This window comes from Peromyscus leucopus, chromosome 1 (genome assembly GCF_004664715.2).
Source record: "Peromyscus leucopus breed LL Stock chromosome 1, UCI_PerLeu_2.1, whole genome shotgun sequence".
NCBI lineage: Eukaryota > Metazoa > Chordata > Mammalia > Rodentia > Cricetidae > Peromyscus > Peromyscus leucopus.
In genome coordinates this window covers 39787965-39858460 of record NC_051063.1, presented here as the reverse complement: position 1 = coordinate 39858460, position 70496 = coordinate 39787965, and the positions used below count along the sequence as shown (strand labels likewise).

At 48.4% G+C, this 70496-nt stretch overlaps 3 protein-coding genes across 4 annotated transcripts in view; 2 read left to right on the top strand and 1 right to left on the bottom strand.

The window, feature by feature from the left end:
* Positions 1–5916, top strand: part of LOC114696723 (glutathione S-transferase omega-1-like) — a 12283-nt gene extending 6367 nt beyond the window's left edge. Inside the window, exons 5-6 of the mRNA XM_028874650.2 lie at positions 4653–4759; positions 5450–5916. Of these exons, the coding sequence (XP_028730483.1) occupies positions 4653–4759; positions 5450–5603 (261 nt within the window). The 3' untranslated portion in view covers positions 5604–5916. The remainder of the gene's footprint in view (positions 1–4652; positions 4760–5449) is intronic.
* A 7145-nt stretch (positions 5917–13061) lies between these two features.
* On the top strand, positions 13062–29296 carry LOC114696706 (glutathione S-transferase omega-2). The gene is made up of 6 exons (XM_037206229.1): positions 13062–13345; positions 13617–13725; positions 16015–16237; positions 17600–17701; positions 27752–27858; positions 29016–29296. Exons 1-6 carry the CDS (start codon positions 13312–13314, stop codon positions 29185–29187), a joined length of 747 nt encoding a protein of 248 aa, XP_037062124.1. The 5' UTR covers positions 13062–13311; the 3' UTR covers positions 29188–29296.
* An 11225-nt stretch (positions 29297–40521) lies between these two features.
* LOC114696722 (inositol 1,4,5-trisphosphate receptor interacting protein) lies at positions 40522–64724 on the bottom strand. Of its 2 annotated transcripts, none has more exons than XM_028874649.2 (2): positions 64546–64724; positions 40522–44188 (listed from the first exon to the last, which is right to left on the bottom strand). In XM_028874649.2, the coding sequence occupies exon 2, from the start codon at positions 44173–44175 to the stop codon at positions 42505–42507; it is 1671 nt and encodes a 556-aa protein (XP_028730482.1). In that variant the 5' UTR covers positions 44176–44188; positions 64546–64724; the 3' UTR covers positions 40522–42504. The 2 variants fall into 2 exon arrangements, with proteins under 2 accessions (XP_028730482.1, XP_037062118.1); XM_037206223.1 differs by lacking the exon at positions 64546–64724 and adding an exon at positions 60038–60705.
* Positions 64725–70496: the final 5772 nt, after the last annotated feature.

Genomic DNA, 70496 nt, shown 5'->3' with positions numbered 1-70496 from the left:
CGTGACCACACATGGCTTATGGGCTTGATGTATTTAGTACATCAGCATTAAGATAACAACGAGAAATATTACCAACGTTTCCACAATATGTCTTGTTTCCAGTCTGTGTTCATATATTAAAACAATAGTTTAACCTAGCTGTCATCAGACAACAGATGCCACTGTATTGCTTTCCCTGCTGCTGATGTGATAAAGGTTTCCCACTATGAAGTCTGCCAGGAATGCAGACATGTAAGGAAGCCCAGATTTCTTTCCTTTTGGGGAGAGCTGTCCTTTGGGATAAAGCTTTGAGATAAAGCTTTCTTCTTGGTCTTGAGACACTTGTTCACACTTAGCCACAGATTTTACTGAGGGAAAGCATAGATGCTATCTTCAATGGGGATGCATCTTAGCATTTTATCCCTGAGCATGGAGTTTGATCTGGTTTTTTTCTGAAGTTTTTTTTTTTTTCTTCACTATATCCTGTTGCTAATTTGCTATTTTTTAAGACTTTATTCTTTTTTACTTTTAACTATGTGTATGTGAAGGGACAGTGCAGGTGCAGGCAGGTGCAGCCACACCTGTTGGATCCCCTGGATTGGGAGTTACAGGCAGTTGTGAGCCACTTGACATGGGTGCTGGGATCCAAACTCCAGTCCTGTAGTAAAACAGAACATGCCCTGAACCTCTGAGCCATCTCTCTAGCCCTAACCTGCTAATTCTTACACTATGGATACTCAATGTTTCTAGCATCTGTTACATTTATGGAAATGTTCACAGGACCCATTCCCTTTAACCTCATGCTTGTGGTCTGTAAGCACCCACAATTACTTAATCAGGCCAAGGTCACCTGATAAAGCCTGGAGGAACTAAACCAGGCCTTGGAGGGTCCACAGCAAAACAAGCTGTGGCAATTTTTATGAGCAGCCAGATTTTTATACCTTTATCAGAAACAGAGTATGATGGCAGTTGCCAGGATCAATACAGTTGTAGTTGCTAGGATATAATGATGTTTACAAGCTAGACCGGGTACACAAGATAAATATGTCTTAAGAGTAATTGTCCTGTGAAGTGTCCACACTTGCTTCCTTGACTACTGAGGGAACATACAGAAACACAAAGCGGCCTGAACACTTCACTGCCCGAGGTTATGCCTTGGTTTCTCAGGAACTGGAAGGCACACAGTACCCCAGAAGCCACGGACTCTAACTTGAAAAATCTGACTCCGTGCCTCTTAAGGCAGCCAGGCCAGGCCTACAGAGGGGATGGCATCTTGCTCAGTGGACTTTCATATGTATTCTATACTCAATATATACTCATGGGTTTGACCCACAATTCACTATTCTGATATCTTTATTTGGGTCTGGCATCATAATATTCCAATCTCCTAAAATGGGTTAGGTAGCTTCCCTTATTTTTCTAATGCCTCAAACAGTTTAACAGGGCATTTTAATTTGCGCCTGCTCTACTGTGCAGTTCAGTTTCTTTACTGGTGATTCATTGTGGGTTTTATCCTTAAATCAGTTTTTGCTAATTCATGGTTTTCCGTGGGACAGCATGGAAGCTGGAAAGATGGAGTTCACATTCTTCAGGTTCTTATTTTAGTGGTGCGAAGACAAATAATCAGACATGAGCAATCTATCCACACTGTAGAACATTACATGGTCCCTGAGGAAGATTACGAAGGTCATTTATAATGGGCAAATTGGCTTGGTTCTGGTCTTTTAAAATTCTTTGTGTCATATATGAAGAAAATGAATTTTAGTCATATGCACCCTACCTTCCTCTATCAGGTATAAGTTTGTTTATCCAAATAATATTCTCAATTTCCTTCTTTGGTGAAACCCTACTATCAACTCACCTTCTTAAATTTCAGAAACATCCCATTTGAACTTAGTGTTATTCAAATAATTTTCACCTGTTTAGTACCTAATTGTATCCATTTCTAGGATATTTTAAGTATGTTTTTAACTAAAAATTTACATTCACAGAAGCACTCAATGCATAAAAGTACAACTTGACAACTTTTTAAAAAATAAACACATCATAGTACCAGCATCCGTATTAAGATCCACATACGAAGTTTGGGTTGTTTCAAGCTTTATACAAATGCAGCTATATAATGTGCATGTTTTAATAGCTTCTTCCATTCTGATTTAGTGTTTTAAGATTCATCTACACTAAGTTTAGTTCCTGTCTATTTGCTGTCCAGTGTTCTAAGGTTTGATAGTAACAAAAATTCTTTACTGTACTCTGGACAAGTAGCATGCTCACAGTTGAGCTATTCCAAACGGTGCTGCGGTGTACATCAGTGTGGGGTCTCTAATGCAAGAAATCCACGAAAGTCTGTTTAAGGAGTATTAGGGAAATTAATTAGGGTAAATTGAGGAAATACACTCACGAATACAGAATGGAGTAGACAGCTGAAGTTGTTCTGTGATCTGACTGGGAGTGAATCCACCTTGCATGCAGCAGGGAGAAGGAGCACATGCCATTAAGAGGTCATGTACAATGGCAAGAAGCACCGCCTCCTTCGGGCCCTATAGCCCAAGGTCATAGGCAGAGCAAATACCACTATATTTCCCCTCTTTGTCTAAATAAGAAGGTTTTAAACTTAATGCAAACTATATACAATAAGAATGATTATCAAGTATTGTCCATGAAAAACAAAGGGTAATAACATAAACAAAAATGGAACTACATCAAACAAGAAAGACATGCTAAATGTCCAGATCAAAGGTAAATGGCAAATTACTGAGATTACTCCAATAGCTGTCCTATCCTAAAGATTCTAACTTTAGTACTTAATATATTCTAGCTTTGATACAAGAAGATTGTAACTGTAACTATCTAGTCAAAGGAACATAATAATAGCTGAGAAAATGGAAAATGCAAGCAAGCAATTTCCGAAATTCTTATGAGGACAGACAGAGACAGCTGGCAGCCTGGATAGTTGCCTAAAGTTTCTCAGCATCATTGGGGCATCCAATTTGGCTACAGGCCTAGAATATCTGACAGACCATTTTCAGAAGCAGGAATTTTGAAAGACCATCTTACCCTGTCTTGGCAAGGTTCAGTAGTTGATTTTCCTTGTGTCCTACTCGTCCAGAAAGGACAGCGTTCATACTGTCAGTAGAGCATGGGGGAGTTCTTTGCCCAGCAGGCCATTTTGTGCCAAGAAGACAAACTTCTAAACAGAGTGTCTTAGAAGCCCAACATTCTCTTGGGATCAGATTGATGCTACCAGGAGCAATCATGTCTCAGGTCAACAGAATTCTAACTTATCAAAACATTTAAGTGCCATATTCTCTAGGTCTATGAAGTGTTTGAAGATTACCTATCTATCATCTAACATATGTTTCTGTAAATCTGGAAAACCTAACTAACATAACTACAGAAATGACAAGCATAGTGACTACAGTTCTGTAAGTCTTCTCTACCTAAATAATCTAAGGACTAAGGCTTAACATTAACAAGGTAAACAGTCTGTAAGGACAATGACCTCAAAATTGTGACAATACAGAAAATACCTTAAGCAGAGAAATGTATAGTGCAATATGCAATATGACAATAATATCCTTAATATGTATCAATATACAAAATATCCTAAACAGAGGTAGAACATACATACAGTATGACAAATATAATTTTACATTTGTATCAGTTTGCAAAATATTTCAAACAGGAGTAGAAATACATGCACAACAGGTCTCTGTAACCACCAGGGCTGGCAGAGTCACAATCTGCTTGAGGCAAGAAGGAAATCTGGTTCAGTACAACCCAGGAGCTGGTGCTGGTTCAAACTTCTAGGTCTGACACCACCCAGTTTGTTTTAGGCATATTTAAGTACAGTACAGTCCTCTGCACAGAGGCATAATTACATCGAAACTTCTCAAAGTGCATGTCTATAAGATGGGCTGTAGAGACAGGTTACATGTATTATCTTACAGGCCTAGGGGAGGATCTGGTGTGCTCTTGGTCATACAGATAGCGTAGAGGTCATCTGGGCTATCAGCCACCTCTGGTCCTGGTTGTGGGAGCTTGGAGGCCACACAGATAACACAAAGGTCATCTAGGCAGCTCCAGTTATGGTTGTGGGAGCTTTCGGGAAGCCAGGTATGGCTTGGCCCTACAGATAGCACAGGGCTATTAGTCACCTCCACTTCTAGCCTTCTGGGCAGAAAGGGTTATACATCTCTTCCTTTGAAAAGACAACCCTGCCTGTTCAGTATTCCTGGTTTCCCTAGTGCTGTCTGTGAGTGCAAGGACCTTTGTGTTCCCAACATATCTATATACTGCAGTGGTTCTCAACCAGTGAGTTGTCACCCCTTTGGTGGTCCAGAACCCCTTCCACAGGGTTTGCCTGATACCATCGGAAAACACAGATATTTACATTACGATTCGTAGGATTTATGAAGTAGCAGTGAAAATAATTTTATGGTTGGGGGTCACCACAACATGAGGAACTATATTAAAGGGTCACAGCATCAGGAAGGTTGAAAACACTGGTATATTATCTATTAGATTTCCAATTAGAATCACATAAAAACCCAAGTTGACTATATCAGGATAAAAGAGATTTAGACATGCTCTACCTAATTTGCTTCTGTTGTTTTTGATGATGATTTTCCTAATTGCACAAATAAACTTGTTTTACCTTCTTTAACATTCAGGCTATAACACCTTGTAACTCAGACTTCTTTGGTGGGGACACTGTCTCTATGGCTGATTATCTTATGTGGCCTTGGTTTCAACGGCTGGAAGCACTGGAACTCAATGAGTAAGACATTTGAACATTTTGTGCATAATTTAAGATGAGAGTTGTAATATTATATATGGATTTTTTTTCTGAACTAAGATGAATATTTAATATCACCGGCATGAATGGAAACCAACAGAGAGGAAAGTCCTGGGTATACAAGAACCTGTCTGGTTACCTACTCATACTCATCCTCAGCCCGGGGAGTAGGAGACATCTATCTCTGACATGAGTAGAGTGTTTTCAAATTTACCCTCTACTGGTTAAAAATCCACAAGGGTGTAGGTTTTTTTTAAGAGTTGAACACTTCTTACTTTCCACCTACTTGTAAGATTTCTATATTGCTTTCTAAACTTCTGTTTTGAGTTTGACAGTTGGCCACAATGGCTTACTTCTGCATCTTAGAAATTACAGCTATCTGAGGCTACTTCTACTCACATTTCATATAGAAAATGGTTTATTCACTATTGATAAATGGTTATCAATCTCAGTCTGAAGTTCTACTAACTGACCAAGTCACTTGCCCTCATCTTGGCTTCTTCTGTGAAACAAAGATCTTAATGGTAGCACTCAAGTCTAAAGTTACTAGTCTACTGCATGCATCTTAAGTGTTCTTAAATACACATTTACAAAGTTTAAGGAGGTAATTTGGGATGATGGGATGCCCACCTAGTTCATCTCGTTCACATCTCTCATCTTGTCTTCCTACAGGTGTGTAGCCAACACTCCAAAACTTAAGCTCTGGATGGCAGCCATGCAGGAAGACCCCACAGTATCATCCCACTCAATTGATCCCAAGGTCTTTCGTGGTTTCTTAAGTCTCTACCTAAAGGACAGCCCTGAGGCCTGTGACTATGGGCTCTGAAGGGCAAGAGTCCTCAGTGGATGATATTTTCCTTTATTGACATGAATAACAAGCTTTCATTTTACCCAGTATTCTTACTGGCTCATTTCTCACTGATTTGGCCCTGTGGCCTAACTGGGTTTCCTCCAGGCCCTTCTATTATTCTATTTCAGAATAATCAGTTCTAATGGTCCTAACACTCTTCACTGAAAAACCCCAAACCATCATTCCCGTTTGATCCAGACTTCTTATCTTCATCTCCTGATTTTTCAAGAAAATGTCAAGTTTTTGATTTCTTATTTCTAAATTAAAAACTGCAAATTCCCATTCTTCATTAACTCTCTTATTCTTGTTGTGACCATAAAAGACCGAATCCAAACAACCGCAAATCGATGTCACTGGATAACCTCCTACTTGGGCTCCCAGTTTCTAATTTAAAAGAAAAGAAAAGATTGTCTGTGTGCGGGTGCCTGTGGGAGGTGGAGGTGGGGGCAGAAGAGAGTTAAAGAGCCCCTGGAAACGTGTTACTGGCGGAGGCCATAGGTGATGGGAACTGAATCCTCCTCTGGAAGGGCAGCAAACACTCTTAACCACCACCAAATCATCTCTCCAGCTCCTACTTCTAACCCCTTCCAAATCCCGTATTAGACAGATACAGGTGTCTCATATGCTATACTGTTAAGACCACATCAGCCAGTTCAGTATGTGAGACTGGATAAGTAAAGGGTGATATATCCCTGTTGAGAAAAGGTTAATTTTACTACTGTTACCACCAATCACCTCCATAAGAGAAGGTAGCCTGAGAGCCTCATTTCATTTTAGGGATGATGTGGCTGGTTCTGAGGTTAAGTGAGGCTCTAAGGTGTTGGCAGAGGATCTGGAAAACACATCCCGGAGGGCCTTAGCAATGAGACCCACCCCGATCGGCTGGTTTTCTGACGTGTCTTCAGGTTTGCCAGCGAGAATGCCAGGGTGATTCGTTCTTAAGAGCGCATAACAATCACCCGCGGCTCGGCGCCTGCCATTCAGCCTCACAGTGATGTGGGGCCGCACCCTGGGGAGCCGGTTGACTTCACAAATGGGACAACTAGCGTCCTCGCTCCGGGAGGAGCCACCTGTGCCACTGGCCAGGCCTCGGCGGCTCCTCGCGGATCTCCAGTAGGATGTGAGGCCAGATGCTGAGGCGCACCCGTCCGCTTCCCGACCTCCTCTCTCGGTAGCCACAGAGAGCGGGCCGAGCCGCCATTTCTCCAGCCAGCTGCTGTAACGCGGTCGCCTATTGGTTCGCTCTTCCAAACGCGTCGGGTATTGGCTGGAGCGGCGGCCAATTGCGGAGCAGAGCCGTACGAGAAGGGGCGGGCCCGCCTTCCTGTCTGCCGCCCGGCTCCCCAACTCCCCCTAACTCCGGGGTGGAGCGGTAACCCCTGGGAGGTGCCTCGGGTCTCTGCCGCACCGCCACTGGGCGGTTCAGTCTCGCCTGCAGTGCATTGGAGGGGAAGAGCATTTTGAGGTCAATCCTGAGCTTTGGGAACATCTCAAATTTGGGCTCTCAGAAAAGGATTAAGTTTTTTCACTTTCACTTTAAAAGAACGCCCAAGTATGTAACCATAGCTAATGTTTCATTTTCTCAAATTGCCACACAAAAAAAGTGCAAGGGAGCTTAGAACATAGCACTAGGTAAAGATATCATTTAAAAAAAAAAAAAAAAAGCCAGGTGGTGGTGGCTCTTTAATCCCATCACTCAGGAGGCAGAGAGAGAGATTGGATCTCTGTAAATTCGAGGCCAGCTTGGGCTACAGAGTGAGTTCCAGGACAGCTAGGGCTACACAGAGAAACCCTGTCTCAAAAAGCCAAAACCAAAACAAAAACAAAAAAAAAAAAAAAAGGCAATAATCTAAGAACAAAGAAGGGGTCTTTAAGCCAGATACCGGTAATCAAAATTAAATTGCTTTTTTTTTCTGGCTTGGATGAAGACTGGCAAGTACCATTCCCCAGACAAGAGTTCCTGCCTTCAGCTTGGCATTAATTGATTTATGTTTTCTGATGAGGACACAAGGAGGCAGGGGAATTTCATTTCAGGGACTGCCTGTTTTTTGAAGGCTATGAAAGTCTTCTCTGCTACATTCAAATAATAGTAAACATAATAACAGCTAATGTTAAAAAACTTGCCAGATGAAAGACACATGGTAAGTATTAATTGTTTACCATACTGATCCAAATAAAACTTCTAAACCGCATGGTACTCTTCCCTCCACATTACATAGTAGAATGACGGGGCATTAGACTATCGGTAGAGGAGGTTTTGTTATTTGCCCAAGGCAGTGCAGCTATTAAATGCTGATGCGATTCCAGTGTAGCCTGTGCTTGTAAAGTCTGTTAAGGATGCTCTTGAGATAAGAGTTTACATGTCTATAAAATTCTTACTCAACAGCTCTTGCATTTAGTTATTAAGCCAAGACAGAATATGAGCTGTTGTTATCAGTGGATTGCACATTCCCCAATTTGACTACTTTAGAATAGAAAAGAAAATTGCATATGTATTGAATATGTTCAGACTTTTCATGTCAGTATTCCCTAAGCAATAGAATGTACCCAAAGTCTCCCTGTGTTGGGCATTGTAAATAATCTAGAAGTGGTTTGATGTATGGGGGGGTGTGGCTGGAGTTTTCTCTCCAGGCCCTACCAAGCCCCGGCAGTCTGATAGCCCACTTATAAAATAAACACACAGACACTTATATTATTTACAAACTATATGGCCGTGGCAGGCTTCTTGCTAACTGTCCTTATAGCTTAAATTAATCCATTTCCATAAATCTATACCTTGTCACGTGGCTCGTGGCTTACCCGCATCTTCACATGCTGCTTGTCATGGCGGCCGCTGGCAGTGTCTCTCCCACTCAGCCTTCCACTTCCCAGAATTCTCATCTCTCCTTGTCCCGCCTATACTTCCTGCCTAGCCACTGGCCAATCAGTGTTTTATTTATACAGAACGATATCCACAACAGATGTGGTTAGATTATTTGCAAACACTACATCATTTTATATAAAGTATATGGAATTTAGTGTTTAAAGAGGGCCCTGGAAGTAATTCTGGGTGGACACTGGGGAATGGCTTGATTCAGATTCACCTTTTTTGGCCACATCACTATCATGGCTTGGGTTTAGCAGAAAATGTTGATATTTTTGCTTGAGTTTACAAACTTTGATGTCAAAATCTTGAAATTTTGTTTTGATCATTTAAATATTATCAAGATGCATAAGTGTGTTACATATTATAAAGTTAAGTAGGATCAGGGAAACAGAAGTAAGTACTTTAGAAAGTCTCCTTTGACTCAGTGGAAGGGAAAGGACTTCCTGTGGTAACTTTAGTAACCTTGTCCATATGTCCCAAAGTCAACTTCATCGGAACACCAGATTCCCTCTGATCCCCACTCCCTGCAAACCTGGACTACCAGCAGATGTGAGAATAGAGTTCTTTTCCTCATCTGATCCTAGAATTCAGTGAGCAAGAATGGAACACCCAGTAATGTAATCTTCATGTCATGTAGGCTTTAAAATAGAGGAACATATAGAGTAATAGAGTTTCTGAAATAGAGGAAAATAATTTCTGCTAGTATTAGAGACTGAAGTGACTAGTGATTTCTTTTTTTAACTCAAGGCAGACATATAGTGCACGCCTTTAATTCTAGCACTCTGGAGGAAGAGGCAGGTAGATCTCTAAGTTTGAGGCCAGCCTGGTGTACAAGTTGACCCTGTCTTGGAACAAAAAAACACAGCAAAACAACACACACACACACACACACACACACACACACACACACACACACACACACACCATGGATATGATTATATTTCAGATGCCTGGAAACTTTTGGAATACGTTTCTATGAGCTTGTTACAATTTTTGTGTGCTTGAGTTGGTCAATATAGTAGAGATGCAAACCTGAAATAGCATAGACAGAACATTTGCAGAAAACCATTTAGGAGTTACCTACTGAATCTCTAAGAGGAAGTGGAGAGCAAGCTTAAAGGTCATGATTAAAATCCTTCTGGGAAAACTGTTGTGATCTTTGGTGAGATTAAAAATCGCATTACTGGAACGTAGCCTGCACCATTCAACACATTCAGCCGGCATTAAACTGCTAACCGGTGAAATGAGGGCTGTGAGTTGGAGTCTCACTCGGACACGCCCAGCAAGGCTCTATTGCAATGTGTGTCTTCTTGATGAGAAGGCACCGTGCTACCAAAATGCATTTTTATTCATTAGTATTTCTCTTTAATTTTGGGGTACACCGAGCTAAAACTCCACTGACGAGGTCTGCATGATTTCATTCCACACTCAAAACCATCGTGGACATACTGTTAAGGTTGTCATCTTAAACAAGGAAAAAGTGGAGGACTAAGAGGCTCAGGATTTTGCCCAAGGGTCGAAAGGCAGGTTGCACAGCCTGTGTGGCTCCAGTGCCCATTTGCAGACCCTGACCTTACAGTACTGCCCACAGATGAAGAATGCTTCCCACCTCTGTCTAAAGTGCACCAAATAGACTTGACCTTCCATGTACAGGCATACCTTTTTTTTTTTCCTTCTTGAGACATGGTCACTATGTAGTCCTGGTTGGCCTCAAATTTGTGGTCCTTTTGCCTCAGACTCAAAGTTCTAGGATTGTAACATGTACCACAACAGCTTCCCTAGGTAAACCTTTAATAAGTGACATTTCCAGCTCTCAGATTTAGTTTCCTTTAGAAGGAGAGGGGAAAATGGGAAATAGAGTCTCTTCTGGCACAACAGAACCTTCTCATTTGCAAATGGAATTCCCGTTCTGACCACTGTTAGCTCAGCCATTGCAACATAAACTATGAATGATCAAAACTGCCAAATCAAAACTGCCAGGCTAACTCAGGCCAGCTGCTGGATTTTGTGCAGCTCAAAGAGCTAAGAATGCTTTTCAAAAATAGTGTTTTAAGTAGCTGAAAATATTAAAATAGAAATCATAACTTGTGATGTAGAAATCGTACAAAAGTGACCCACAGTAAATGGTTTGTGAATCGTGGACTTGGAGTGATGTGCCAATATATGTACATCTATTGTAACTAAGGCACCACTTCTATTGGGGTGTAAACAGTAGAGGAGGCTCTGCGTGGAGGTGGGGAGAACAGGAGCTACCTCTATGTCCTGCTTTCTACTCTTACGAACCTAAAGCAGCTCTAAAAGTTATAGGGTAGTAAAACACCTGTCAGTCTCAGTGTCCATAAGTAGGTTTTATTGGTGCACAGCTGTACCCATTCATTCATATATTGCCTATAGCTATTTTTGCATTACAAGAGTTGAGCAGCTGAGACCTGAAAAGCATTTACTCTGTGGGGAGAAGTCTTCTGAATGTCCATTCCATTGCCTCTGGTACTGACTAAGCTGCTGGATGACAAGTGTTGTCCCCAGAGCTAAAATTCTTCTCCTCTCTTACATTTACCAGTTGTGAGACATTTAACAAGTCTCAATCTTGTTAGCACCCCCACACCATTTACTCATCCTTTGAATGGCAGAGGAAGTCCTATAGGACACTTAAAGGACCAGTTAAGGGTTAAATGAAGTAATAAAGCACCAAACAGGTCAGCAATAGCTCATTTTGACTTTGAAAGTCTGCCTTTCTCTTAGGCCTCCCCTTTTAGAATCTGAATGTGTCTTTCTCAGTTACCTGCTGTATTTATGGGAAAGGTGAATTTTTAAAAAAGCAATTAAAAAGGAGGACATGATAGCTCCTAAGAGGTTGAGGTTTTTATTGTAGATGTAGGGAAGAACACAGCAGAGGCAGAGACATCTGGGAAAGTCTGGAGTGGACTTAACTGGCAGACTGAGTTGGGCCATGTGAGGAGAGGGGAAGAAGAGAGAAGAGTCCCTGGGCTGGAGAACTTTAGGGCAGGGGGCAGGGTATACCAGCTAGGAGGACCCTGTACCAGGTAGGGACTGAGGGAGGCTGGACGAACCTGGTGGCCAGCATCTGCTTTGGTGTGCTAATAGGCACCTCCTCAGTCCATTGTCCCGGGTTGAGACCTAACAGAAGGTGCATTAGTCTGCTCAGAAGCCCCCTCCTCACCCAACACGCATGGCTATGTCCCTTGCTCCTCTTTTATCATCAGGCTTGTCCTTGATCAAAGTCAGTTCCAGGGAAGTAGCTGCTTATGCCTGCATCTGCCAGATTGAAAGTGCCAGCAAGACACTTAACCGTTTCCTTAACCATTGCCAGGTGGCACCTACGCACTTCCAAGCATTGATCCAGACACTCTTGCTCTTCCCTACTACCTATATCGAACTATTGATGATGCATTGGCGTTTACGCTTAACTCCTACAGATTCACTGGATTCTTGACTAGAACTATGGTTTAATTTGTTCTAAAGACTTCAAAGATTCTTATTCTATAAAAAATATCATTATTACCCAAGACATTCTGGAGAGGTGAGAATCCCAAAGATGTCCATCTTATAAGCCTCAAGCGAAGGCTCTGTTATTTTAGTGACAAAATATTTAGATCCAACAATGAGGCTGCCATTATGTGCTGTGCGTTTTTCTGGACATAAACTCTCCACTATTGCAGCCCAAGACAATGGGCCTTTTAAGAGTCTTTGGACTTTTAAAATTCTTTGACTCTATTAATTTCTCACTTTGGACAAAAAAATTATTTTTCTGGTAAAAAAAAAATCATTTTTCTGGAGGCACTTTTGTAAAGGAGGACTAGTATTGATCACATGGCACAGCAGGTTGGGAAATGAAGTAAATCAGAAATAATTAAGTGTAAATGAGACACATAATGCTTTCCTTTCATTCCATAAAATGTGTGTTTGCAAGCCATTTGCACTTCATCTCAGTCCTGGAAAGGTAAAGGAATTCCTTTTCCACCTGCTGGAATTCAAGCTCTCAGCTCACCAGTGTCAGAGTCCAGGCCAGCTGCCTCCTCGACCTCATGCAGACGGGAGCTGTGTTGCTGGGCTGTGTGTCCTTGAAAACTACAGCACTTCTGTCTGAAAGTCAGGCTGGAGGAGGACTCAGAAACAGCTCTTGGTCTCTAGGCATCTTGTTCTTATTCACTGCCAGTTTCGCAGAACTTGGTTAGAAATCTCACAAATAGAGTATCAGGGAGAGGTGAGAGCAGTGTGGAATTGAAGCAGACATTCACTTTCTGAGTGATGTGAGGTCTCTTCTGAAGTCTTTCATTCCATTTGCCAAACCATGAGAAAGTTTGGCCTTATTTATTTATTTATTTTTTAAAGCAAGCTGAACACGTTATACAGAAGGTATGGTCAATTATCTGCTTAAGATGGTGATTTGTAATGGAAAGGAAAAATTATTAGCCTGGAAAATTTTTATTTGATTCTTCTGAAATCCACGTTGGGGTTTAAATGTCCAGTCATGTGGGTGAGGGCCACCAAATGCGTTCCCTGTGTGTCTAAAGCAAGAAGTTTGGTATTGTTTCTCTTGCCCCTTTACGGTCTTCCGTATCTGGGGCAGCGTATGGGAGGGGCTGGATTATCCTAGCTCCAGCCCCAGGGGTCCCAGTTCATTTCCTCTCTGCCTCATCAGAGCGCCGTGGACGGTTGAGAAACTCAATTTGGGTCTGGAGCGAGCGCAGCTGCATCTGGAGGCAGCAGCAGCAGCAGCAGCAGCAGCAGCAGCAGCAGAGAGCCACAAGGCGGCGACTGTGAGCTTTCGGGTACTGCATAGACACCTGGAGATTGATGTCTGGGGATGGCACCAGAAGCTTGGGGAGAGGTAAACCTTTAAGACTTGGACCCTCGGGCTGTGGGAGAGGCGTGGTGGGGCTGCTCTCTCTGGACAGGAGTAACTGGGCCTTGGCCTGTAAACTAGAGAACAGAAGACAGACCTGGACGGCTCCGCTGCACAAAACTGTGTGCAAGTGTCCTCTCTGGAACTTGAGAGGCTCAGTACACAGACTCCTCCCGGAATGTCCGTGAGGTTAGCAATCCCCCTCCCCCAGGGCTAACCAGATTCTCCATCTTCTCACCCCTGCCCCTCCCTGCAGGAAGCTGTGCCCCAGGGCCAGTCCCCGAGGGTGTGATCCGCATCTACAGCATGCGGTTCTGCCCCTACTCGCACAGGACACGCCTGGTCCTCAAGGCCAAAGGCATCAGGTGAGAAACCGAGGCCAAGTGTTCCCTGAGCGCGTTGTTCACCCCTCATCTCCAGGGAGAGATATTTAAAGTCTCGGGCTCCTAGAGGGACTCCTCTTCTCTTTCTTCTGAGGCTGAGTGACTCCAAGGACTGATTTTGTGTAGCCTTTCCTGAAACACTGAGTTCTTTTCCAGATCTTTCAGACAAGGCAGAGTAAATTGAATGATGCTGTTGGTGAACTGGTCCCCACCCACCAATTGTTTAGGAAGGGCACAGCCAAGCTCATTGAGGCCTCCTCACTGCACTGATGTAGGCCTATCTCTGCCCCAAGCAGCGTGGATTAACCGTTCTATTTCATCATGGTGCTTAGCTATGTCCAACGTTTCCCAATTCGTTCTGTCTTTTTACCACCTTTTCACCTCTCCCCCACCCTGTGGCAACCATAAACAGAAAAGGGTGGGGGGCAGGGGAGGGTCTGCCTCATTGGAGGACCAGAAGAGAGCCTGGCACTCAGTAGGTATTCAGGAAGTGTTTGTTGGGGACGTAGCTGAGTTAGTAGGAGTCTCAGCATGCATGAGACACTGGTTCACATGCCCAGTTACCACTTGAAACCAAGTGTGGAGGAACATCCTGTGATCTCAGAACTTGGGGGACCAGGCAGGGGGATCAGAAGTTCAAGAGCACTCTTGCTTACATATCAAGTTCCAGGTCAGCCTTGGCCACATAAGACCCTGCCTCACACACAAAACTCAAGTGTCGCTCCAGCCTCTGGAGTGACAGGGCTTGGGAAGTCCATTGTAGGAATTGGTGTCAGAGTTTCAGTTCATGTCAATGAGAAGGGAGACCAATATGGAGATATTTTAAATAAAATGATGTTAACTCTGTACACATGCATAGATATAACATACATTTCCAGATCATTCCCTGCTGGCTCAAATCTATTTAGCCCTATGATTACCTGTTCTTTTTGTTTGCTTTTAGAAAAAATCAGAGCAAACAATGTGTTGCTCATTTGGGGACAAACTGACAGCTTAGGAAATGATACAGATATTTCTGGGTTTTTGTTGTTTGTTTTGAAACAGGGTCTTATGTAGCTCTGGCTGACCACACATGTGTCTGAGGATGACCTTGAACTTTTGATCCTTCTGGCTTTCCCTCCAGAGTGTTGGAATTACAGCAGCAATGTGTCACCATGCCTGGCTTGTGTGATGCTGGGGATGGAACCCAGGGCTTCCTGCAAGCATGTTACCAACTATACTATGTGCCCAGACCTGGGACTGCTTTCGGAGTGGAGTTTCTCAGCCTTAGCACCACTGACCGGCATCTGGGGCCAGACGATTCTTTGCTGGGGAGAGGAAAGGGGGTTGTCTTGTGCACCCCAGGTTGTCTGCCAGTATTCCTACCTTTACCCATTAGGATCGTACCCCACTCCGAGGGTGAAAATCAAAGTGTCCCTAGATATTGATATTCATTCCTTGCATGTGGAAGAGGTAAAATAATCTTGTTAGAGCCACTGCTTTGAAGAAAGTAACCATTTGTTTCCTTTAATCTTTTGAAACGTGTGTTTGTGCCTCTGGTAACTTCCTGGTTTTGAACCTCCAGTAATAACAAGAAGGGGAGGATTGAAAAGTGATTGCATGCTAATTAATGTACTAGATACACGTGGTCACTGTTTTGATTATCACAATGATGCTGAGAGATGGGTACAGGTATTACCTCCTAATAGTTACGGACACTGAGCACAGAGAGGGGAAGGAATTGACTAAGATTTCAACTTGAGTGTACAGCTTGATGTGGGCCTTGTGATCTCAACTGTTAACGTTCACCAGTGTCTGTTATGACCTGTAAACGGAACATACTTTTGTGATTGTTAATGTTTTGGTTTTGAGACAGGGTCTCACTATGTAGCCCATGTGTTCTCTAACTTACAATCCTCCTGCCTCTGTCTCCTGGGTCCTGGGATTCCAGACCAAGCCACCATGTCCTGTTAGGTTTGTGCTTCCAGCTCTCAGTGCTGTGGCTGTTTGCGTATGGAGTCAGTCAGCCTGGCTCCCTCTTTGCCTCAGCTGCTTCTTAGTAGGTGACATCGGGCGTGAGATTCGATCACAGGAAAAGAGAAGCCACAGAACAACCCACACCTCCGCAGGAACAAACACAAACATGTCACATATTTTACACAAAATGCTCACGTTAAACAGCTCAAAGCACAAATGTTACAGCCATGTTTGCGAGGCGAACGTCTTCCTGTACACCTCTCTTTTCTAGCCTGACTTTTCCTTTTGTATTTTGTTTGTTTGTTTGTTTTTAAGGCATGAAGTTGTCAACATTAACCTAAAATGCAAGCCTGACTGGTACTATACAAAACATCCTTTCGGCCAGATTCCAGTCTTGGAGAACAGCCAGTCTCAACTTGTCTATGAATCTGTCATCGCTTGTGAGTACCTGGATGATGTCTACCCAGGAAGGAAGCTCTTTCCATACGACCCTTATGAACGAGCTCGCCAGAAGATGCTGCTGGAGCTGTTCTCTAAGGTACACACAATTATGAGGAGCCTCATAGACTTGATTTTACTTTGTGTCCCCCAACTTCAGTCCATTCTCAAATCAACCATGACATAGTTTCATTTTAACCCTGAAGAGTAGCTCCCGGGGAATCAGAGTCAGGTGTGACCACTGACGTCCATAGTGGACGGCAGAAATGCATGTGGCTAGGAACGGAAGTGTTGCAACAGCCGGAACTACGATTCCTTTAACAGGAACGTTTACTTCTCAAGCTCCAGGTACAAAATATCGGAGTGATGGTCTGCGTGGGGGAAGGCTGCCTTCCCAGCAGGGCGAGAGTGACAGCACTCTAGGAAGCGTGACTAGTGGGACAGTTGTTGATAATGGAGAGAAGGTGACAGAAATGACAGTTCCCTTCGAAAAGAAAGAGGAACGACTCAGTGAGGGCCAAGGAGACGGCTCAGTGTCAAGTGCTTGGCGCACAAGCACGAGGGCCTGATTTGGGAGCCGCGACAGCACAGAAAAGGCTGACCTGGCAGTGCCTTCCTGTCATCCCCGTGCTGGGAGGGGGCACAGGAGGATCCCAGGGACTTAGGGGTACACAGAAGGATCCCAGGGACTTAGGGGGACACAGGAGGATCCCAGGGACTTAGTGGCCAGCTAGTCCACCTGAATCCGCAAACTCTGAGTTCACTGAGAAATTCTGTCTCGAAAAGCGAGCCACCAAGCCTGATGACCCAAGTTTGATTCCCCTGGACTCATGTGGTGGAAGCCGAGAGTTGTCCTCAGACCTCCACAGGCATTTGGTGGCACTCAAGCATTTGTGCCGCATGTGTGTGCACATGTGTGTGAACTTGCACACACCACACACATACACACACACTCACACACACACAGAGGAACACAAACATGCACACACACATACATGCATGTGCACATACAAAAAAGTTCATGTACCCAACTTTGCTATTAATAGTATTAATTATGCTATTAATTAATGACATATATTGAACATTCAGGATGTTCCGAAACTTCTGTAACTATTGATTAGTTCCCTGGACTGCCCTGGGAGGGGGTATTGTTACTGGAACCATTTTTCAGATAGGAACACTGAGGCTTAAAGAGGTTAAGTGCCCTCGCTAAGAGTGTACAGCATGGGGGCAGCTGATCAACAGGGGGCACCGAGAACCCTGCTAAAGCCCCTTGGCTCGAGCAGCTGCTGTGAGAAGTGGTCCTTGGAAGCACAGAGATACCCCAGAGCCTCTCACCAAGGACGGGGACATCTGCACATGGCCAAGTCCTCCTGTGCTGGAGTTGGGACGCTTCACTGGTTCTCAGAGTGGGGGCAGTTTTCACCAAGAGCTCCACTAAGAACCTGTGTCCTCTGTCTAGGTCCCACACTTAACCAAGGAATGTCTGGTAGCGCTGAGATGCGGGAAAGAGTGTTCGGATCTGAAGGCTGCTCTGCGTCAGGAGTTCTGCAACCTGGAAGAGGTATGAAGGAGCGCCTTTCGTCAGAGGCGGTGGACTAAGCTCTGTGTGGTGTCTCTGACCAAGACACCCTGACACGGTCCACGTGCAGACTTTGGGCCAAGCTTTGATGTGGTGCCTTTCTAACCATCTGACTGTGACCAGCGGATGCTTGCCTCCCTGGCCTGATTTGGAATCACTTTGAAGAGTTGTCAAGGATGAGCAATGAGTTTGTCCTTTCCTGGCGTTGTGGCATTCTCTGAGATTTTCTGCCGATGAGGCTGAGGTATTGGTTAGCGGCTGTGTGGGACCTAACTGCTGAAGGCGTGTCTAAGGATGGTTTACTCTCTCACAGTTCAAAGCCAGAGGGAGGGAGTCCGGGGCTGTTTCTGTGCTTCCTCAAGAAGTTGGCAGGGACCGAGGCTCATCTTTCTCCTTTGTCACATTTAGTGCAAGGTTTTCATCCTTAAAAACAAGATGGCTGCTGGATCTTCCAGCATCACCTTCTGCTCAGGCTCTAGCAAAGAGAATGGAAGAGAAAAGCAGTGAATGGTGGGACCTTCTTACAGGACTCACCCAGAAATCCAGTGACTGCTTCCACCTCGGGGGCCAGAATTTAGTTGTCAGGTAATGACTCCAGCGGAGGAGGCTGGAGGATTTATCCTTGAGTTGAGATAGCCAGAATAAAATCAGTTTTGTGCATTTTAGAAATGGAAGGTGGTGTGGATGGAGGAGGAGGTCTTTGCTGGTAGTCTGCTCTACCAGGACAGTAATGGAGCTTCCTACCACCCACCCCACCCTGAGTGTTCACTGTGGGCCTTTGGCGTTCTTTACATTTTGGTCTAGAGACCAATGAATTCTTTTTATGGGTGAGGTTGCTTCTCTGTTGACAGCCAGAAAACTATCTTTATCCCTTTAAGAGAAGGCTAGCTATTAATATTCTTCCATTTGACTTTATTGACTAGGAAGAGATTAAATTCATACACACTCTTTTTTCCTGTCTTGAAGTTGTACAGTTGCTGTGTTTTTGAACGATGAATGGTAAGAAATATTAACTTTTATCCTGAGGCCTGAGACTGCCACGTCCCCACAAAGGCAGTGGATGGTGGGATCATGGTTTTAGGTGTGGCTTTGCTAGATTCCAGAGCCTTGTGCAAGAGGAATCCTAGGGGATGGTTCCAGAACTGCTTCACCTACACCAACACTGTGTTTAATCACAGAGTTAAAGAAGGCATCTGATAAGAGATTCTTTGCCCAGGAAGGGCAACACTGCTTTACAAGAAGCAGTTGAAAGCTTTTGGAATAGAGAGGTGTTATTGTCTCTGTTTGGTGGCGGTGGTTTTTGTTTGTTTCTTATTTTTGAGACAGGGTCTCACTATGTAGCCCTTGAACTCATGGAGATCTACCTGTCTGCCTTCCATGTGCTGGAATTGAAAGTGTGTGTTATCACACCCAGCTAATCAATCTCTCTCTCTCCTCTCTCTCTCTCTCTCTCTCTCTCTCTCTCTCTCTCTCTCTCTCTCTCTCTCTCTCTCTCTCTCTCTCTCATCTGAACCAATCTCATCCTGTCTGGTTCTTTTCTCATGATCCATGAATACTGGGTCAGATTACGGAGCTGAAAACGAAACCCTGAATCCAGGGATCATTGAAAATACATCTTGGTTGTTCTTGCTGCTCTCTGTGTGGGTCTGTGAAGTCGGGATGCCAGGCGTGGCTCTTCTCTTCAGCTGGGCTCTCTCTCAGGTCAATGAAGCCGGTGTTCTGCGCCACACATTATGATGTGATGGTTTGTGTACACTGTCTTCCTCTTGGCAGCATCCTGCGCAGGCCCCCAGTACTCTGGTACTTTGCAGATCAGAAAAGCTGTAAGCTAACTACGAATGCAAACATGAAGATATCCAGAAGCTCAGTGAGGGAAATGGAGACAACTGTTAAGCTCAGTTTGAAGCAAGTTTGTAGAGTGCTCGGCTGGAGACGCGCGGAAGAGAGAGCTGGTGTGTGTGAGAGAGAGAGCAGAGAAGCAGGGTACCACAGCCAGAAGCCTTCCCCCTGGCTAGGGACTTTCCCCTTGATCCTGAAGTCGATGTGAAGTAACTGCCCACTCCAGGCAGGGGAGTCACGGTTCCTTCCTGCTGCGCTCACTAGTGGGAAGACGGAGGACAGGTTGGAGAGGGGACTTGACTGGAGAGGTGTCAAGCAACTAAGACAAGATGGACTTTGGTGGAGGGACTCACGGTGAGGTTGGTTTCCAAGTTTGTACCCAGTAAACACAAGCTGCTGGGACTTGGAGAGAAGATGCAGTTTGTCGTGTCGTGGTGTACAGGACAGAGATGTGGATGGAGACAGAGCTCAGGAGAGTGCTGGGCAACTAGACCTTGGGCACAGTTTTCTCAGCTGGCAGTGTTAACAGAAAATACTGGAATGTATAGGCAGCAGGGTGGTGATGAATATATCACAACACTCCCTGAAAAAATAAGTAAAAAACAAAACCCTGATTTGTAACATTTGCCAGTTTCAGTAGCAGAACATCCTCCCAGCAAGGCAGGTTTTTTGTTTGTTTGTTTGTTTTGCTTTATTTATTTATTTTTTTTCGAGACAGGGTTTCTCTGTGTAGTTTTGGTGCCTGTCCTGGATCTCGCTTTGTAGATCAGGCTGGCCTCGAACTCACAGAGATCCACCTGCCTCTGCCTCCCGAGTGCTGGGATTAAAGGCGTGCGCCACAGCCGCTCGGCACAAGGCTGGTTTTTAAGGTACTGTCTCTGGACCCGGTTGGGAAGAGGTGTGGCCAGCTCCCATGCTGAACAACGCTTTTCTGCTTTGTCTTTAGTCAGGGCCTCGAAGCCTTGGCTCTGGTCGCCGTGTAAGGACCACTGAATGTTCGACTTTGTCCCGGTGGGTTTGGGTGGGAGTTTGTCCCACTCTGTTTGGAAGAACATTAGCTGCAACGTACATGATATCAGAACCCGAAACAGCCAGTGGATGTGAACATGAGAGCCATTCCTCCAAATATTAATGTACAGACTCTAGGGCCTGGAGTACAGGATCTAGGAGATCCTAGTGAAAGCAAAACTTCCCACAGTCATCTGAAAGAAATGCCCCTTAATTCACACCAACATCTCCCTCCTGTGTGGTTTGGTTTGGTTTGCTTGTTTGTATTTGAGACAGGATCTCACCGTGTAGCTTTGGCTGTCATGGAACTGACCATATACACCAGGCTGTCCTTGAACTCATAGAAATCTGTCTGCCTTTGCCTCCTGCATGCTAGGATTAAAGGCATGGATCACCATATCCTTCATGTTGGTTTTACAAGCAGGATTTTGTGTGGGCTGAAAAGCCGTTGAACACACATGATCTTCCTGAGGGACAAATAAGTTGACATTCTGTGTGTGTGTGTGTGTGTGTGTGTGTGTGTGTGTTTTCATGTATGGGATTTGGGTGGGCTGTGGGTCACCATATACTTCAAGTGGGTTTTACAAGCAGGATTTTGTGGGGGCTGAAAAGCCTTTGAACACACATGATCTTCCTGAGGGACAAATAAACCGATAGTCTCTGTCTCTGTCTCTCTTTTCACCTATGGGGGTTTGGGTGGGCTTATGCCACAGTGGATCCGTGGAGGTCAGAGGACACTCAGGCATTGGTCCTTGCCTTCCACCTCATTTCAAACAGAGCCTGTCTTTTGTTATTCACTGCTATAGCCACCACAGGAGCACTGCTGTTCCTGACAGGCGCTCCCCAGCTTTGCGTGGTCCTGAGATTGGAACTCAGGTTCTCCTGTGCACACCCACTGAGCCATCCCTCCAGCCCAGGGCCAAGACTTCAATGCAATATCTGTCATGTTGTAGCGCAGCAAGAAACTCAGCTCGAATTTTGTGGTCCTAAGCTCCAGGTGATGTTTTTCTTTTAAAACACGACCTGTATGATCTTTTGATTTCTTTAAAAAGTCCAGTTTCCTGGGTGTGTTGGTATGGGCCTATAATTCTTCATGTAGATGATAAAGATAAGAAGGTCATAAGTTTGAGGCTAGCCTGAGCTATGTAGTGAGATTCTGTCTCAGAAAATAGCAACAATAAACTTTTAAAAATATTAAAAATTCACTTAAGATTGAACATTCGTATAATATAAATAAAACCTGCTGTTTTGATTATCAAGTCAACAGCCGGCCCTCCTGCCTGCCTGTTTTGAACCCTGGCAAGCATTTTATACCACTGGGGTGCTCTGGTCTAGGCACACTTCAAACCTGCCTTGGAGCAAACGTCCTAGCTTTTTTTTTGAATCATTTCTCTAAGAAGTGTCGCCCTTTCAGTTTTATTTTGTGTGGTATTGACTTTCCCGCTTGGGCATCACAATGGAGCCAGGCTCTGCGTTTCTTGACTTGGTGGATTCTGGCGTGGCAGGACCTATCGGGGGTTGGGGGGTGGGGGGTGTGTCTTCTGCTACCGGTGACTTACTCAAACCGTTTTCGTGGAAGTAGTCGTCATCTCTAGTCCAGTGCAGTGCAGTAGCTCTCTAGACTGGCCAGATTTTCTCCGGTGTTTTTTTGGTTTCCCCTCATAGTCTGTGATCTTGCCGTTAGGCGTTGGCTCTGAGTTCTGGTTTTGCCTGGTTCCTTTCCAGCCATTAGCAGATTTGATGGAGTGAAAGCTGACACAGCACCCGGGGAATGGGGACCCAAAGTCTTCATCTTCCCATGGCCAGAAGGCACTTTATGGTTCAGCTTCTTGATGGTTGTTGGTCTGCTTTGTATTCCTGTTGCTTGCATTCCCGTGCAGAGTTTCCCACATGGCCTAGTCACACGCCTTGTGTGCAGTTTGTCTGAGGGGTATCTGCTTACATAGTGTGTGTGCCATTCAGAGCTCCTGCAGTTTATTGACTTTAAGTTTCACCCATAATCTTAACTTTTTTTTTTGTTCTCCCCCCCCCCTTCTCCCTCCCATCTACATTTTTTCAGAAGAAAAAAATGACTCAGCCGGGCGTTGGTGGCGCACGCCTTTAATCCCAGCACTCGGGAGGCAGAGGCAGGCAGATCTCTGTGAGTTCGAGGCCAGCCTGGGCTACCAAGTGAGCTCCAGGAAAGGTGCAAAGCTACACAGAGAAACCCTGTCTCGGAAAACCAAAAAAAAAAAAAAAAAAAAAAAAAAAAAAAGACTCACTGTGTAGCCCAGGCTCTCTGTCCCCCTGCCTCAGCTTTTCCAGTTCTGGCATTAAAGGCATGTTCTGCCATACTCAGCCATAATGTCATATGCATAACGTTTAATTTGCATTTTCGTCTTTACAAACAAAAAGACATTTTTTGCCCATTTGTTTGTGCTGCTTGGTCAAGTTCACTGTCTTGTAAAAATTGTTCAAGGATGCTGTCCATCTCCGCTCTAAGATCATACTAGCTTTCCTTGTTAATTTGTACAGTTCCATTTAAAGAGTTTCTCATATTTAAAGGTTATTTGACTATTTTTAAAACACATTTTTGTTTTCTTTTGTTTTAACTTTTGATCCAACTTGTCTCTCGTGGGTATGGAAGTATAGCGTGTTAACAGGGGAGTATTTCCTGTGGAGCTTTCTCCCACTGCTTTCAGGCACAGGACAGCCCTCTGCCTCCTCAGAGATGCGGACGGTATTCACTGGTGTTTGCATCCACCACCTATTGCTTTATAAGAATTTGGTAACTTTTACAAAATATAGTTTGAATAAAAGCATTCAGCCCATTCAGAGAATTGCAGCCGAGGATTTTCAGAGTCTCTCATCAATCCTCAGATCTTGGCAGCTGTATTTTGCGTCTTCATAGAATAAGTAGGTCCTAATTGGCAGGCGGGCAGGTGGGGAACGGTCAGGTCCTGCCAGAGTCCTGCTTCTCAACAGTCTTCCCAGCGGAGCGGTGGTTCTTTTCATAGGAACCCTTTCACTGCATTGTGGGTTGAGTCTTGGCTGTCCAGTTTCTGTGTGGCAAGGGCCTAGCGGTGGCCATCGCTAGGGTTGAAGATCCTATACTGGACTGTTTGGAATATTTGGTTTAAAGAAGTCTGGGATTAGCTTTTTAAAATCTCTCTTTTGTTACCAAAATTGGGGTGGTATGTGGCCCAAAACAGTACGTGGCCCAAGAAGTAATTTCCCCCAGTTCTGTAACACTTCTTTCTCAAAAGCTTTTAAAGATTTTTTTCTCCTCTTTTGCTTAAGAGAGGGAGCCCTGGCCACTCAGCCACACCACCAATGGCCACCAGGGGGAGCTCCACACACTTCTCCCATTTGAGTTCCCGGCTGGTATTCCTCCTTTACCCGTCTGGGGGAGCCCGAGAGCTCCCTAGCAGGAGGTGAAGGGCTTCTCTGGTTCCTGGGTGGAAATAAGGCATCTTCTCCTCCGCTACTCTTTATCACGCCTCTAGTCTTCCTTTTCAGTAACTTGGGAAAAGAGAACAAATTTTGTATTGCTATTTTAAATTTTTACACACACACACACACACACACACACACACACACACATTTTTTTTTTGGTTTTTTGAGACAGGATTTCTCTGTGTAGATTTGCGCCTCTCCTGGATCTCACTCTGTAGCCCAGGCTGGCCTCGAATTCACAAAGCTCCGCCTGCCTCTGCCTCCCGAGTGCTGGGATTAAAGGCGTGCGCCACCGCCACCCCGCTGCTTATTTATATTTTTATTCATCATTGTGTATATGTATAAAGTGGTGCATGCGTGTGTGTGTGTGTGTGTGTGTGTGTGTGTGTGTGTGTGTGTGTGTGTGTGAATGCAGGCATATGTGGATGTCAGAGGGTAGCCTCTGGTGTTCATTCTCACCTCCACCTTGTTTGAGGCAAGGGTCTCTTTTGGTTTTCCTCTGCATAGTCAGGTTGTCTTTTCATGAGCTTCCCAGCATTCCTCAGTTTCAGCCTCATATCTGCAAGGAGTGCAGGGATTACAGAGGTCTCGTTACTCTCTCTGGCTTTAACTATTTTTTTTTTGTTTTGTTTTTACCTGTTTTTTAGGATTTGAACATGTGTTCTCACACTTGCATGGCATGCACTTTTATCCACTGATCCATCTCTCCAACCTCAGAACATTTTAAAGTAGATTCTTTTGAATGCTGCAAACACCAAATGCCCTTTGCAGGATCTCCCTGTCACAGTGTCTGGGATTCTCAGAGTAGAGAAAGTAACATTGTGTGTCTGAAAGGTACCCGATTTGCATAGAAGGGAGCAGCCCTGTTGAAAACCCCAAAGACAACAGCAATCTCCAGGGAGGTCTGGCCAGGGTGCCCTGTGTCACCTGGAGGCCGCTGGAATCCACGGTGAGGGGATGAGTGACAAGGAGCAGCTTAGGAGGAAGGGCTTGCTTGGGCTTATGATTTAAGGGTGCTGTCAATCATGGCAGGCGAGGCATGGTGGCCCAAGCAGTTTGCAGTTGTAGACGCAAACACGTAAGGCTGCTCGTTCTCATCTGTGGATCAGGATGCAGTGACGAGGCAGGAAGTGAGACCAGACTGTTAAGAGTTTGGGGTGGTCCTCGGCTGCTCCGAACGTCAGGGCAGTTTAGAGCCTTCTGCTTCCTTCTCTTCTCCTCTGTCTGAGTTACTCTTCTGTTGCTGTGATAAAACACCATGACCAAGGCAGCTTGGAAGGGTTTACTTGGCGCTTGCAGTCCAGAGGGTTGGGAGTCCATGGCCATCATGATGGCGAGCATGGTAACAGGCAGGCGGGCACGGCTCTGGAGCAGCAGCTGGGAGCTCACGTCTCAGTCCACAAACGGGGAGCAGAGAGAGCTAACTGGAAATGGCTGGAGGTTTTTGAGGTCTCAAAGCCCACCCCGGCGACACATCTCCAGCAAGACACCACCTCCTAGTCACTCCTAAACAGCTCTACCATCCGGGGACCAAGTGTTCAGACACGAGCCTATGGGGGCCATTCTCACTCAAAGGACCACACCCTCTAAGGCAGGCCTTACTAGTACATGACTGAAACAGGCAGCGGAGTCACTTCTCACCCTTCAGACACTGTTGACTCAGGACCATACTGTTGGCTTCTTAAAGCCACCTAGTGTTTTTTCCACACGTTCAGGACAATGATCAGGGACCCTTTATGCCACCCTGGGGAATATGAAGACTTAAAGTTTGGCGCCATGAGGTTTCCTTTCCCTTCTGAGAAGGGGAGGCAGATAGGGGAACTCATCGATCCTCGGTCAGGATGATGTTCTTCCCGTGGAGCCTTCAGGGCCTAGACTGTTCACTCTTGCTGGCGACTCCTGACTGTACCCTGAGGTACTCTGAGGTGGCCACAAATATCACCATCCCCTTACAGATGGGAACACTGTGGCTGGTGGGAGAAAGGTTGTCCTGGGTCCCATGTTGCATCAGAGGTAAAGCTCAGCACACTGAGCAGATCTTTGAGAACAAAGCCCCGACCATACCACAGCTAAGAGACCCAGCACGTTTGGAGTGTGCCTGGCTTTGGGTGTCATTTCTGCTCAGTGATGTCCACCTTGAGATTTTTGAAATAGGGTCCCTGGCTGACTTGGGGATTGATGAATCGATTAGCTCTCTGTCAGGGACTCTGGAGGATTCACCTGCTTCCACCTCCTCAACACTGCTGGGAACACAGCTGACTTAGCTGTGTAGGTCGGTGTGAGCAGCTGACTTAGCTGTGTAGGTCGGTGTGAGCAGCTGACTTAGCTGTGTAGCTCGGTGTGAGCAGTTGACTTAGTTGTGTAGGTCGGTGTGAGCAGCTGACTTAGCTGTGTAGCTCGGTGTGAGCAGCTGACTTAGCTGTGTAGGTCGGTGTGAGCAGTTGACTTAGCTGTGTAGGTCGGTGTGAGCAGCTGACTTAGCTGTGTAGGTCAGTGTGAGCAGCTGACTTAGCTGTGTAGGTCGGTGTGAGCAGCTGACTTAGCTATGTAGGTCGGTGTGAGCAGTTGACTTAGCTGTGTAGGTCGGTGTGAGCAGCTGACTTAGCTGTGTAGGTCGGTGTGAGCAGCTGACTTAGCTGTGTAGGTCGGTGTGAGCAGTTGACTTAGCTGTGTAGGTCGGTGTGAGCAGCTGACTTAGCTGTGTAGGTCGGTGTGAGCAGCTGACTTAGCTGTGTAGGTCGGTGTGAGCAGCTGACTTAGCTGTGTAGGTCGGTGTGAGCAGCTGACTTAGCTGTGTAGGTCGGTGTGAGCAGCTGACTTAGCTGTGTAGGTCGGTGTGAGCAGCTGACTTAGCTGTGTAGGTCGGTGTGAGCAGTTGACTTAGCTGTGTAGGTTGGTGTGAGCAGTTGACTTAGCCGGGGGCTTGGCCTCCAGCTGTTCTCTTTGGGAAACCGTGGTTCAGCAGTGACTGCCTTTGCTTGGGAAAACTGCAGGCACTTTCTTGTGGCTCTCTGGCTATGGTCTGTCCAAAGTGTTTTCCTTACAGTCCACCTATGTGGGTTGGTTTATCCCACTTGAGAAAGAAATTTTTGTATTTTGTTATAGAGTGTTGATGATGTTGAGTAGCATGAAGTTTGAGGAATTTGAATACCAGAAGGACAATGCTAGGATGCAAGGGAACCCACTGAACAGCATTGATCTGTTCAGCCTTAGCTCTGAACCTGTTGAGAGGTCAAAAGAATGACCATTGGAGAGTGCAGCATCCCCTTTAGTATAAAGAGTGTGGGGGAGATGAGGTCACAACTCCAGCAAGTGGGGTTTCTACTGCTGCTTCTTAGCAAATGGCTCACTTTTCATGTCCCTGGGAATGGGCAATGCTGGCCTGAAGCAAGCTTCCCAGCTCAAAGCTGAGATGATCTGGAGACAGCCTAGGACTTGGAGGAGCCTGTCCCAGGCTGGGGGAAGGGCTGGGCCATCTCTGCCTGGGTTGCTCTTTCCTAACTCCGGTCAAATGAGCCAGCCATGTTGTTCGTTCAGTGTTGAAGGGAGGCAGGGAACAGGATGTGGCCAAGACTGTGGCCCTGAAGGAGCTAGGCCAACGCTGGCGGAGGGAGGAAGCGGTCTCTTGGAAGTGGAATACTGACAAGCTAGCTCTCCTTCCTTGTAACTAACTGTCGTTTTTATTTAGCATCTGTAAACATGTCAGCAAATGTGTAAATTAACTGGCTATTGTTCTGTGTATATTTCTAGATTCTTGAATATCAGAGCACTACCTTCTTTGGTGGAGACCGAATATCCATGATTGATTACCTCTTCTGGCCCTGGTTTGAGCGGCTGGATGTATATGGACTGGCTGAGTAAGACATTTGACTATGTGACTGCAAATTCACTGAGTGTCAATGGTTGAGATGCTCTGGGTACCACTAACTCCCCTGTGGACTGTCTCAGCATTTGTGAAACAAAAATCAGGGCTGGAAGCCACTCATGCATGCTTCCTTGTCCAAAACGCACCTGTGTTCTTCTCCCACTAAGTACAGGCTCATGTGTCACCTATATCTCTGTGGATAAGACTCTGTGCAAAAGTCTCCCTGGTGCTTTAGAGTCTGCTGTCCCCTGTGATTCACACAGACGAAACCATCTGTAGCGCCTCCCGTGGCCGCACACCTGGCCCTACGGAGTCACAGCACATGCCACACACCTGAGTCCCATCTCACATCTCCCAAATAGGAATGACCTTTAAAAACCAGAAGGTGCCAAAAACAATGCGTGCACTCTTCATGTAAACAAATGGCAACCGCACATCACGGGAGTATCACACTCCCGTGTTTAAAGTGTGGCAGGGCTATTTAAAGCTTGGTCACCTCGAAGCTCAGAGGTGACACCGGACACATGAACTGCTGCCCACTCAGATCTCTGCCAGCCACATTAGGCATGCTGGACACTTGTAGTATTTGAAAAGTAATATTCTTCCAATCAGACATAAGGTGACTGGATATTTAGACAGGCAGATAAGTTATAAAAACTCATCTCCCAGATTGTCCTGGCTCCCATCCTCCAGCTCTCTTACCTTAGCTTATCATCTTGCGACCCTAGAACCCGACTTCCCCTGTGCATCTTTGAAAAGGCCCGTATTTCAAGGTTTCATGATTATTTTATTTATTGTAAAGGTGTTTGGGAAGCTGCTCTCCTTTTCAAAACCCTAAAAGTAAAATCTGCAAATGGCCCAAGACTGTTAGTTTGAGAGGGTATTGGTCAGGTCAGTCAGCAATGAATGGAAGACACTTGATCCCCTGCCTCAGTTCATGAGCATTTTATCACCTTCACAGAAGCCATTGTATCAGTGTCAACAGTTGGACACACAGTTACAAGAAAGGCTTTTTCCTTGGCCAAGATCAGGCTTCCTGGATAGTAACTAAGCTTTATATTTCCCAAAGAGACCCATAGTTTTGTTTCAGTCCAGTGTATAAAGTGCTAAACGCCTTTTTGCCAATGCTTCCCCTCTGCTGTCTTGCAGCTGCGTGAATCACACCCCGATGCTTCGGATCTGGATCGCCACCATGAAGCAGGACCCCGCAGTCTGTGCCCTGCTCATCGATAAGAATGTTTTCCTAGGCTTTCTGAATCTCTATTTTCAGAACAACCCTTGTGCCTTTGACTTTGGGCTGTGTTACCCAGCCATTCGGTAACTGCTGCATTGCCCAGGGTTCTCAGAGTATCTGATTCTGCATCATGGGTTGTCTTGGGGGGGTCAGTGCATTTTTTTGAGGTCTTTAATAAATGTGGAGATGAAGAATATAGACTAATCATCACGTGTCTGACCCCTGTAGCCTGTAGCTTCTAATGATTCTCTGAAGTGGAAGTGCATTTGGGAGCTGGAGTGGCTCCAGGCTCCTTGGCCTTTGGAACGCTCGCAAAGCCTCTCTGGTGAGAAGGAACCCTGAGAAGAAGGAGGAAGAGGAGAAGGAAGAGGAAGAAGAAGGATGGGATGAAGAGGAGGAGAGGGGAAAGAAGAAATCAACCCCACATACTCTATGTTGAAATATCATTCTTTTAGCAGAGAAACACGCTGCCCACATGGAAAGGCATGCGTATCATTTCTGTTCAAACTTTGGCCATGGGCCTGGGAGACACCCAAGGGTCTTGTGACTGGAAAGAATTCTAAAGCAGGAAATGAAACACCCATTTATCACTCTGGACTAACTACGTCAGAATCTCACTGGTGTTACTGGAGCTCAGGATGTCTCACAAAATGTTTTATTAACCAGCATCCTGTCTCCAAAACACCCTCCCCTCTCATCCCAGTCACAGGCCAAGGTCACTTCTGGATATGCGTCACACACTCAGTTGATTCCAACGGATGCCTCTGGTTGCTTGTTGGGTACCAAATCCTGGACCATGGGGACATGGACCCTGCCCCATGGACCGTATCTCTGCAACAGCTTGGCCCAGCGTTTAGCTGTGGTGTGCTGGCCTTGCCTTGCAGTGACGGTTTGGCTTGGCTTCCACGTAGCCCTCCATCAACTTGACCAGGCAGTGCCGTGCCACCAAAGACTGAGCAGGCAGTAGACTGCGGAGGGCGGCTGGTCTGCCAGCGGGTGCCTTCAGCTGGGAGATGCTGTCACCTCCCCTGAGGAGGGCTGACACTGTCCCATGCTGTTGGATGCCCGCGCATCCTCATCAGCCTGCGATCGTTTTGGCTTTGTTCTCACTTCATATTCTTCCAGCACCCCAGCCATGCAAAGAGGCCAGGCAACAGCAAGAGTGATGTTTTGACTTCTCCATGCCCCGGCTTTGGACTCTGTCCAGACCAGTACCCCCTCCCCCGCCTCCTCCTGGCATCTCAGCTGGCTCTGCCATCTGCTGGCTGTGGGCTTAATTTGCACCATATAAATAGTTACCAGGTGCTACTCCATGCCAGTTGCACATAGGCAGACCTCTTTGGTAAGGTGATCAGGCCTGCCAGAAAAGGCACCATGTGACAGGCAGTGTGTGGTACCATCTGCTCCGGATGTGGTGCCGCGTTGCCATGGTACCCAAGCTACTGTAGAGTAGAGTCTGTGAATCACTGTTTCCTGGGATCTATGCTTGGAAAGAGGGAATCATTCCTGCGATCTCCACTAGGACTGCAGGAACTGATGAATTCTGCAGGTGTCTAGAGAGGCTCCAGCTTCTGGCTGAACTGTTGTTGGTACCTAGAACATGCCACATCTCTGAGTTAGAAAGGTGGAGGTATACTCTTGAGGCTTCACACAGTAACTTATAAAGATTGAAGGACCTGGAACATGGGCTGGAGAAAAATGCTCATTGGGGAGAGGTTGCAGGCTGATGGTCCTCAGCCTCATCTGGGTTTCAAATGCCCTTTGCGTATATGTGACTTCTGCAGGCTGCCAGAGTCCTGGTTGTATTCACAACCTTGAACTTATTCCTTCTTGTTTCTTTTTGCTATTATTTTTCTTCCTTAAAAATTTATTTTTTTTACACATATATATATATAAATGTTTTGCCTGCATGTATGTATGTGCACCATGTTCATGCCTGGTACCTGAGGAGGAGGTCAGAAGAGGGCATAAGAGCCCCTGGAACTGAGTTACATGACTGTGAGCCACCATGTGGTGCTGGGAATCAAACCCAGGTCCTCTGGAAGAGAACAAATGACCTTAACAACTGAGCTATCTCCCCCACCCCTCTGGCTTCTTGATGTCACTTTCCTGACTCATACAGGAGATGGAGTCACCAATCTCTGGCTGAAACTAGGAGTACAGAGCCTGAGGAATATGAGACAAATCAATCATGTTTCATGAACACAGAGTTTTTATGGGGGTTGGGGAAGAAAAAATATGTTGAGAATTAATTATGTCTAGAGTGATGGCTCAGTAAAGTGTTTGCCACACGACTGTGAGGGCCTGAGTTTGGATGCCTAGCACTCATGTGAGGAGCTGGACATGGGGACATACCTGTAATCCCAGCACTGGGGAGGCACAGGAGGATCCTGGAGCTTACTATCCAAGCTAGTCTAGTTAGGTCTGTGTGCCCGAGGAGCAATGGGAGACTTTGTCTCAAGAAATAAGTTTGAGAGCCTGGAGAGATATCTCAGTGGTTAAGAACACTAGAGGACCCTGGTTCCATTCCCAGCACCCACTTGGTGCCTCACAGCCATCTGTAACTCCAGTTCCAAGGATCCGGCCCTCTTTGCTAGCTTCCAAGGGCATGGCACACGTGGTACACAGCATACATGCAGGCAACACACACACACACACACACACACACACACACACACACAATGATTGTTTACATGTGGAGAACAATAGAGGAAGATACCTAATGCTGGCCTCTGGCCTCCGTGTGCACACATGTGTACATGTGTACATGCATACCCCACACTCACACAAATAAATGCAATAATGTGAAAAAAGGAAGTCTTGTATATTCTCCTCCAGAGAACCATTTTTAACACTGGTTGTCTCATCGGGAGCATTTGAAACCTTGAGACTGAAGTTGCAAGAGCCCCATCTCCAGAAGCATTTGAAGTCCGCTATGGTTGTGGATGATGCTCACACCAGAACTCATAAGCAGGGAATGCCGGGCAGCGTTCTTACCTGGAGAGGTTGTGAGCTGGGGCGTCGTCTAGACTGAGTCCGGTTACATCATAGCTGGACCCCGTGGAAGAGGGTGCGTGTAGCTGAGCCTGCAGTGATGGTAGCTGTGGGTATGATGACAAAATGTTATCTGAAATTCTTTCTGGGTCGCAAGTTCTCTGATCTCAGCCAATAGACGTGGCTGTGACTGTTAAAGGGAGTTTAATCTAGATTACACTGTCCTTGTCCAATGCCAGACCTGCTGTGTACCATAGTGCTTCGAAGCTTTGCTCCTGGTGGGGGATGGTCTCTCCCTTGATAGTTCGCCTTCAGGTCTCCCAGGGTGCACACCCTTCATCATTGTGCGGCTCCCTCCCTCTCTCTCCTCCTCTCTCTGTTTCTGTCTCTGTCTGTCTGTCGCTCTCTCTCACACACATACACACAGACACACACTTACAGCTCACAGTCTCCCTTGTAGCCCAGGTTGACTTTTAACTCTTTTCTTATCCACTGAAAAGTAATTCATTTGCTTTTAGAAAGTCTTGTCGAGTGGTTTGAAGTTAATAAGCAGTTTTTTTAAAAAAAGAGAAACCCAGAGAGAAGGACATGGATTATTCATGATGAGTTCAGCCAGTGCGGCCACTAGGGGTCTCTGGTAGAAAGTGGCTTCTGACTTTGGATCCTTCCACCCTTGCTCCTGAGTGCTGGGGCTATAGGTTGTATGCCAGCAGGCCACCATGCCCAGCATGGCTTTCTTGGTGGAGAGGGACTGGGATGCTCCATGTTGACCATGCTACATGTCTGCTTTTTATCGGCTTGTCTGTTGAAGTCTCCATCACTACAGATAATGGGCCCCAAGCGGTTTCCCATGACTTGCCTCCAGCCCCTTCCTCCCAGCATTGCCACTGGAACACAGAAGGACCCCAGAACTGTACTACTGACTGTGGTCAGGACAGCGACACGTGTGTGTCATGGAAGAACTATGGAATGCCCGACCGTGCCATGCCCTCCCCACCAGGACCACAGCCGCTTCGGACAGCAATGGTCCTTAGCCAACTTTGCCATTAGCAGCCAGCTTCCCGCTTAAGCAACCATCATCATCTCCCGACCTGGATCAGGCAGTAAAGGCCTGTCCTAGATCTGAGGACAAGGCAACAGAGGTCAGAGGTGTCGAATCTGAAGAAACCCTGAGCAGAATCAGCCTCTTAACCGCTCAGATGAGGTGGAGAGTGGGAAGATGAACATCTGGTTTCAGCTTTGGTAAATCGGGCTTATGCTTGTGAGCATGAATGTTTCTCAAAGTGTCCTCTCCCTCCCCCTCTCTCCCTCCCTTTGCCTCTCTCTCTCTCTCTCTCTCTCTCTCTCTCTCTCTCTCTCTGTTTCTCTCTCCTCCTTTCTCTCTCTCTCTCCATCTGTCTCTCTCTCTCTCTCTCTCTCTCTCTCTCTCTCTCTCTCTCACACACACACACACACACACTTCGAGACATTTTGGCTGCACAAAGCAAGTAACAAGACGAATAATGTTGTTGCACACCTTTAATCCCAGCACTCGGGAGGCAGAGGCAGGCAGATATCTGTGAGATCAAGGTCAGCCTGGTCTACAGAGCGAGTTCTGGGACAGCTAAGGGTACACAGAGAAACCCTGTCTCAAAAAATGAAAACAAATAGTCGAATAATAAAGAGCCGTATAGATGGTGAAGGCAGTGGGTATTTAAGTTTTTTTTCTCTTGAAACGGATGATGATTGGCATTCACTTGCTGAACAGAAAGGCCTTTTGTGAGATGTTGTTTCATCCGAGGCTCTGTTCCTGATGGTCTGAAAGCAACATTGAGGTGGGGTGTGGGTACCCTTAGATGTCCCTGGTGCAGTGATAGGAGAGGATGGTTGGCCTGAAGCCAGGGGAAGAGGTCACTGGGGCTCTCTGAGGAAGCTCTGTAGGAAGTCTTCACCTAAAACCACCTCCCCAGTGTGGACGCAGGAAGAATGAATTTGCTTACTGAGCACTTAAGGCATGTCAGGACTTCACCTACAATACCTATTCTTCAAAGCCTTGCCAAGATGAGTAATTCCCCCATCTTACAGATGGGCAAGCTGAGGCTTGAGGTCCTGTGATTTGTCCAGATGTCCTAGAGCTAGTAGTGGGCAGAGCTAGGGTTTGCACAAGCTCCCTTAACCTCTGAGGCCCTCTGCTTTCCATCACCAGCTCTGCCTGGCCTCTGTCCTCCCGACCTTCCTCTTCCACTAGGAGGAATAAGAGCTCTCAAGCAAGAATCGTCCTTTGGACTTTGCTTTCCCAGTACCTTTGTGACAGACAGGGCATACAGACAGTGGTAACTGCCGTCCAGTGTGTTTGCTGAATGAATGAACACCCACGAGTCCAGGCTGGGGTGGCGACTCAATAGTGAGTGCACCTGACCCAGCCCCAGGGGAATCTTACCAGGCAGCTGTTACAGCTGTTTTCTCCTTTGTTGTCTAAGGGGGGACTCTGTCTCCAGAGCTACAGGGTTCTGATGTGGTTGTTTTCCAGATTTAAAGAGCCAGTGAGAGCGCCAGTGAGAGCGCCAGTGTCCGAGGGCCACGGCACAACTCCTCACCATTCTCAAAAATGAGTGCAGCATCCCAGACTCCTCCAGTAAGGTCTATGTTTCCTCGGCATCTGGCACGTGTCTGACTCCCAGGGAGATACGAGTGAAACAGTTCCTGAAGGTCCCACTGTGCTGAAGGGGCCCCTAGGGCAGACAGACTCCATGAGAGAGGCATTGGACTCAGCAGAGCAAACAGCAGTGGGAATTCAGCTGTGAGGAGCTCATGTGGTTGGGTATGATGGGTGCTGGCTTTGACTATTCTTTGGGCCCTACGCTAAGTGCTTCACATACTCCCTTTCACTTTGTGTTCCCATTGGCATCACTGTCCACATTTCACAGCTGAGGTAATAAAGACAAACCCCAGACTTCCAGTAAGACGGAGACTTGCTGTGCTAGGATGTACCACCGGTAGGTAGTGCCAGCTCCTGGTCCCCGCAGCCACAGGCTTCACTGGGATATGGCTGGGTGCCCAGTGAATGGGCCTCGTGTGTGGGCCTCTACACTTAGAAGACATGTGGCTGGGGCAAGGGCCTGCTCTTCCTTGAGTCTCTCTGGGTCATTCAATACCCAGCTGAACAACCTTAATACTTAATGGTTGTCGTGGTCCAGATGCCTGTGGCTTGCGGAGCTTCCTGTCTGGTCAGAGCATAAAGCACCACTGAGGAAAACATGGACAAGGTTTCTTAGAACCCTGACTGGGTGGAGCTGTGGGTTCAGGAGAGCTGGGTCGCTTAGGGTATCTGCTGTGGTCGGGCTTGGCCCCGCTTTATTTCTGGACTGTGGGTCTGTGTAGGGTATGTAAGAACTGCTTCATCGTCTTCCGTTAAGATTGACCTGCATCCTCCAGTTACCATCCGGCGCCACCCCTGCCTTCCGGAAGCCTCAGTCAGCATTATTTATGCCTTCTGGAAGAGACTCAGGCCACAGTCAGTCTTTTAGGGGGGCTGTCTAACCACTGTCCCCAGAGAAATCGATCTCAGTCTACCCTCCCATGAGGCTGGGAGGAGAACATTTTTATACAGATGTGAATTCAGTCAGGGGTGGCTAGAGAGAGGAAACAGGAAATGGGTCTTTGCTTTCTGTTTCTGTTTTAAACAAAATCAGTCCAAGGGAAACCAAAAGTACCACCGTGGGCTGTAAGAAACAGACGGGATGGACCGAACTCTTCCCCCCCTCCCCATGCATCTGGCCGACCCCACTTTGCACCTTCATGGCCTTTGTCCGTGGAGGAGAGAAGGGATGTATTTGAACACCTCTGAGGCTGATGCGGTTCCCTTTTTCTGGGAGGTGATTTGTCGTTGACAGTTTTACTTTCTGGTCTCTTTGTGGGGCTGCAGAGGAACATCAGAGGGGTGGAAAGCCCTGAAGCAAAGCCTCACACTGTGCAGAAGCAAACAAACCAGCCATGCTCAGATGAATTAAGTACATATTTGGGAGACAGAACAATTTGGGTGCCACAGGTTGTCTTAGGGGATGTGTGCCTTGCGTCGTCTTGTGTGTGAGAAAGCTAAATGCCTAAGAGCTTTGACTCAAGGCTGGTCTGGCTGTTCTCATGTTCCTCTTTAGTAGGCCTCAGAGCTACCCAATTTTATTCCCAATGACTTAGACTCTCGAGGATATCTCGGACGGTCTGTCGTCATTGGCCTTCCTGACAGGCCGGTTCTTTGGGTCAGAGCCATTGTCTTACAGTGTTGGTTTCCCACCAGTGCCTGACTCAGCAGTGTGCCTGCTGCTCAGCACAGTGCCTGGTCATCCCTCCTGGTCGTGATGATTGGCCAGATCCCTGGCCATCGCCTGTTTCCATGGGAAGATGCTTGATGGTGAACACACGTGAAGCAAGTAATGACGACTAGGAGAGGGAAGGTCACTTCAGAATAGGCTGAGGGCTCAGATGCGTTCACCCCAGTGTTGTTTCTAAGAGGAAAACAAACAAAAGCATGGAGGTGGTAGGGCTCCTCCGTAAGGGAGGTGAGTAAACTGAGGCACAGAAGAGCACCAAGTGAGACAGTGAGCAGCTATTTTAAAGAATAAGGTACAGCCAAGTGTCCAGCAGGATGACCAGGAAAGTTAGATGGCGTGCCGCCATGTGTGTAGGAGCAGAAGGAAGGCGTTCACACATGTAAGATGCATAATTTGGGGGGAGGGGAGGAGGCACAGGAAACAATTAGTGACTTCTGAGGACTGGACTCAGAGTTAGCAGTGAGAACTTAATTTCTGTCAGTTAAAAAAAAACAGGATGGTATTGCTCTGTGTGTGCGTGTGCGTGTGCGTGTGTGTGTGTGTGTGAACACTAGCTAAAAGAACAACTATCTTTAGACGGAGCTGAGAAAAGTTAAGTCCCCTCCCTGGGCGGGGCAAAGCAGGATGCAGAGAGGGGGATGAGAACAGCTGCAGGCACGTGTCCCCGCTCCGAGTGGTTCTTGGCTCTGCCTGGGGCTCACTACCGGCCAAACCAAACAAACCCCAGCTCCCCGGGGAGGTGGAGACTAGACTGAGACTTGTGACTCACGGACTGAGCACCGACTGACGGTTGCTGCCATCCTTGCTCTGGAGGATGGCCACACACTCCTCAGCCCCTCACACCACATTGAGCACACAATTCATTGCTACTGCGGAGGGTTACTTTAACTAGGCAAAGATCTGTTACACTTGTTTATGCTGTGGCATATTACTACGTGAAGGTAGGCTGTATTTGTTTCTGCTGCCTTTGTTGATGATGCAAAGATGTGTTACATTCGTTTGTGCTGCACTTGATTGTGTAAAGTTGTGTTGCATTTGTTTGTGCTGCATTTGATTGTGTAAAGATGTGTTGCACTTGTTTCACCTTGCCTGCCTAAGGCACCTGATTGGTCTAATAAAAAGCTAAATGGCTAATAGTTAGGCAGGAGAAGGATAGGTGGGGCTGGTGGGCAGAGAGAATAAGTAGGAGGAGGAATCTAGGCTTAAGAAAGAAGGAAGAGAACGAGGGAGGAAGAGGGACATGCTGGGGCCAAAAGTCAGGCAGAGCCACCAGCCAGACACGGAGACAGCAGGAAGTAGAATAAACAGAAAGAAAGGTAAAAGGCCTCAAGACAAAATGTAGATAAGGAGAAACAGATTAAAATAAGAGCAAAGGGCCAGGCAGTGGTGGCGCACACCTTTAACACCAGCACTCAGGAGGCAGAGCCAGGCAGATCTCTGTGAGTTCGAGGCCAGCCTGGTCTACAGAGCAAGTTCCAGGACAGGCACCAAAAAAAAAAAAGTAAGAGCCAAGCTAAGCTAAGGTTGAACATTCAAAACTAGTTAAGTCACCACGTCATGATTTGGGAGCTGGTTGGTGGCCTAAAAGAAAAAGCCTGGTACACATTACTCTATAGCTGTAGATGAATCAGGCAACTAAAAAACCAAAACCAAAACCAAAACCATCAACAGTTCATCACTGCTCACTTCATGGAGTCAAATTTTACTTTAGCATTCAAGGTGTTCACGGTTGGACCTTACACACCCTTCTCCTCTTAACCTGTGTGGTTTCTCAGGACATACAAACACATGTGCCTTCTTTGGAATCTGCTGTACATCTGGTTGGAATCCTGACGGCTATGGACCCCCGTGTGACCCTAGTCAAGTCCCTTGACTTTCTGCATCTTGTTTCCTCGTCTGGAAAACGGGGGTTACCGTAAGAGCATCCACTTCAGGAACTGGTGTGGGGTCACTGGAGTTAATGTCTGTGTGAGCAGAGGCGGCTACAACATGGCTGCCCATCCTTCTCCAAGGCTTTCCAGGTCTTCCCTAACCACCCTTCTTGGATTTCTTAGCAGGCAAATCTGGCAGAATGTAGGTTCCTTGACCTAACCCCAGCAAGGCCAAGGAAACCTGCAGTGGATCCTGGGAGCTTGTTCCCAGTGATATGGATAGTGACATGCTGGACCCCACCAGCACTGGGTTTCAGTCTTTGTAGGTACGTATGATCATACCCAGTTTATGTGGCATTGTGGATTGAACCCAGGGCTTCATGCATGGTAGGCAGGTATTCTACTAATGAGCCACACCCTCAGGCCATTCCAGTCTGCTTTTGTGGTGCTTCTCATAGGAGAACTTGGAAGGGCATCTTGCTCTTCCCTTTCAGGGTCCCGTTCACTTCTGTCTTCAACAGTGCCTCCTATGCATCAGGCTCCCAGAAAGTGCTCGTGGACCTGTGCAAACCTGCCAGAAATCAGGGTCTCCTCAGTCACCTGTGGGACTGAGGTGTGCTCAGGGAAAATTGTGGTATAGCTGGTGCCACATTGACCATAGGTCCCCAGCAAAGGAATCAGCCTCCTCCAGGTCTGTCTTCCGACAAAGCCACCCATCTGGGTTTTCTTGGAAGGAAGAAAAGTTTCCCTCAACTAGGGTATGCTTAGAGTTCTACATGGTCACTTCAGATTGGCTTCTGAGCACCATGCAGGTTCAGGTTCAAGGCAAATTCACCCTGGGTGACTTGGGTGACAACTTTGATAATGAATCAACATGCTATTTCCAGGGAGCTATAGTTTGGATGTTGCGGCCACTCCAACCTGCCAAAGGTTCTTGCATTGGAAGACTGGTCATTGCATGGTGGTGTAGCAACTTTTAGAGGTTAAGTCTAGTGGGAGGACCTCAAATTAGGGGTCCTTGAAGGAGATTAAGGTGTTCCTTATGGGACCCTGGTTAGCTCTCCCAAAGGTTATCATAAGAGCCTCAGACTAGCTCTCTACCTCAGTTAAAGCAGTAAACACTTCTCCCACACGTGTTCCCATTATAGTGTGATAGGTCTGCCATCCTCACCAGAGGTCAAATGCAGCTGTCTGATCTTGAATCTAGAGCCTTCTAATCAGTGAGCTATATAAACCTCTTTTCTTCCTAAGCAGCTTGCATTGAGTATCTCACGGTAGTAAGGAAAGCTCCCCATCACAGAGGGCTGTGGCTGTGTAGGCCATAGGGCATCATCGGTGTCTTTCCTTGGGAATGGTCTACCTTGTTTTTTTGAGATGGGGTATCTTATTGGTCAGTGAGGCTAGGTTGACTGGCCAGGAAGCCCTGAAGATTCATCTGTCTGAGATTACAAGCACCCACTGCCACATCAGATATTCATATGGGTTCTGGTGATTAATTTCGGGTCCCTGTATGTGGTGATATATTGTGTCCCCCAATATATTGTGCACCCTAATAAAGCTTATCTGAGGCTCAGAGGAAAAAGCCAGCCACTATAGTAAGAATAATCTACCTTTTCCTCCTATCATATCCACCTGTATTTGTATGGCAAGTACTTCACTGAGCCATCTCCTCAGACCCTGGCCTGGGGCTCTAGAGGACATTGTGCCCTCCCCTAACATAACCAACCTCACGGTCCTGACTAGCTCACCCTTGCCAACAGGTGCAGCAAACTCGGTCCTGGGGCCTTCAGCAGAGCCTGGGGGCAGACACCGGTGCTGTCCCACGTGTTTTGCGAGGGAAGGGTAAGTCTTTGGTGCAAAGGGCTGGAGAGAGGGTACTGTCTGTTGTGGAAAGGTCCCGTGTGCTCAGAGGACTAGAGCTTTAGCTTTAAGACAGACTCTTCAAACAGCAAAAGCTCCTCATTTCCTCCAGGGCCCCCCGTCTTTGCACAGGGGCTTTATGAAGGGAGGCCTTGTGCTGGACTCTGCCCTGCAGCCCGCTTTCAAAGGCACCTCGGGGAACCCCACAGGAGGTGCACAAGCTGCCTCGAAGGCAGAAGTATTCCATTTTGTTATTTTTAAAACATCTCCCAAGGGTGTAAGAATAAAATGGTGTGTGTGTGTGTGAAAGCTTTGCTCGCCAACAGGAAATCTACCCTCATCCCCCAACTCTGCCTTAAAAGATCTCCTGAAGTAAAAACAAACTCCACTCCTTAGAAGAAGTTCATTCTTCCTTTATTATAAATAAGGCAGCCTGAAACCCCAAGAGCCCGCTGCTTCAGAAGCGGCCCGGGCACACAACAGGCTCCGGTTCCCGCCAAGTGCCCCAGCAAACAAGAAGCCAGAGGTGTTCATCCTGAGACCCTTCTCCCGGAAGTGAAAGAGAAACTAAGGGAGGTCCAGGCTTGGTCTTGGCCTCTGGAGGCTGGTTCTCGGTGCTGGGTCCTCTTGGATGCACAACGGGATCCAAATGAACAGGGACAAGGCACAGATGACAATAAATAGGGCCGTCTGCCCTGACTCTGGAAGGTACCTATTGGACGGGGTGGCTCAGGGCTGCTGACAGAGCCACACTGTGAGTAGGCTCATTTTACAGGGTCCTAGATGGCCACTTTGAAGTTGCGGAGGGGCGGACCACACATGTTCAATCTAACTCCTGCTTACACGAAGGCATCCTATCGTCTCTGGTTACCCTGCACGCAGTAGATCCTCTCCACCACCAATTAAGCTCTGTGGCTAAATGGAGCTCTCTGAGGTCACGTGAGGCATGTGCGGGGCTACGGGAAGCCTGGTTTTGACACGTGCAGCTTGTTGTCTTAACTTCTGGAGGGTCAGTGGGCATCACCTTGTGTTCTTCATTTGTGTTTCTTCTTTGGTCCACTGTCAAGTTACTAAGGAGATGTGGAGAAGAAATCTCAAACAATCAAGTTCAAGAGGAGAAGAAGCTGCTGGATCCTCTGAAACAGGCCTGGATGGGAGCTCCAGCCTCAGGCTCTGATGCTCGTCCGGGGTCCGCAACACTCTTTTGAGTTCCCAGGCTGTGCCTGAAGTACCCACATAGATCCCCAGTGAGCCCAGGTTCCATCACGTTCTTTCAGTCTGGGTCATCCATGAGGTCAGCAAGGCTTGTGCAGAAAAGACTGGCTATGTACAGGGGGTGAAGCCCTCTTGGAGTTAGGAACTGGGAGATGCTTTGGGTCTGTGGACCAGAACTGGGTTTTCATAGCACCTCTGGCTTATAAACCTACCCTTCCCCATAACCAGGACCCTGAGGACAGGTTAGGGCTATTATAATCCTTGCCCCAAGGTCCTGTAACTTTCTCCAAAGTGAGCCGAAGTGCAAGCCAGACACGAGTATCTTTGCCCCTCTACCACATTGCTGGCTGGTAAGATCAGCTATGGAGACGGGATGGGCTTCTGAGCCAGCACCCAGTATGGTAAATGGCACCCATTGTAGTCAGGACCTGGTATAAGGGTAAAGGGACAGGGAGAGGGTGTGCACCTGAGTAAGATGTGTGGCTGAAAAACTGGCCAACTTTAGACTCTCCACCACCAAGTACCCATTTCTGTACAATGGAGAAATTAGCCCCTGGATTCCTGGACCTCTGCCAGGTTCTTTTCACCAAGTAGTATTAACAAATGGTGGCACCATGGGACCTCTATTATTGTACATGATGTGGTTCAAAGGCTGGGAGTTGCCACATCTGTCCCCATTCATGATTCAGCTGCAAACAGCCAGGGCCGAAGTTCCTGGAAGAGAGTGTTGAGTCTTAATCCCACCCCTGGCAACATCCTAGTAGATCGGCAACATCCTAGGTGATTCTCTGTCGACAGGTAGCACAGACTGGACTGCGACACAAAAAGGATTACATTCGGATCAGTGCTTGCATTCTCTCTAACTCAGTACCCAGAGACTGTTCCGTCACTGTCTTGGTCATTCCTAGTGATCTCAAACTAAGCTACAAAGGATCGGTGCCCGAACCCAAACAACGGTTTCACCAACAAGCCCCTGTGGCAGAAAGGCAAACCAGGGTCCAGATGCAATTCTGTTTTCTTTCCTCTGCAGGACCTGGCTTCCCAGCAAGCTGAACCTCAGCTCCCCTCCAGGCTTACTGTGTTTCCTGCATGGGGTTACAGAACCCATGTAAGGTAGACGCTTGGGATGCTCTCCCCTGGCCCTCAAATCTCAGGCTCTACAAGGCGACAGCTTTGGGTGGTGGGCTGGCATGGTCTGAAGGGACATGGAGGGAATATTCGCTAATGAGCGTTGGGGCATTCTTAAGCATTTCATAGAAGGAGTCCACTGTGCTGCGGTAAAGAGTTCGCTGCAGAACGAAGGGCCGGAAGAGGTTGATAGGCTCGGCTCTGCGCACAACCTCTGGGAGTCCCATAGCCTCAGGCACCTTGCGGTTGCCCACAAAGAAGTGGTGGAGCTTCTTCTCCAGGAGGCTCCTCTCCAGGAAGCAGAAGAGCTCCTGCAGGCGCACGTCCAGCTGGCTGCCCTTCCAGTCAGCAGCCCGCCGGGACAGCAGGAGGTGCAGCAGGGCAGTCTTTAGGTGGTAGTTGCTCAGCCCACTGGGGCCGGTCAGGCGGCTCTGCTTGGAGAGCAAGAAGGAGGCGATCTGCAGACAGCTGAGGTGGCAGGCACCCTCCGGCAAAGCCTTCGCTGTCATCCGGAGGAACTGTCGCTCATAGACGGCAAAGGACAGGAGCCAGTCAGTGCTGGAGGCTGGGGTTCCCCGGCAGGGCTCCCTGGGAAGTTGTGGGATAAAGAACAGGTCTGAGTCATTACACTGGATCACAGGAGTCAGGATGAAGGGCATGAACTTCCCTGAGCGGAACTTGATTTTGAGAGACCCTGGGGTGTCTAGCTGGCCAAAGGCAAGGTCAAACTCATATTTGTGGGAGATGCGGTGCCAGGCTCTGGTGAGAGCCACCTGGAACCACTTCATGACCTGCATGGCGTCTAGGTACGAGGACTCTCTGGAGCACAGCAAATCCTCCATCTCTTCACTTCCACCACCACTGGGCTGCACCCCACTATTCCTGCCGTGGAGGAGACACAGCATGTCTTCCCCGAGCTTAGTCTTGTCGCAGATACAGCCTAAAGGGTCCCCGTCAGCCAGAGTCACCTTGATCTGACCGTAGCCCTGACGATCCAGGGGCACTGAAAGGCTGGAGCACCAGAGCTCTGGCTGGAAGCTGTAGGGCTCTGGGGGTATGAAGGGCACAAACAGTTGGCACAGCAGTGGCCTCTCCACTTGCCAGTTTTCATACATGCTGTCCACGCCAATGAAGTCCTCCATCTCCATATCAGTATCTCGGTTGCAGACACTCCTCAGAGCTTCCAGCAGGTCATCCACGAAGCCTTCCACAAACTCCCGGGTGCGGGTGGCATCACCTGTGGCACTCCGGATACAGTGCTCGTAGAAGTGGCCCAGGGTGGCCTTATTGGGCAGGGGAAGGCCCCGCAGTGGGCTGCCCCCCAGTCCAGACAGCTCATCCTCATCTCCACCCAGGCACTCTGGAAAGGGCCCGTCCTGGTGGTCCTGCCGCCATATCTCAATGATCAGGAAGAGGATCATGCAGAGAGTGCTCCAAAGGTCCCAGGCCGTGTGGGCCTCTGACTGCTGCTGGCCTTCCTCTTCTGCCTGCTGCAGGGCCTCCTTCTCGGCCACCAGCCGCGACACCTCTTCCTCCAGGCGCAGCTGCTCCAGCTGCAGCTTTTCCTGGTGTTCCTGCATCTTGCGAATGATCTCCTCCTCATTCTCGGGAACTGTGGCATTCTCCCGGGGGAACAGCAGGGGGTGGTTAATGATGGCCGTCACCACCACCAGACATACCCGGAAAAGCCCCAGGGCCATGGCTGTAGTGTTCCTAGGAACAGAGAAAGACAATGCTGGTCACACTTAAGTTTCCTTCAGGGACCCTTCTCCCTGGACCCGTGTGCCAGCCTCTGCCCCCAGCAGCTAGTGATGGTCCTCACACTTAACCATCTCCCATGCTCCAGCCCAGCCTTAGGCTTAACACATGTCACTGACATCTCCCTCTGTCTGCAGAACATTTCTCTTGATGGAGCCGGAACATTCTTGACCCCGAGGGTCAACCTTCTCTCTTCATGGTCCTTTGGTTGGGGGTAGCTATAAACCCATATCTCAAATCCAGAGGTGAGCACAGACACCAGACCCAAGACAACAAAACTATTCCACACAGCCACAGCTACACTCACAGTGATTGGTTCTGTGATGAATATATGAACAATCTGAGCCAATGGGAAGAAAGGCTTTCTATGTAATTCCCAGGGATCCAGGGATTAGGCTATGTCTGTGTGGGATATCTGAGGGGAAAAAAAATCTACGTACACTATGTTCTTATGTCTGTTGACTTTATTCCTCTAAGACAAAATTCTATCAATCAGCTATAGCTCCACCAGGCATTCAAGGCAGGAATAACTCTAGACATACCAAACTCTTTATCCATCTACTTTATTTCTCTGGGATGAAATCCTGTTTTCATAGCTTCAGTTCCGTCCAGCTCCCTAGCTCATAGTCCTGGTAATAACTAAACTCCTCTGCTTCCAGCCTCATCTTCGTCCTCTGTACCCTCGTTCTCCATCTCTGCCACTCTCTACTCCTGGCACTCAGAAAACTCTCCCTGAGATCTGCTGACCCTCTACGGAACCTCTGTCTTCCTCTCTTCTCTCTCGCCATGCTGTTCTGTCTCTGTCTACAGTAAGTGCCTGCCCTTTCTTTCCCTGGGCACGTGGTTCTCGGCCTCCTCAGGAATGTTATTCTACCTCTCACCTTGATATGTAGAAACCTCTTTTGTTCTCAGTCAGTTACTCTGGAGAGCTGCTAGGTTTCGGGTCAGGGGATGATCTGAGCTTCACTTGCACAAGAAACAAAACTATGTTTCCTGCCAGCTTGTCTTGACATACTGGTCCTGGCTCCATCAGGGAAGCTACCTAGAAGTTCAGCAGGTCTGGAAATACTTGGCCACGCAAGAATTTCATAGTAGAAGACAGCTGGAATATTAAAGGCTGGATAACACCAAATATTCATAATAAATGGTCTGCCTTTTGACAGACCCTTGGCCGGCCAAAGCACAGCTTTAATACACAGCTGAATCTCTACAATATATCCTTGCGGCCTGCAAGAGCTTTCCTTGTTGCTGGGGTCGTCTGACAACAGGATTCCTTCTACAGTGTGAGCTGCTCTTCAGCCACCAGCAAGGGGAACCTGCCGCCCACATAGAGTAACCCCTGTACCCGGCTGTGTGTGAAACTGTTACTTCTGGTTTCTGCAGTCAGCTGGGTCAATACAGAAGTCCTTTCACTTTAAGCTACGTGAGTTGTTCTTCAACCTTCAAATGACTGGGCCTCAAACGCTGCCTTCTACTTCCGCTGAACTTTGTTTAATGAATGTGAATTCCTGCAATACACGAACACCTGGTGGTTAAGAATGGCCTGTTCCTAACCTAGCCCTGTCACAGAATAACTGTGTGATGCCGGGCCTGTTAACTCGCCTCGCTGAGCCCAGGTTTCTTGGTTTAAAAGAAGGTAATCGTATCCTCACAGGGTCATGAAATTGATGCTACTTGCTTCTCTTATCAAACCGTTTGAACTCTGAATCTGATCTCTGGATCAGATTCTTCTCCAGGACAAATGGATTTTTAGGCCTTAAGTAATTTTTGGGAGAAAGGCTAACCTCTTGCAGTATTTGCAATGGAAATTATGATACACAGAGCTCTGGTGAAGTATCTCCTGAAATATTGTTAGAAACCCAGCATCAAGCCAGGTATGGGGCTGACACACTCAGGAGATGTAGTCAGGAGGACTGCTATGAGATTCAAGGTTGGCCTAGGCTCTACACCGGGACTACCAAAAAAAGAGGGGCTTAGCAGGTAAGCACATCAGCTGCTCTCGAAAAGAACCAGTGTTTGGTTGCTCGATCTATCACACAGCAAACAATTTCCTGTCCTCTAGCTCCAGGGGAAGTGATATCCTCTTCTGTCCTCCAAGGGCACAGATACACACACACACACACAACACACACACACACACACACACACACACACAGAGAGAGATAAAAATAAATTAAAAGCAAAACACACCAACAGAAAACTAAATGTAGAAAGAATCCCAGCCCCACTCCTGACCTCACTTAGAATCTGTATTTTCAAACCATCCAGATGGGGTTGGGGAGATGGCTCCATGGCTAAGAGCACTGGTTACTGTTGTGGGATATTTGTATACTGTGAAGAGGTATTACTGTGACTGGTGTAATAAAAAGGTGACCGGCCACTAGCTAGGCAGGAGAGTATAGGCGGGACTTCTGAGCAGAAAGAGAGCTCTGGGAAGAAGAAGGGTGGAGTCTCCAGCCAGATGTGGAAGAAGCAGGATGGACAGATGTAGATGAGATAAAGAGCCTCACGGAAGAACAAAGATTAAAGAATGTGGGTTAATTTAAATTATAAGAACTAATTAGAAACAAGCTAAGCTAAGGCCGATCTTTTATAATTAGTAAGTCTCTGGTCATTATTTGCAGGCTGGCAGTCATGATGAGAAAGTACAACAGGTTACCTTTTTCAAGAACCGGTGTTTGATTCCCAGCACCCACATGGTAGCTCTCAACTGTCTACAACTCTTGTTCCAGGGGGAATCTGACACCCTCTTCTGGTCTCCTTGAGCACTGCATGTTTGTGATATGGACATACATACACGCAGACAAGACACCTATCCCATTTTTAAAAAAAGTCAGTTGCTTAGAGTCAATTGTAACTTTTAGGTCACATCCTGAGCAATGTGTTGAAATCATGCTGCTCTGCTCTTTCTTGACTGGAATATGAATCATACATCTGTGCAACATATCCCTCCAGTATACACTACCCTCTCCTTAGTAACTAGTAAGCCACCTTGGCCGGCAGCAGGCTGCCATGATAGATATCACAGTGCTTATGTCAAGTAGCCCTTATTTAACTCTACGACCCCAAGCGCAAAAGCAATGACACCAGTGATTTGGATATTAGAACGAGAAGCAGAAAGGAACCTTTTTTTAATGTGAAAAAACAGGCATTCTCAAGGAAAGAAAGAAAATCATATTCCAAGGTCTCCTGTCTGAGATTGTGACGAAGGAAAAGAAATTCTTGTGAGTTTTGTTGTTGCACCTCAAATTGTAGAAACTGCGTCTATAATGTGTGGTGAGCAGAGGGAAAGACCTTAGGGGTGTGTGTGTGTGTGTGTGTGTGTGTGTGTGTGTGTGTGTGTGTGTGTGTGTAGGATAAGGGGCACCTCTGCATTAACCTTACACTGCATCCTCTCCTCTCCTAGCAGGAGCCTTGGGAATTAATCATCTACCCTTTCCATACCTGCCCTGTCCCTTTCCTTCCAGTGACCTCAGCAAAGAGAACAAAGATCTTGAGATTATTGATGGCCAGTAAAGAGAAGAACCCTGGGGGTGGGGGATGAGGTGGGGGGGGGGCAAGCCAACACTGGCTGACAGGAATTTCTAGGTCCTTTGGCTTGAGTCCACTGACCTTGGATTTGCATGAGGACATTCTTGCCCTCACAGTACCTGGGAAAGGGGGTTCATCAGCAGGTGAGGATTCCCCAGCAAGGGGAAGATGTACTCACAGCCCGCGTTGGCTGCTGGCCAGGGGAGGCTGCCGGTCCAATGTGACTCAGACAGCTCCACCCTGTACAGTTGCACCAGTCAGCAAGATCCAGAGGGGCTGGGAAGTGGAGGTTAGCCCCAGGGAATTCCAAGAGGAGACAAGTTCAGGCTGCGCTCTGAAGAGCTCACAGGTCTTAACAGATCAGGAAGCCAGGGACTGGAGCAAGTGCAGGAGGTCAGACTGGAGGAGGTAGGATGGGGGGGGAAAAGTCCAGGGGCGGCCAGCCAGCCTCCCACTCGGAGCCGGGGGAGAAACACGCTGGATAACTGCAGACATGGAGCGACCATGGTTCCCGCCACACAGAAACAGCAAACGATGACCCACCAGGGTGGCCCCGGCAGAACCGTGAGGCTAGCTGACCAGCATGGCTGACGAGCTTCCAATCGAGTACCAGCAGCATAACACCAGACGGCAGCCAGCTAGCTGGGTGACCACAGGAAGTCCCAAGGTCCTGCCAGGCCCCTGTGACACAGGCAGCCGCAGCCTTTGGGCATACCTGTACCCATGGCAGCCCCCACGGGAGCTGGAGTCGTGGGAGGGAGGCAGTGTCCACACTAGCTGAGGAGGGAGAGCATGCCACCAACACTCAGCCCTGGACTGGAAAGTCCTCTTCCTCCTCACACAGTAGCCTCAGCTATGGCACCTGCCGAAGGACGCCCGACTCTAGGAACCCTCTTGCTCAGAACTCAAAACCAAGGGGTCAAGAGCACTTGGAGGAAGACAGACCAAGCTAACAAAAGCATTAGGCACCTTGGACAAATTACTCCGTGTTTCCGACCCTCCCTCCGCGTCTGCCAGATGGGAAGAGAGCCACCTGCGGTCCGTAAAGCCTGCAGAGCAATCAGAGCTCAGTGAGTGGCTATGACTGCCTAGGAATACACAGATGATGCCCCTGCCTGCAAGGGGGCTCTGGGGGGACACAGGCAGCACCCATGGGGGTTACAGACAAGCCCTGTCAAAAGCACAGGCAACCCGCACAACAAACAAGGCATCCTGCTTTAGAGACACCCAGCAGACCTGGCCTTGAGCTCTGGCTCTGGCCCTGGCGGTGTGTCCTCAGGTGGACCACTCATCTTCTCTAGGGCTCCCATCCTCAGCCGCGAGGAGGTCAGAACGGCCCCTCCTTTACAAGGGCGCCAGAGGTCAAGTGCTTATGGGAGCCCAGCACAGTGTCTGGCCCGGAGCAGGCACCCCACATGTGGCAACTTCTCTCCCCTGGGCCTCCTCAGGCCTGTTTTCTCACCAGCCAAGCACACCAGCCCTGCCCACGTCTCAGGGTGTGGAGGAATGCACGCTGGAAAGTGCCTTGGAAGCAGAAAACACTCCACTATTGCTGCTGTTCCTTGGCACAGTGCTCCTTTCACCCTGTCCCCCTCCCCCAGCCAATGGGGGGGGTCTTTCAGAGCCTGGACCTTCCTGCAAGTGGGGAGGCCCTGCCGACTCACCTCACTCAGCCATCACCTCCTTCCCAAGGGATCTTAACCCGGCTGTCATTTCATCCCTTGCTAACCTCTGGGGAGCTTGTAAGCAGAGCCCCAGGGATGGGGCAGGCGGGCCAGGCCAAGACACTGAACGGCGGCTTGTGGCCACTCCGTGCCTACCACCCAGAGCTGGGATTGAAGCCTGCTCTTCTGCTTACCAAGCCAGTTAACGGGGACCAGTGCCTTGAAGGCCTTGGGCAGGAACAAGGAGGATTTTGTATTCTAACGTAAAGCTCTTGTAAACCAGGAATACATACATGTGCTCACACACTCACATGTGCGCACACCCTTCCCCAAAGGGTACCTTTCCCCCATTCCAAGGACATCTGTCTCTGCTGGTCCCAAAGCTCTCAGCGTTGTGCCTGTCCCACACCTGTGGTCTGTGACATCTGTTGGCAGCCTTAGCCTTGGGAATAAACCTGGGTCATTTGGCGGGCTTTCGCCTGCTTGCCAGGAAGCAGACAGGAAGCCTGCTAATTCCTCTCCACCCCAGCCTCACCCACAGGGAGGGCGGCTCATAGAGCTAAACTTAGCCTGGCAAAGAGCCAGGTCTTGGGGTACAGAGGCTGAGGAGAGGTGGTGACCACTGGATGTCTGGGTGAATGCGGTGCCCAGGACAGATACTCTACCAGCCTCTTCCTGTAGGGCTGGTCAGGAGCCCCAGACCCTAGAGGAGAAACGTGAGGTGGCTACCTACTGGGGTTCCTTATTCCTGCACCCCAGAGCATTCCTACAAACGCCAACAGTTCATCGGCTGTAGCTCCTGTCTCATGAGCCCTCACTAGGGTGTGCTTGGCACTGTCCAGTGACCACTGTGGCCTTCCAAGAGGTGACTATGATCCTTGTTTCGCAGATGCGTTAATCAAAGCTCAAAGCGCTTCCTAGACATGTGGCCACAGAGGCCAGAGCCAGCTAGATTTCCAGCTGCTCCACCTGCCTGCCTGCCTGCAAAGCTCAGACTTTCCTACAGGGCTGCTACGAGCGCAGCGCCACCCCTGACAGAAAAGCTTTGCAGTCCATATGGGGAGTCAGACAGACACAAGCTCCTCACCGGGACACATGAAAACACACAGAGAGCTTTATTCCTGTCTTTCGAAGGCCCTTCTGGTCCCATCCATTGGTGGGGGCCTCAGGTCCCTGACTCCTCTTTCCAGAGAATTCTGCAACAAGCCTGTGCCCTTCTCTTTCTGACCCACCACCAGCCTACTGCCAACCAGGGCTGGAAGGATGACTCTAATCTTAGCCACTGAAGTGCCTCAGACCATTTCCAGGGACTTAGTACCTCCCTCTGGGACTATGGGTCTCCAAGACTCCAAGCAGCAGCAGCAGCAGCAGCAGCAGCAGCAGCAGCACCTGGGAACTTGCTAGAGAGATGCATTTTCAGCTTCTGCCAGGCATTTTCAGAAATGCCAGGGTAGGGTCTAGCACCAGTTTTTTTTTTTAGCATACTCTCCTGGTGGTTCTTGGGGCCCCCACTGCTCAAGTCCGAGGACCACCCATTCTAAAGCCAGGTTCCTAAGTCGGGTACCCTCTGGGGAGAAGGAAAGTGGGGCTCCTGCAGTGTCACAGCTGGACTCTGGAGCTTGCCAAGGGCTCCCAGCCTGTCAGATATAATTAGCTCTGCTAATTAATTACAATAGCAGTCCGGGAGAGGCAGAGTCAAGAGGAACATCTGACGGTTCCTTACTGAAACGGAATAAAGGAGATGGATGATGGCAGACTCGTGTGTGTGTGTGTGTGTGTGTGTGTGTGTGTGTGTGTGTGTGTGTGTGTGTGTGTGTTGGGGTGGTGGTGTGTTTTTTGCCCCATTGTCTAAGTTCTGGCCCCTTCAGGAAAGGAGTCAAGAAGACCCAGACTATCCTGTTTGTGCTGAACCCTACTGTGTGCCTGGCCTTCTGTTTGGCGTTTCCAATTCCAGCTAATGAGATCCAGTTATGTCGGAGAAATAAAGCCAATACTGAGAAAGCCAGGATTTAGAATTGTACTAATCTAAGCCCCATTTTATGGACTTGCAAACTGAGGTCTAAAGAGGAGCTAGGTTGGACCTGGAGGGTGATGTAGAGGAGGCTGAGGCAGGATGAGCATCCTCCTTGGGCCCTGCCAGGTGACATCTGGTAGGAATTTCTGGGCAGAAGCACAGCAAAAGATGTTTTCACTACTGAGAGCCCCTTTGCATTGGGCACGACGTTAAACACCCTGCAATGTGCTATTCCATGCCAGGCACATACGAGGCCCTTTGACCATGCTTTCTACTGGTGCCAGACACAGTGCTTAGCGCTCTGCATGTGCGTGTCCTTTGACTTTCAGAACGTCAGCGTGGCCGCTCTATTATCCGCATGATCTGCAGCGGGACCGTCAGTGAGCATCACCCCAGCTGAGCCTGCTCCTTTCCCTCTGCTCTGTCTCCATTCCTCAGGAGGGTGAGGGGATAAGTGAGTGGCCCATTACCTCCTGCTGCCTAAGGGTGCCTCCTGGCCACCAATGTGAGCGGCAACTGACCGCATCATCAGGCCGACTGTCTCTCAGGCTTCCTAAGCCCTGGAGAATCAGGGCCACATGTGAAGGCCCCGTGGGCTGCAGAGCTCTTTTGGTCTTCGTCTTGGTTTGGAAGGCAAGCCTGGGCAGCCTGAGCGCCATGACGACTCCCTGCTATAGCCCAGCACTGCACCCCATCTCTGATCTCACACTCTCTTTAGTGGAGTGGAGCCCCTAGTGTGAGACTGGGAGCATCCTGAGCACTTCGGCAAGCTTGGACCACTGCCCCGCCCCTTGTGATGTCATGTTATCCGCTCATCCTGCTTTCTCACCCACAGGTCCAGCACAGCAGACCAGTTTCCTTCTGCAGCTTCCGAGGCACCCTGCATGGGCTGGACACAGCACAGCCCAAGCTTGTCAGTGGGGACCGACTTAGTGAGCGCTGCCAGGTGCCCCGGGGAAAGAGGGATATGGCAGTCACCTGTCTCTACCGACTCCATTGTTGACTAACTCAGGACCCAGCACCAGGACTCGGTCGCCTCGGCTCAGTGTGCATGGCCTGTTATAACAGGGCCCACTACCCTTTTAGAACACCGGGGAGGAGAAAGGCCTGACAGAGCTGGCCCCTTGTCTGAGCAAGGACCAGGGGAGGCACCAGGTACACCTCCGGCTGGGCCACTCTTCACCTGTACCCATATGAGGACAGGGAGGACATCTCTGCTGCAGGCTGGGCCGTGGCAGGCCTCTGGTCCTCGCAGGAGAGGGAAGGGCAGACCAAGAAAGGAAGTAAAGAAGGAGGAAGGAAGAAGACGGCAAGAGTGATTGAGAAAGTAGGCAGAAAGGGTGTGACCCGCCCCTACGCACCTCCTTTACCCAGAATGCTTGTAGCCCTGGCCTCAGCTACTGTCTACCTCCTCTACTCGGTTCTTTTTTTTTTAAATTTGTCCAGTTGTTCTCCCTGCGACAGTGATGAAGCCGCGGCTGTCATGGAGAAGTGGGAGATTGGTCAGGTCACCAGCGAGAAATAAGCCAGCTGCTGTGGGGGGCTGAGCAGCGGGGGCCCTGGTCATTGGGATGACACATGCTTTACCTGTAGGCAACGGCCACCACAGTGCATGTTCTGTGAACCCAGAATGGCAAGACCTTTTTTTCTCCCTAAAAGAAGCCAATAATTTGGATTTTTATCAGAACCCTTCATTTTAAAGGACTGGCTACTACTTCAAAAAAATTCTATTAAAGCCACTGAGTCCAATGAGCTGTTTCAGAGGTTCTCCAGGGCCTGTGTCCTGTCTGCAGCCCCTCAGTGCCAGCGCCGGCCTCTTCTCCGCTGCTGTCTGCCTCACTTCCCTGAGATGCATTTCTCTAGGCTCCTACCTCTAACACCCCTCAGCAACTACTTGGCATAACTACTAATTACTTCCCCAGCCTAGACCTAACCCCTGCCCCCAACCCAGTCCTGACTGTTCCGGTGTCTCCTAGTCAGCCAAGCACCCACCCCGGAAAGAATCATGGCGCCAGCATTTGAGGGAGGACTCTGTGCCAGGCCTGTGCTGGGGGCTTTACGTAGATGCCAGAAACATTTGCTCTCTTTCCCGTAGCGTCTAAAGAATAGATACTAACGAGGAAACGGCGCCAAAGGTCTGTGGTTCTCAAGACCGGAGAAAGCCCCTCTACCTAAGTCAGAGGAGACCCAGGCAGACTGAGCAGACCACCAGTGAGCCAGGGGAAGAGCTCCCTGGGTGGGGAGGCGGTCCCTGTGACGAGGCAAGCTGTGTTGTCCACATGGAGACGCTGGCTGAACCCAAGCAGGTACCAGGTCACGTTGCCGAAAGCATTCTTGGAAGAGACAGGGGTTTCAAGGAAGCCACCAGAATGCCAATCCTCTTGTCTGGACTGGGTCGTGAGAGTGGCCAGGGCAGTTAAGGGACAGAGGAAGGACAGGGGCCTGGACTCTGGTGGGAGGGCTACATCCTTCCTGCTCTGCATTTTCACTAATTGGTCTGTCCGCCATTAACCACGGCAGGGAAACCATCCATCTCCCAGGAGGACAAGGTGTCCCTCTGTCCAGACCTCTGCCTGACTCCCCAGCAGCGGAGGACGTGGCCCACAGGGCATCACAGAACTGGCGACGTCTTGGGAACAGACAGGCAGAGGATGGGGTAGGGTCGCGAGGAAGGACTGCAGCCCGAGCCCTGGCCACACCCCTTTCCTCTCCTTTATTCTTAGGGCACCAGGAGTCCGCAGTCACTGTGTGGACCGAATGGCAGGAGATGTGACTGAGACTCACATCCAGGCCCTGGAGCGACCTTATTGGGAGGAAGGGACTTTGTAGCTGTGTTTAGATGAAGGAGCTTAGGATGAAATCCTGGATCCAAGTGGGCCCCCAAGTCCTTCTGAGAGGTAGAAAGGCTAGGGCAGAGGAGATGAAAACTCTAGATCTAGATGGGAGATGCTGTGCCTGTCAAGGGACAGCTGAGCTGGAAGAAGAAAAGAAGGATCCTTCTAGAACACGCGGGAGTGCAGTCCTGAGACTGGTGCAGTCTCAACAAGAAAGCAGCTTCTCTCTCTCAGCCTCCGCGTGGCTCTGCTCTGACCTTGGTTTTGCACCAATGATGCGTCAGACGGCATAGACTTTTGGGGTGAGGTCCTGGTATTCTGATCTCCTATTGCCTGCGTCTCCTGAGGGCCTCCCCCCCCCCACTTCAGTATAGTCCTCTTTCCATGCAAAAGATCAAAGCATTAATGCTCAGAGCCTGGCCACGGGCAGACTCAGAGACCCCTCTTCACTCTGCCTCGCCTAGCCATCTGGGCCTTCGTTTCTGTAAGCTAAAGCTCTACCCGATTTTCTTCTTTGTACACTCCTCCCCAAGAGCATTTCAAGGAGCCTTCCAGGTTCCTCCAACTCGAGATAATTCCCTCTTATTTGAAAAGAGAGAACAAGGGGAGGGAGTCAGACTTACTGACTAAGGCCCTGAATGTAGGCAAGTGTCTGGGGCCTTTGTAGGTGAGGCATCTCCCAGGTGTGCCTGACAAGTCACAGGCACGCCCAAGTGCTGGCTCCCTGGGCCTCCATCCTTAGCGTTTTACCCCACGAAGCTGCCCTGGGGGAGAGTGCCATCAACCTCACCTCACAGGGAGGAGCCCAAGGCACCGAAGCCGAACAGTCTGAGGCCATTCAACTGCTACAGCGCCAGGCCTATACCTTCTGTGCAGAGCAGCTAGCCTCGGCAGTTAGCTGCACTTCTTCAGTGTCAGGCTTCTCCAGGGCCGGGGAGGGGTGTCTTCTCCGCACTCACATCCTGTAGCGTCCCTGCCATACACCTGCTCACAGTGCTAACGACTCACAGCTTTCACTGGGCATTCCACATTCTGAAGAAAGCCTCCACAGACTCTGACTAGCCGTCTCCCACTGCCTGTCCTCTCCATGAGTTTCCTAGAGCGTGCACTGGCCAGAGGGGCCTCCCTAGACCCCCAGGGTTCCTACACAGATTCCTAAAGCTGAAACAGGCATCGTGACTCACAGGAATGGCCTGTTAACCACTTCCCAGACTTGTATTGGGTTGGCTCAGATAAGCACTCCTCAGATCCTCAGAGTAGAATCCCCTACACACACACACACACACACACACACACACACACACAGCCCTCCTTCTGGGCAGGGCATGCAGAGGCCCACTCACACCCTTTCTGTTCCTCCACCTTGAGTTCTGAACATACACCGCCCTCCAGGGCTCCCTCCTGGGTAGAGCAGAGCTGGCCTACGGAGTCCAGAAAAAGTTAGAAGGCTTGAGCAGAACCAGGGAGTAAACACAAAGGAAAACAAAAGCCCTCCCAGGCCCCTCCCCTCCCCACTGCCCCGCCTCCCTCCCTCTCGTCCAGAGGAGCTGGTGATGGTGGAATTACAGGAATTGTCAGTGCCCAGCAGCCACTTTGTTTTTGATCCCTGCCTGGGAACAAAGTCAGCTCAGAAGACAGCTTGTCTGAATTCTCCTGCACCACTAAGACACAGAGGAGGATGACCCCCCACCTACCCACTCAGCCCATCTCCTCTAAGGCACCTAGGAGGATGCCCTCCCACCTCCCCACCCCCGACTCCCACCCAACTCTGCAGCCAAAGAAAGGCCTCCCCAGCTCATCCTCCTTAGGCTCAGGCAGTATCTGAAAGTAGTGTCTGGCCCCAACTGGCTAGGGAGAGGAGAGTGGAGAGAAAGGGAGCTCACATGTACACACACTCACAAGCACGCACACACACGCGCACACACACACACACACACACACACACACACACACACACACACACAGAGGTGTGGGAGGGAGGGAGAGAGAGAGAGTCTGTGCCTGCTAAGTTCTCAAAACCCTTTCATCTTCTTAAAGGGGAACAAAGAGAAGCCAACCCAGCTGTAAAAAAAAAAAACCCTAAGAGCTGTGGTCAGCTTCTGCCTGTGCTGAACCTCGGGTTCCGGTGCTGGGACCCAGGCTGAACACCAGAATGGCTGCCTGGCTGCCCTCCCACACCTGTTGGTCACAGCTAATGAATTCTCTGTGGAACACAGAGGCCTGAACTGTCCAGCTTGGAACGGCTATTGAAGCCGCTTCCCGAATTATCTGTGACGACACAGTAGTAATATTTCTTGTGAGTTACCCAAAGCAAAACAGCACCGGCAACCTGCCGCCACTCACTTTCCAGCCGCAGGGACGCAGTGGCCATGTGTAATAACGTATGTTCTACCTAGGCTGTGCCTGGCACTAGCTAAGTGTCCAGATGAACACAAGAACCAAGCCTGGTCCATTAGCACTCTTTAGTTCACTTTTTACAAACTTCTGCTCCCCCCCATTCCAAGGCCATCCAGGAACAGTCAGAGGTGCTTCAGCTAGGAAGCGTTTGTAAAAGCTCAGAGGACAGTAAAGGGGCCTAACCGTGTGATCAGAAGGACTGGTGGAGTCCTGGCTCTGCCATGTGCCTTGGCACCATCATACCCACTCCACAGCTTAAGGCCCATGGGTGAGGTGCTGCGCACTGGCAATGACATTGTTGTTGGCATCTGTACTGTTTCTTTGGGGAGAACACAGTGAAGGGCGCCCCTGCAGATTCTTCAGAACCCCGTGGACACTAATGATCTCCTCCACCTCCTCATCTTCTTCTGAAGGTCACAGAAGGAGAAGAGAAAGTCTGGTGACTCAGGAGCCTCAAGAGCACTTCCCACCCCCATTCCAGCAGTGCCACTGTGGCTCTCTAAAGAGCTTCTGAGCAGCCTGAGGGGCAGCTGTGCTATGAATGCTTGCTGAATAAACGAATGAATGGAGTCTTATTCCCAGGAGCAGACCTGTGGAATTCCTCGAGTGGAGGGGGGAGTCCTGGTTGAATTCACATCTGGACGGTTTCTGGGAGGGACCCTGCACTCAGAAAAGCAAAGCTAACAGTGATGTGCACCAAATACCAGCGGATGTGACTGAAACCCCTGTAGATGTAATCCCTGGAGACAACTGCAGCTTGTTTTGGTCTTGACAGGCCTTAAAAGTCCAGGCCAATGTTTACAAAGCAAAAGAACCATGAATGAGGCTGGCAGAAAGTTTTATAAGAACTTTTCTCCCTCACTTCTTTCAAGAAAGACTCGAAGAAGCAGAAGATAAACAAATGAAGGAAGATTAGAGTTCGATAAAAATGCAGTAAGGCAGAGCGAGCAGATGTCATTTCTGGAGAAAGCTGAACAAGCGTCTGATGGTACCTGTTAGAAGTTTAGTCAGTTGCAGCCAACACAGAACATCTGATGCTTAAGCTTTGTGCCATGCGCTTTCTGTGTATCATCCTCCTGTTAAACCTCTGAGGCAGGCACTCATATCCATTTGCAGAAGAGGAAACTGAGGCACACAGAAGTGAGGCCACTCACCCAACACACCGGAGGTAAGATGAAAGTGTCTCATGATGCCACTGCTCATGACACACCTGCAGGCCATGAGACATGTGCTTCTGAACTCTCTCCTTTTATATAGGGATCCTAGGACGCACTGAACAAATTCATGGAACTGCTTCTCATGAGAGAGACCGTGAGACCTGGGTAAGCCTTCTCACAGCCGATTAGGAAAAGGAACTGGGCTCTTCTGACACAGAGGGCAGGGGTTGTATGTGTTGGGGTAAAGCCTAAGGAAGAAACAATGATGGGTAAACTCAGGGTATTGAGGGGACAGGATGCAGGAATGGGGCCCGGGCATTCCCTGCCTCCTCCCTTCCAGCCTAGGGTGCTCTCCTGCCTCCTCAGAGATTCAGAACCAAGACTCAGCGAACAAAAGACCTGTTCAAGAACATCAGGTGACTCCCCTGCCGCCTCCATGGAAGAGGGCTATTGAAACAGGCTCCGTGGGAACTTCTAGGAGCTCACGGCTCTCTCAACAGCCGGGCCAAGATGATGACAGCATCCTTCCAGGACGGATGCTGCTTGTGGGGCGCTCTTCGGCATCCACTTTGGGCATCCACAGTGGCAGCTCAGGACAGCTTGGAAGTGGTGTTTCTCCTCCCGGGTAAACCATGAGTGGTCAGTCAGGGAAGTGAGTCACTTGGTAAGCACGGACTCTGTTTTCCCCAGGGACTCCTATGGGAGCGTCTCGATGTGTACTACATGTGATGTGGTAGTCGTCACCACCACCGTTAAACAGACATGGAAACATGAGGGTAGAGAGGGATTGGAAGCTCAGGTCTGGACTTGGTGATCTGCCTGCCAGCTTCTCACTTTTGACACTCAAGCTGTGGGGTTCTGTATGCTACTCTCTTGGTCTCTGGGCTATGGAGTCCAGGCAGAGATGCTTGAGGTGGCAGAAAGCAAGGCCTGCGAGACAGGAGATCTAAGTTGGAATCTTGTCTCAGAGATACAGGGCGAGTCAGAGCTTGTTCTTTGATCTGGAAAATGGGACTGTACGTACCTCGAGGGACTCCTGAGAGCAAGAGAAACAGATGTATGTAAAGGGTCATGGGCGGGCTTTGCTGGGAGCAGATGTTTGGTGCATGAAACTGCTGTTTTCTATAAAGATCAGTCTGTTGTAGGAACAAAAGGTTGTGGCGGGGGTGGGTGGGGGGACTAGTTTTCCAAGTACGAGCTTGCAAATTGTCTACTCAGAGAAGGACACTTCAGTTTTCACTTAGAACCCTAAAAAGGTTATATTCATCTAAAAATTGGGGCTATTACTTCAGCCACCGACGTGCTGGACATTGGAGAAGCACCTGACATTATGTCTAGTTGCACCAAACGGACTTGAATCAGGTCCTTTGAAGTTGAAAGGCCTTGGGCTCTGAAGCTTTATAGAGACGGGCCTGCCATGCCATCTAGTTTCCCACTTCTCTCTGGGAGGGCAGTTCTCATGTGCCTGCATCTTTCATTGGTAGCGTTGGCTCGTGGCAGCCCTTGCTTAGGAATTCTGTCTGAAGGGCAGCGGCAGGTGTCACCTTAGATGAGGCTGAAGCCACAGGTCAGCAATTAAGAGAGTCAGAATTGCCATGCGTTGGGCCGGGTGCACAGCGATGTCCTCAGTGTGTCCCTGGGTACCGTGGCTGCCACTCCCAAACTACCAAGTACCTCAGAAATACCAGTACAAGTTCCTGAAGATAAAGGCACTCCACAGGATTAATTTACCACTCGAAGAATCCCACAGGGCCTGTGAGAGCTGGGTGATAAGTAACTGCCTACCCTTGGAGGGTGGCTTCCACACATTCCTTCCCTGTCCTGCCTTGGGTTATAAAGCTCCCTGAGTCTGCCGAATCCCTAACACAGTGCCGTGCTCGTCATATTTGCTTAATCAACGAAGAATCCTTGTAGTAAGGACATGGGGCGAGGACACAGGAAAGCCACTTTTCTGGTGCTATCCGTCACCACACCAGTATCTTTCCCTCACCCTTCCTTGGAGATTCGGGCTGTGGGAGCAGAAGCTCCTGAATGGAGTCAGTCTGGCTCAGAGAAGAAGGAGAACATAGCCGTCAGCACTGTGCTGTCCCCTTGGGACACAAACCTAAGGCCTCAAGACCCTCCACCAACTAGCTCAACAGCCCAGAGCACACACTCAGCTCCCGCCCATGGCTCATCACCCTCTGTACAGCCTCGGAGAAACACACCTGTGGTAGCTACATCGTCTAGGTCTCTGTTCTGTAACATGTGTCTTACAGTTGAGGGTGGTTTGCGTCCTTCCTGTCTGCCTTAAGGTGGAGGTGTTGCCCGGGCAACAGTGATGCCATCTGACATGCTTCCATTCCAGTGATGTCACTGGGTGAGGCACATGGGCATAGGGGAGATATATTCTCTACAGGGAAATCTTAGGGGTCCTAAACCATTGAAGAGGACCCTAGAGGGCCTTTTGGACACTCTCAGGAGACTTTTTTTTTGTCGTCTAGAGGCCTCCCTACCCTGGTCTCCTGTCTGGGCACCTGTTGCAGGCCAAGCTTGAAACCGGCTTTCCCTCAGGCCAGAAGACCAGCTTTGACCCCAGCTTGGGGAGACAAGGAAGCTCTCCTTCTGTCCTGGTGGGGCAGTCTGGATCCCTGTGGCCTTGTTTTTTTCATCCAGACCTCAGTGGACAACGCATTAGCCTGATGGAACTGGGAGGAAGCTTAGACTAGCCACACTGTGGCCTGGGCCAGGCACTGTACTAAGTGGTTTTTATCCAACTCATCCCTGAGATGGCTTATCCTGATTTTTCAGATGACACTGAGACATGGAATTGCTGGGGATGCTGTGAAGGTGTTGCTCTGATTGACTGATAAATAAAACACTGATTGGCCAGTGGCCAGGCAGGAAGTATAGGTGGGATAAGGAGAAAAGAGAATTCTGGGAAGTAGAAGGCTGAGTCAGGAGACGCTGCCAGCCACCACCATGAGGAGCAGGATGTAAAGTACTGGTAAGCCACGAGCCACGAGGCAAGGTATAGATTTATAGGAATGGGTTAATTTAAGATAGAAGAACTAGATAATAAAAAGCCTGCCACGGCCATACAGTTTATAAGTAATATAAGCTTCTGAGTGATTATTTTATAAGTGGGCTGTGGGACTGTGGGGGTTTGGAGGGACCCGGAGAGAAATTCTCCAGCTACATGGAACAGACAAGGCACCTGCCCAGCCACTGAGAACACCCAATGATAGAGCTGTGGAGCCGGGACTCAACCCAGACCTGTCCAATCCAAAGCACATGCAGGCCACATCTTGATTGTGGGGCACCTGGAGATATGGCTCACTAGTCATAACCCCAGAGTGGCCCCAGACAGAGAACAGGGGGAGAGATCAGCTGGGCAGGGCAGGTGGCTTGAGGCAGCCAGAGCAGACATTGTCCTTGCAGGCTTCAATTCCAGGCTTGAGCAGGGGTACTAAGTGGCCACCTGTACTCTCCCACTCCCCAGGACCTTAGTGCTAACTAAGGACCATATTTCTTTGTTCTGTGCTTGGCTTCTATTGACTCACCCAGGTCACCTAAATATCTTATTGATTTGCATATAGCAGAGTACACAGCCCTGAAACCCTGAGATGGTAAAATGTTTACCTTATGCAAATATCTGTAACTGAGGGTTAATACTTGCAAAGCACTAAGCAAATAGGTAAATAAAATGAAGGGAAAAGCTGCGTTATGAAAACATAAAGAGAGAAATCCTACCAGGAAGCATCTTCTAAAGCACACACAGGTTTCTCAGTGGGTGCAGCTCTAAGGAGCCAAGGCCTGTGATGTGCCCCTCCCAGGCACACAGGCAATCTGTTGGCACCAGTCACCACGCATGGCCTACACTTTAAAGTGCTTCTCCTAATTAATTAAGTACTGAGACAGGTGGGAGGAGCTAAGCAATCTTTGGGTTTGAGCCGAGAGAGGGAGCGTTAGAAACGGTTTCCTCCATGGATTGGGGAACTCATGCAGATAAACAGGACTTGATGGCGACAGGAAGAGGACACAGAGGGGATGAAAGGTCTGGTAGAGCAAGTCAGATGCTTGATCTCTCTCACCGCCTTCTACTTCTTGGGAAGCTCCACCTTGCATGTAGCTATCACTTTTTCCTTCTGCACCACACCCAGGTGGCACTTACTCATCCCTGCCTGTCACTTGAGGATGCAAACTGGATCTGCCACCTCACACCACTCAGTAATCAAAAAGGTCATCTGATGCTTGGGCCAAGCCTCACATCAACCATCAAGGCTGGGCTTGCCTCTTTGCTTCCTCTCTTCCCAGCTGGATGAGTCTGCCATCTTTTTCTTTTTTATGTATGTGGGTGTTTTGCTTGCCTGTTTGTCTGTGTGCCACTTGCATGCCCAAAGAGGGCGTCTGTTCCTGGAACTGGAGTTACCAGATGGTTGTGAGCCACCATGTGGGTGCTATGGAATTGAACCAGGGCCTCTGGAAGAGTAGCCAGTGCTCTTAACCACTGAGCCATCTCTCCAGCCCTTGTTAAACTCTTAATAATTGGCTACTGTGAATGACTGTCCAGTTAGTGTCTTGCTCAAGAGAACCAGGCTGGAGGATTGAGGACAACTCTCAGCTGCTCTGAAGCCCTTGTGGTAAATAGTACCATACAGCATCATCTTGCTAAGAGCAAGGACCACATTCTAATTCACACAAAGGACTGGGTTGGTACTGGTGGCCTTGGAAGTTACCATCAGCTCTCAGCATCCTCACAGTTCCATTAAGACTGGATGACTGGCATCCAAGATGGACCAACATCAGGCATGAATCACATTTCGATTTTTGAAAAACCTGGCCCTGACTTAGTATACGTCTCTACTACAGCCTCACGGCTGCAGCACCCTCAGATCCTCCAAACATGGACACATGGAGGCATGCACCCAGAAGGCACCACCCCCTTCACACCTCTGCTCACACCACAGCCAGCACATTGCCTATGGAGATCGGACGGCTGTGCTCTACTGAACCCCACCACTGTTCTAACCGGGGAATCTGAGGTCAGACTGAACAAGCCATTTTATTTTATCCAGTTTCAATGCATGGAACACCTGACCATAGCCATGTCCCTCATCCCTGGCTTGCATATAATTGAATCCTCTTTCCTCACTAGATGCATTTTCTCCACTGTCCACATACTCCTAGCCCTTCACCTCTGGAGAAGTTCTGGTTTGCCACTGGTGTGCCTCCAAGAAGCGGCTTGGAGAACTGGGCCCAACCTCACTCTTGTAAGCTGCAGAATGCCAGGTGCCCACCACTGTCTCCATGGAGACAGGCATGCTTCTGTCAAACAAGATCCCTTTGTACACTAACCCCAGAGGGTCCAAAAAGGGAAAACTATAAAACCAGGTTTCTTCCAGACAGTGAGCAATTATCTCCCAGATGCTGCCGCACCTTCTTGCCCTCTGATTAAAAAGTTCACCCACACACCCTTTACGATTCGTTCATGGCCTGGAGAGCTTTTTGGGATGATGGCATCGGGTTAAAAGTTCAGGTTTTTGCCCCCTTTAAACCAGAGCCTGAAACTGCTGCCTCTCTGAAAATTACCCACTTAGAGGGCAGTGTGTGAGCAAATGCTTTTCCATCTTCCCCAGGGATCCATCCAGGAGTGGGTATAACCACCACATGGTTACCCACAAGTGGAAAATCTGAAGGCAATATGGCCTGGGCCAGCAGCGATTCACAGGGAATCAGCAAATATCAAGGCCACTTAGGCAGACCAGTCTGGCAGGCAGGCACCCAGAGGTGAATGACAGCGGCCTCTGCCACCGTTTTCAATGCTAACCTGGACTAATAACCACAGCTGTGTTGGCTTTAGCCGGCAGCCTCTCCAAAGCAGAACTGGTTTGTAAAGAGAAGAAATCCGAAAGACAACAGAAAGCCACCCGACATTGATTTATATGGTACCAGTATCCGGCCCCCTTCTGTTTTGGAAAGGGTGACCATTCTCATACTAGGCAGTAGGGTAAAAGGCTGAACCAGGTTCTTCCCTGATTCCGTCAATATTCTCCCATTTTGTATGGAGAATCGGCCAAGGGCTTCTAAGTCTGTTTACCTGGCGGCCTGAATGAGGGAGGCTCAGAGTGGGCTTCGAGGATGGGGCTGGGAATCAAAGGCGAGACCATTTAGAGCCCAGGAGAAAGTTTTGCAGAGCATAGGGTCTACTCCACTAGAAGTCCTGAAAGAGGAAGTGGCGGGGCTTCATCCGGCCTGAAGCAACCAACCTCTTTGCGTCAAGACAAGCTACGAATAAACAAACGTCATTCCCATTCCTTTCTTCCAGGGCTGAGGCTCAGCTACCCAACCCGGTTTAAGAGGTGGAAGGTTCCCCGGCTCTAGTCACAAACACGTGGCCCCGCTAGGGCTCCGAAGCCTGAGGCTCCGGGAGCAGAAGCTGCCTGCTTCCCTGATTGCTGGAGGCACTGGGGGCTCCCGGGCGCCTGGGCGGAGAGACCCCAGTGCATTAGCCACGAAGAGTGATGGGGGAGACAATGCCCACTCCGCATGCGTGCATTAAAGGAGTTCTTGGGGTCGGTCCCGGCCAGGGTCCCCGCATTCGTCGCACCTCGCGCTCCTGGCCACGGTCTCCCGCGCAACTCTGCGGGAGTCCCCAGTCTCCTGCGCGCCCTTCATCCCACACACTCTGAGCTTGGGGGAGCAGCAAAGCCTCACATTGAAGCCCCGCACTCACGTTCGGCCGCCGCAGCCTCAGGGGTGCCGAGTGGGCCTCGCTCCACGTGCGCGTCGCGGTCCCGGGTCGCAGGCTGCGGGGATCCAGGGATGCGGGCGACTAGATCGCCGCGGCTCCCGCCTCCAGGACTCCTCCCGCCCCGCGCTACTGGGTTGCAGAGCTACTCATTTCCGCGTTGTCACGGAAACTTTTTGCTCCTTATAAGAACAAAACACCCGCCTCTACTGGCGCCAGTCGGAAGTCCTTAAGGATGACCGCGAGGGTTGCCGCCGAGGGACTCTGGGTCCGCCTCGGAGACCCTCCCTTTGGTCTCCCAGAGGCTCCAGAGAGGACAGCGGAATTGGACTGTGGCCTGGCGAGAAAAATCTTGCCGCTGGAGAGGACTGGGGAGGGCAGACAGGGGAACCAGGAAGGACGCCCTTAAAAGCTGACTTAGGCCTCAGAAGGTAAAGGGTTAAGTCACTGCAAGTCAACCCGCATTTCTGTGGCGCGTTTTACAAGCGGTGGAATTCCTGGGGCCACCTATTTTGCCCCTCGAGGAAAATATTAATCGAGACACAAGGCCGTCCGCTTTCCCTCCTGCAGTTTGACTGGATTAAAACAGTTCATTACATTTTATGGTTAATGAGCGCATTGTCTCTCAGCCGGAGTAACCAGGCACAAAGGAGGAAGATGACCGAATGCTCTAGGGGGCGCTCTCTTTCCCCGTTGTCGAGTTAGACGTAGTGCAAGGGGAGCTGGTACAGAGCTATCATAGCAGCATGCATACTCTAAACGAAAGTTTAGTAGTTTATCAACAACCTTTCCTTTGTGAACAGCACATTCCCACAACTTGTGGGAGTGGCTGGAAAGGACTGGCATAAATTCGTTTCAGGAGCGCCCAGGGAAAGCTGAGGAAATAACAGTGTCTAGAGATTATGACTTTACAACTGGCATTTGGTCTTAGAGCACCTTGCTTTCCTCCTCCGTCCAGCCCGGTGATTTTTAACACTCTCCTAGAACACATAGGCCGAGTCTGCAGGATAAACAGGCGATGAGGAAAATGTTCTAAAAATAGACCCTTTGGCTCTTGGCCCAGGGCACTTTTATGTTCAGTCTTTGGCTGGCTGCTGCTCAGAACCCTTTCCCGATGTGGGGGAGTCTTACTGCAGAGTTGGGGGCCAAGGAAGGGAGAGGAACTTTGGGAATTATCAAAAGAGCTGTGTATTTCCAAAACGTCTCCAAGTTGAATAGACAGGACACGCAGAACAGGTAGGGGAAGTGTCTGGGAGGTGGGGTCCCTCCTCTGAAGGCTGTCCTTTGGCTGAGTTCAGGGTTATGTTTGGAATGTCAAGGTTAGTGCTCGAATGCGCCCTGGGATTGTCATCTGCCTGCAACATCTATTTCAGCAATTTCTAACAAGCTGCATAAACTTATTAGTATGAGGATCATTTACTAAACTTGTTTGCCTTTTGAACCTGATGATTTCACCCCGCTGCTCCCTGTAATGCTCTCCTGTCTATTTTCAGGACTAGCTAGGTCCAACATCCTAACCTGGCATACAAGCCCTTCATGAGCTGGCCTCTTTTCATGTCCCCAAGCACATAACTCAGTCATGTGCCACACTGAATTCCTTACACGCACTCATACACACTCTCACTCCTCTCTCTCTTTCTCTTTCTCTCTCTTCCTCTCTCTCTCTCTCTCTCTCTCTCTCTCTCTCTCTCTCTCTCTCTCACACACACACACACACACACACACACACACACGTTCCTAATTATGTGTTCAATCTTTGACTGGGTTGGACACCCCTTAGGGAGGGGGGGGGATGTGGTTAGAACCTGTACAAGTCTTGAATTCTAGAAAAACAAAAATTTAGACTTAAGATGTTGGCCCAAGGCTGGGGAGACTCTTTAAGTAATGCAAGGATGGAGAAATCCTTCCATTGGCATTGGATAGGAAGGAAGTGTATGGTTTGTCTGGGGCCTGGACTAATTTAAAAAAAACCAAACACAAACAAACAAACAAACAAACAAACAAAAAAACAGTTGTGTATGCCTATAATCCCCAGAGCCTGAGATAGCGAGATGATCATGAGTTCAAAGCCATCCTGGATCACACAGGGAGGCTACACAACAAGACCTTGTTTCAAAATAAAACAAAGACAAACCAAGAAGAAGACTGTCTAGGTGATGGATTGTTTACATCAACTGGACACAAGCTAAAGTCATCTGAGAGGAGAGAACATCAATTGAGAAAATGCCTCCACAAAATGGGGCTGTAGACAAGCCTGTAGCGTATTTTCTTAATTAGTAATTGATGGGAGATGGCCCAGCCATTGTGTATGATGCTAATCTCTGGGCTGGTGGTCCTGGGTTCTATTAGAAAGCAGGCTGAGTGAGCCATGGAGAGCAAGCCAGTAAACAGCACCTTTCCACAGCCTCTGTATCAGCAGCATCAGGGTTCCTGCTCTGTTTGAGTCCCTATTCTGACTTCCTCCAATGATGGACTACAATGTGGAAGTGCAAGCCGAATAAACCCTTTCCTCCCCAACTTGTGTTTGGTTATGTGTTTCATCCCAGCAATAGGAACCCTAACTAGGACAGTTTCCATACAAATCAAACACCTTATAACTTGCATGGGTGTGAGGTACACTACTCATGGGAGGGGGAGAGGAGGAGAGGGAGATAGATAGATAGATAGATAGATAGATAGATAGATAGATAGATAGATTGACCTGAAGCTAAGAATGTAAAAGCTGGTTTCAAAGCCCTGAATCTCCTTGGTCTGTCACAGGCACAGACTAGATGGTTCAGGCCTCTAATGCCAGTAGGATGGCAAGTTCAAGGCCTACCTGGGCTACAACATGAGCTCAGGCCAGTTCAGGTAACTTATCAAGACTATGTCTCAAAATAAGTAATGAGTTTTTTGTTTTGTTTTAGAGGGTTGGGTATGAAGTTTAATGGCCCTATATCCAATATCCAGAACCACACACACATAATTTTTTTTAAAAAAAAAAAAAAGATAAAGGAATTATAAACCAATTCATTAGAAAACGAATCACATGAGATTTATGTTTGTAGACCTATAAATGGGAGCATTAGCCCTGAAAGTCCTTGAGATAACAAAATAACATGAAAAAAGGGGGTATAAAGTGTCGCCTCTGAATGAGGCTATAGTTAAATGGCAGAGCATCTTCTCAGAGCCTTGGTTGGATCTCCAGTCCTGGGGGATGGCGCAGCAATAGTCAGAATGTAGAGCAGAGCTTAGATCAATTGGAAAAGCTACAAATACCAAAGAAAATTCAGTATTTACACTTAAAATTTTCAGTGATTGGATGTATTCCTGTTAAGACAGTAGAAATATGTTAGAAGAACACATCACTTGTTTGTCCAGTACCAAAAAGTATATATGTAGGTATATATATATGCGTGTGTATATGCAATAACAATTAATGAAAGAAGAGGCCATGAATTTTAAGGAGAGTGGGGAGGGATATAGGGGAGGGTTTGGAGGGAGGAAAGGGAAGGGGGAAATGTTGAAATTGGATTATAATCTCAAAACATTCTTAAAGTATAAAAATGACATAAAAAAGAAATAACTCACAAAAGAGGAGAAGAGAGAAAAGTAATAATTTTACTTATGGGTTCTGTGTCAGAAATCTTAAACAAGAGTTGGAAAGACAACTTTAGTGGCTAAGAGAAGCAGCAGCCTTTGCAAAGGACCCAGGTCCAATTCCCAGAATGAGCATGGCAGCTCACAACTGTCTGTAACTCCAGTTCCAGAGGATCCAATGCACTCCTCTGGCTTCCCTGGGTAGGTAGACACACACACACACACACACACACACACACACACACACACACACACAGAGTACACAGAAATATGTGCTTATATTCATACACATAAAATAAAATAAATAATAAATCTTAAATAAAACATTAGCACACAGAACCTCAGCAGCTTACCGCACAAACGGATCACAAGAGAAGAACGGAAAACACAACACATGCTTAACAGTCCTGAGAATTCAGCGTCCAAAGACGCACAGATACTCCTGAAGCATGAACAGAACAAGGGGTGACACTCAGCTCCCGAACCATCAGCAACATGCTTGCTGGAAATCCTGAGGCTAAGTGACAGGTGACCCCCTCCCTCCCTCCCTCCCTCCCTCCCTCCCTCCCTCCCTCCCTCCCTCCCTCCCTCCCTTCTTCCCTCCCTCCATGTGTCTTGCTGTGTAACCCAGGCTGGAACTGAGAACCCTCCTGCCATAGGCCATAGCTGTGTGAGGGCTAGGATTTCAGGCCTGTGTCACCACACGCAGGCTTTAAACTTTTCAAGTTAAGAATGCTTTTGAGGGGGCTACAGTGTTAAGAGTGCTTGCTTCAGAACTATGAGGAGCAGAGTACGGGCACACACACACACACACACACACACACACACACACACACACACCACACCAAAGGGATTTTTTTTTTTTTTTTTTTTTTTTTTTTTGTTTTTTTGAGACAGGGTTTCTCTGTGTAGCTTTGCGCCTTTCCTGGAACTCACTTGGTAGTCCAGGCTGGCCTCGAACTCACAGAGATCCGCCTGCCTCTGCCTCCCGAGTGCTGGGATTAAAGGCGTGCGCCACCACCGCCCGGCTATCAAAGGGATTTTTAAATGGAGTATTTTGTTAATAAGTCACTGACTACATAGCTGGAGTTTTATGTGTCTAGGGCTGTTTCTCTCAAGTAAGAAACCTGTAAATAGGTGGCTGCTGTGGTCCAGTCTTGCTTGTTTCAAGGCTGGCCAAAGCTTGTGCGTGTTCACTGTTTTAGTAGATACTGCAGGGTTGCTCTCCTAACCCTTTGACAGTAAAGTATGAGATTGCCTGTCTGCCCACATCCTTTCTCTCTCTGCCTTCCTTCCTGCCTTCTAAGGAGTCTCACCGTGTTGCCCCGGGCTAGCCTGGAGTTCATTTTCCTCTCTGTCACCTGGGATTGCAGACATGCACCACCAGGCCCAGTTTCTACTACTACTACTACTACTACTACTACTACTACTACTACTACTATTATTCATTTGTCCATTTTATAAGTTTAAAAAAGCTATCACAATGTCTCAATTTGCATTTCTTTAATTATGAGCGAAGCTGTACGAAACATTATTAAATTTGCATTTGATTAGCACATAGAGAAAAGGGTTTCTCGGACGCTTTCATACACTGTGTATCGTTATATTTTGTTCTGGGTCATCCACCCATCCCTCCGCTCCCTCCTGCTAGCTCCCTTTCTCCTCCTCTCTTGCTTTCAAGCACATGCACTCTTTACTCTCTCTCACTCCCGGTCTCCCCTCCTTCTCCCTTTTGTCTCATATTCCCCTTTCCACTTTCATGTCCTTTACATACAGTTGGGGGGTGAGGAGTTTAAATCTAGATTCCTCATATGAGAGGGAAATGCGGTATTTTTCTTTCTGAATCTGGCTTACTTTGCTTAACATAATGATTTCCAGTCACACTCATTTTCCTGCAAATGTGAGGACTTGTATTTCTTTAAGGCTGCATGAAATCCCATGTGCATGGGCACTGCTCTCTTCATCCATTCATCTGTTGATGGGCATCTAATCTCTTTCCATGTCTAGGCTACTGTGAGGAGCACAACAAAAACCACGAGTGTTCAAGCAACTCTGTGGGAGCCTTGGATACCCTGAACAGAAAATCTACAGTGGCCATTTTTATGTCTTTGTGAACAGCCTGTTACAGCTTTGCCTAACATTCTGCTGGTGTGTGTGTGTGTGTGTGTGTGTGTGTGTGTGTGTGTGTGCTTCATGTCCCTAGGTGCTAGATGAAGTTCCAAATTCCACAGTGAAAGGTGACTTGTTACAGACCCTGGGCCAACTGGGGGGCAGCTTCACTTCACATTTCAGAGTCAGGATCACTGGAATTTTAAATAATTGAATACATGTGGACAGACTTTCTGTTCACCCCCAGA

Excerpts from the sequence above, each read along its gene's own strand:
- LOC114696722 (XM_028874649.2), bottom strand. The coding sequence starts at position 44,175 with ATGGCCCTGGGGCTTTTCCGGGTATGTCTGGTGGTGGTGACGGCCATC.
- LOC114696706 (XM_037206229.1), top strand. The coding sequence starts at position 13,312 with ATGTCTGGGGATGGCACCAGAAGCTTGGGGAGAG. Across the intron at positions 13,346-13,616 it reads CACCAGAAGCTTGGGGAGAG|GAAGCTGTGCCCCAGGGCCA; the intron begins GTAAACCTTTAA and ends CCCTCCCTGCAG. Across the intron at positions 16,238-17,599 it reads TGCTGGAGCTGTTCTCTAAG|GTCCCACACTTAACCAAGGA; the intron begins GTACACACAATT and ends TCCTCTGTCTAG.